A 72,089-nucleotide genomic window follows, 5' to 3' on the forward strand; every position below is an offset into this window, starting at 1 on the left:
TTATCTGGAAACAGGGCTTCTCCTTACTCAGGGCTTTATCTGGATGGGTGTTGCTGTGTAGCTCTCAGATATTAAGAATGTGCATTGCTGCATGGCTCTAATTTATATGGAATGAGGGATATCTCATGATTCACAGCTTTATCTGGATAGATGTTGCTGTATAGCTGTTAGATATATAGATTGTGCATTGCTGCATGGCTCTAATTTAGTGGCAATTTGGTTAGCTGCCTGGTTCGGGGTTTTCTTAAGAATGTGTGTTGTTGCATGGCTCTAGTTTAGTTGATCTGGAATGAGGTTTTTCTGCATGGCTCTGGGTTTTATCTGGATGTGTGTCGCTTCCTAGCTGTTGCTTGTCTGGAATGTGCTTTGTTGCATTGCTCTAATTTATCTGGAAACAGGGCTTCTCCTGACTCAGGGCTTTATCTGGATGGGTGTTGCTGTGTAGCTCTTGGTTATCAAGAATGTGCATTGCTGCATGGCTCTAATTTATCTGGAATGAGGGATATCTCATGATTCAAGGCTTTATCTGGATAGGTATTGCTGTATAGCTGTTGAATATATAGAATGTGCATAGCTTCATGGCTCTAATGTATCTGCAATATGGTTTGCTGCCTGTCTCTGGGTTTTTTCTGGATGCGTGTTGCTTCATGTCTCGTGGCCATCTAGAATGTGTGCTCTAGTTTAGTTTATCTGGAATTAGGTTTTCTGTGTTGCTTTGGGTTTTATCTGGATGCGTGTCGCTGCCTGGCTCTTGGCTATCTGGAATTCTGTTGTCACACAGCTGTAGTTTATTTGGATTGTGGTTTGCAGTATAAATCTGGATTCTATCTAGATGTGTGTCACTGCATATACTTGGTTATCTGTTTTATGCATAGCCACATGCCTCCTTTTTGCCAGAATGTGGTTTACTTGTGACTCAGGTCTTTATCTGGATGGGTGTTGCTGCCTTTAGTCTTGGTCAGTTAGCATGTATTGTGCCACATCCCTCTAGTTAATCTGGAATGTAGTTTGCGTCATGACTTCGAAATTTCCTATGTGGCTGTCAATTATCCGGAAGGGCTTTTTCAACATGAGTCTGGTTATTTAGAGATGCCTTTTGCCTCATACCTCTTTATTAGCTGGAATGTGAACTGCTGCAGCAAGCCTCAAGGTTATAGGAAATGCACCTTACAGCATTATTTGGGATGTGTGTTGCTGCAAATAGCACATGTCCAGGGTCCGCGCATCCCTAAACTGAGGTACAGCAGCAAGCAGCCTTAGTTCGACACCCGGTACAGGTGCCAGAATATTACAAAAAGGACCGAATAATTACCTTTTTTTTTAATTGTATGGGAAGTACACCAGTGGCAAATTTCTAGTCTGTCTGGAGCACTGGAATTCCTCAGACATATCGTATAACTCTTTGCAGCATATCCACCGGGTCAAAGTCACTATTCCACTGCCCTTCATGCCCAGTCACAGAACAGACCACCAGCCTGTTTCAGCCATCAAGCTGGGAAAGCTGAGCCATATTAAATGCTCAATTTCATGAAATCAGATATAAGCAACTTCAGTTTCACTGACTACAATTGCATGACTGGCGTCCAACAGCAGGACCTGAGTGCAAGCCAGCCCAACAACGTGAGCGCATCTAGGGGCATATTATCAAGACAGGCGATAAAATTATCGCCGCTTTAGCGGCAGAAAACTGCCGCTAAAACGGCGATCATGGGCTTGATAATATGCTCTATGGAATTCCAATTGAAGCCCATGTTAGATGTGAAGGACGTCTACCCTGGGTTTCATTTGGATAATTTAATCGCCTGTCTTGATAATATGCCCCGTAATGCGGCAGAGGCTATGGCAAGGGATTCTCAAACTGGCTCTGAAGTTTTCAGACAGCAAAGGACTCCAAGTACAGTTCATGAGCTCCCATCGGGCAGGGGAAATCTTTTTTTCTTCAACTAGTGTTTCTAAAAGTCTTACAGTTTTAATACTGTTGCCGGAGATGCGCGATTTGCAGACAGAAGGAGAGATTTTGGTTTTACCCAGATAATTAGTGGCGTGACAAGGTTGACGATAGTCCAAATGCAGGCAGGGATAATGGGCCCCTCATCCCTGTTCCAAGTGGGTAGAAAAAAGCAATCATTATTACAGTGGGCCCTTCACACCCCTGGACTCCGGTGTCACTGCACCTGCTGCACTTATGTTGGCCAAGCCCCCTGCTGCGGTCTATGATATGATGGTGAAGTGTGACGCCCAAAAGTGTCGTGTTACTCTTTGGCAATATGCCGCTGTGCCCCAGAGCAAAGAGTGCCGAATATTTTATTGTAATGGCGATAACGGCACGGACCGATGTCCGTTCTAAAAACGGGTGGGCTTCGCTGACCCTGGCAGAGGACGATAGTGCATGGGGCCGGGTAGATTTACTGTGCCCTGAGCCGAGTCCGGCTCCAGTTCAAACACAGGGATTATCGACCCAGTTTGAGTTCTTCAAAGCGGCTTACCTTTCTGACGAGGTGGGCAGAGTCCGCCCGCCCTTCAGACAGCGGAATCCAGGAACAGGGATTACTTTACAGAGGAGCGCCGGGCCAGGTCAGCGCGGACGCGGCTGATCACGTTTCAGAACTGGAAACGTAACCTTGTCACAGGGTGTGAGGAACGGGAGGCTTGAAAGGGACACCGGCGCGCTCACCGGCCTGCGCTGGCTCGGATTGTGTGCTTAATGTTACCTCTGTGTACCCCAGCTCTTATGAAAGCCCCAGTCATCACCACTCCCAGCAGTGACAGCCAGTATTCATTCTGAAGTGCGGATGGATACATGCGGGAAAGCAACACCGTGTATCACTCATCCAAAGTATTCTGACTGCCAAAATAAATGTGTGCCTTAACCCAACAGAAGAGGTCATGTTTGGGGTCTGTGGGCAGATATTAGCAGGCTGGCGTTTCCTAAATAGGGACTTGGCGTAATTTATGTCAGTTAAAGTGTCCCACCCCTGCACACAATCAAGAAACCTCGGAATCATTATCCTCAACAAGATGGACATGTCCCCGAATGTCATCACAATCGTCACGTCCTGCTGCCACTCCTTGCGGATGCTAAAAAAGGTATTCAAGCGGCTACTCAGCAACAGCAGGAAAACTGTAACCCAAGACTTCATCACCAGCACACTGGACTAAGGGAGTGGGGTACACATGCATCAAGCTAATTTGCAAGCGCAAAAACAGCGAATCGCAAAAACAGGCCTTTTGCGCCCGCAAATTAGCCCTTTGCAATGCATCAATTCAAATCTGCGAAATAGTAAGAAATTCGCAAAAATAACGAATCGCAATTTTGCGAGGACCAAAATTGCAATTCCTTAATTGCGAGTCGCTATAGAGAGTCGCAAAGCTATGCAAAAAAATCGCAAACAGCGATTTCCCTGAAATTCGCAAATTAGCGATCGCAATTTACCGAATTTTACAGGCAGGTGGTAAACAGGTGAAAACCATCAAAACAGGTGGAGAACATCAGCAAAGTATTGAAGCTGGCCCAGGAGGCCTCAGAATGTTTCACAATGGCAGCGCTCTATGTCATGGCGAGGAGGATGGGCTACGAGCAGCAGCACAGAGGAGAAGGAGGATACAGGAGCGCATTTTTAGAGTGCGCTTTACATTGTTGGGGCAGACAGAGGGAGAGATCTATGACAGGTATAGGTTAAATGCTGCCATGATCTATGATCGGATTGCCGAATTGGATCCCCTACTGCAGCGCCAGGCTCGCAGGACACATGCCATACACACACATGTGCAGGTGCTATGTTCCCTGCACCTACTAGTGTCAGGTAGCTTCCAGGGTGTAGTAGCTGGAGGGGTGTCACAAAGTGTTAATTCATTCCTCAACGCCATGTTGACCAGGATACTTCACCACATTAGCTTCCCCTCAACCCCACAAGATTTGCTTAAAACAAAACTAGACTTTAATCAGGTAGACCGGTTTCCCCACGTAATAGGTTGCTTTGATGGAACGCATGTAGCCATTTGTCCACCATCAGTGAATGAGTACATCTGTAGGAACCGGAAATCCTACCATTCACTGAATCTCCAAGTAGTCTGCAATACAAAAAACATCATCACTGACATAGTGGCACAATACCCTGGCAGCACACATGACTCGTACATATTCAGACACAGTGGCATACACACTCTTCTCCAAGGGGGTGAATTTGGAGAAGGATATCTGCTTGGTACACATATGTTACAATGTCTCTGACACTATGGCCAAATGGTAATGCATATCTGTCACCAACTGTTTGCTTACTACCCTGTAGGTGACAGCGCATACGCCGTGCGCAACTACATCCTGATACCATACCTCAACCCAAGTACCCCAAGTGAGCAGCATTACAATGCAGCGCACATCGCAACACGAAAAGTCATGGAGCGCACCTTTGGCCTACCTAAAAGTAGGTTTCGCTGCCTCCACAAGACTGGTGGGGCGATGCAGTACCGACCAGAGACCTGCTGCAGAATTGTGGCCACTTGTGCCATGTTGCACAACAACGCTGCTATGAGAGGCATACCCCTGGAACTGTCTGACAGCGAGCCTGAAGAGGACAACCAGCCAGGGCAACCACTACGAGCAGCAGCTGGGGCAAGCTTAGCAGAAGGGGGAAGGAGATGTGCAGAAATTACACAGCACTATTTTTGAGGTGGGTAATGATGAGACAAGACACAGCATGGTTGAACTGTACTAGATGTTTTTTAATGTAGAAATGTGGTAGTGTAAATGTACACATACCAGGTGCTAAATAGCACAGTGAGTGCAAACAAAAAAAATCTGCAAGACATCATCATTGGACTTGAATGTCAGTCACAATTTTTCCTTGATAATGGTTACATCACCATATAGGAGGTAGTCTGCCAATGCCACCCTATTTTTTGCGACCACGCACTCCCAAACGCCTTTCGTGGCCTCAATCACATCCCTCATGGAGCCTTCTGAAGCTGTGGTACTCCTAGTAGTGCCCCTCCTGCATGTAGTCACAGGCAGCAAGAGAATACTGAGGCTGGACGCCTCCTCACTCTCCCCTCCCCCCAATACATTGCTGCCCCCAGCAGAAGCAGTCTGAAATTGCTCTACTGCATTTGTGACCTGGACGAGTCCCCTGGCCACATCCCCACAACAATGGCTCACTTCGACCTGCATGGCCACAGAACGACGGGACAGCAGAGCAGTGTTGGTGCTCAGCCGGTTGATGGATCTGGTGTAGCCACCTATGCGCCTTAAGATTTGGCAGTGCCTTTTTCTTTGGGACACCTGGCCCTCCTGCATCACCCTGCATAGCTCCTGTATGGCCTCATTGGACTGTCTAGTCAGCACTTTCTAGCAGTCCCTCATGTCTGCCATGTTGTTTGACATAGTGCGCAGTTGTGCCTGCATTATTGCTTGCAGGCGCTGCACCCTCAGCATTTGGCTCTCCAGCCCACCCCAGACATTTGGACTTTCATCCCCTGGTGTTGTCATCTGTGTCCTTGACCTGCACCTCCGGGTTAGGATATTACTGCGCCCGACCTGTGACTGTGGTCTTGTTGTGGGTGTTCGTCCAGGCTGGGATGTCTGGGGATCATATTCACTCTCTTCCTCATCTTCCATGGCAGGTAGTGGTGGGACTGTGGACCTGCGTCTAGTGGGTGCAGGGCTTGTGGTTTGTGGAGCCACAGGTGTCTCTACATCTGCCTCAGCCAGAGTCTCCTTGGTGTCTCCGTCTTCACTTCCCTCTGACTCCTTTGCAGCTGCTGCTGTGATGTTAAACAGTGCAATTTGTAGTTATTATGTAAAAATATGTCTCACATAGTGCATTTTTGTCTTCATTAAATTACTATCCATACACAGTGTCCATATGTTTTACTTCCTTGTTGTACTTTTAGGCAACAATGCTGTTTTCCTACCAACTTCCCTTCCCTGCCTGTTCCTTCCATAATGCATTTGGGTGTAGCAAGTAAAATGTAAAAGTATTTGTTTTATAAGTAAAATGTGGACTGGAGTATGATTCTGAACACTGGACCTGATCTGACGTGATGTTTCTAATGTAATATTCTGCATTAAATGGACATTTGCATTCATCTCACCTTGTGAAGTACTGGCCGGTGAAGAGGTGTCCAACTCCGGTTCTCCGACTACAGCTTCAGGCTGGAGTACGCCACTAGATTCTCCAGGGGTGTATTCCCAGTCAGTGTTGCAGGTCCCCCTCCAGTCTGCTTTGCCTTTGAAAGCCTGTCAGCAACCCTCTCCTTTGCATGGCTGCGCATGTCATACTACCATTTGCGCAGGTCTCCTATTGTGCAGTGGGTGACCCCCACTGCATTCACTTTGGGTTGAATCCTTAGCCAGATTTTTCGCTTCTGGACCTGGAGTGATACTTTGCCAGACACCTTGTCATGGCTACTCACAGCCTCCTCAATGAAGATTTCTATCTCCTTTTCACGGAATTTCAGTTTCCTTTTTCGATTAGCAGCCTTCTTCCTAGTTGCTCCTGAAGCCATGCTTTTGTCCGAGAACAGTTTTAGCAAAGCAAAAATGGTAATTTCAGCTGTGCTCCTGCAGTCTGCCTCCTACTCTGACTCTCAGTGCACTTGAATCAGCATGAGATGCATCACTTCCTGATTGAGATTAGCCCTGGGCGGAGTATGCGTAGTGAAGCTCCACATAGCTCCACGTAGTAAAAAAAAACCTTTGTGGAAGTACGCAGGGCTCCGCTTTGCCCCGGGGCCGTCAGCAATATAATAAAAATTAAAAAAAACACCACTTACCTTGTCTTCTGCCTTCCCTGCTCTTTGCCGCGGTGTCTCCCTTCTTCCCGTGTTTTCCACCTAGTGTCCACGCATGATGTAATTCCTACAGGGCGGCAAGGAGGAGGACGCCGGAAGAAGGGAGACACCGCGGCAAGGAGGAGGGAAGGGGAGAAGGCAAGGTAAGTTGTGTTTTTTTAACTTTTTGTATATGGGTGCTAGTCTCGTACTCCGCTCCGCCACGGAGGCAGAGATTTGCCCAACTTTGCGTTCCCAGCAAAGCTGGTAAATCTCCGCAAACTCTGCTGGTGGGCGGAGTACGATGCCTAGGGTTAATTGTGATGTCATCAAGCTGCACCAGAAGCGACTCACAATTTACAATCTCACAATTTGCGATCTCGCAATTGGCGATTTCACGAATAGCGAGTCTGTAATATGTAATCGCTAATACCGATTGCGAATATTACAGATTCACTATTTTTTGGCGATTTGTTGGTGCATTGCATTTTGCGATTCCTTATTAGCGATTCCTTAAAAATTCCAATTAAGGAATCACAAATTCAAACTTTGATGCATGTGCACCTGAGTGCCCTCTACGCAAGAATAATCAACCACCTCACAAAAAGACTTCAAACCATTCCGAACGCAGCCAGACTGGTCCTCAATCTCCCACACCGGCCTTACATCCCCCCCACACCTGAGGGAACTCCACTGGCTCTAAATACATAAGCGTGCACAATTCAAGTTCCACACCAACACATTCGAAGCATTACACAACACATGCCTGGCCTACCTGAACAGCCGCATGCAGTACCTTCAATCACCCAGGCACTTCTGCTCAGCTGGAGCTTCAATAGCACATGTCTCACACATAAGCAAAAGCAGATCAGGCAGTTGTGCATCCTTGTTCTTTGCTTCTAAAGTGTGGAATGACCTCCCACTCCACATGAGAATCTGCTCCTCCTTTATGAATTCCGCACAAAGCTGTAGACCTGTCTACTCGAGTGGTCCCCCCAGGACAGCCTCACACACCTGCCAAAGCCCCGCAATGCCCTCACGGGTGACAATGCACCACAAAAATACAAATTAAATGGCATTTAATGACATTACATAACATAACACAACAGAACATAACATAACCTTCTGAATTTGTTGGTCTGTTGCTTTGTCATTCACATTTTCTTCTGCCCAGTACAGCATACAGCATGGGGCAGGTGGTCAGCCCACTGCAGCCACTGGCTAACTTCACTGAGAGCGATGGTATTCTACTCTTTTACAAAGAGCACTTTGACTAAGTCTGGACAGTGAACTCCACTCCGCCTTACACGGAGTTCGCGGAGTTCCGAAAAACTCAGCATCACGTGGCAGAGCAGAGTTTTTTTCCTCGTATGCATTCGTCAATTTCAAGTTGGCGAGCGCGAGCAAGGAAAATCCACCTCCCGGTGAGATTTTTCCTCGTTCGCGATTGTCAACATCAAGTTGGCGAGTGCGATCGTGGAAAATCAACCTCCAGGCGAGATTTCTCAACGCGTCGGTCAGAAATCTCATTGCGAGTGGTCATGTATGCTCGTGCACGCCTGCATTGAGAAACCGTCTGTTCGCGTTGAGAAAGCTGCCGCTCGAGTAAAAATCTACTCGAGCAGCCGAAAGGAAGCAGTGCCTACTTGTGCTGTGCATGGTGCTGTACGTTATGATTGCAAAGTGCAGACAAGCGCCTGGCACTGAAAATCACCGCAAACAGCATTTATCTAATGCACTCCGCTGCTCGCGGAGCTCCCCGTAGTGCGGCAGAGGTTTTTTTGCGAACTACGACCAGGCTTACCATGGACCCAGAATGTAGTTCCTTGTAGTTCCCGGGACTACAATTGCAAGCCATGCTTTTTGAGACCAAATATATTTTTGCTCTGAGACAATTTATTTTTTAATATTAACAATAGCTCAGCAGCTCTCTCTATGTTGTTTTTGCAAAAACGATGACAAGAAAACAAACATTGATAAAGCCGAAAGGCGGTGGCAGCCTATGGCATGCCTATCAGCTTTGGCAATGTTTGTTTATTATTTTGGTGCTTCTATTTCATGATATATGGGCAGGGTAACTTCTAACATCATTTTTATACAACTATTTACGCTCTTTATAGTGTGTTGTCAGTAATTCTGAAATGTTGGGGAGTAAGGTAACAAATACATAAATAAAAAGTTTTTGATCAAGATCACACAGTTAGGTTAATTGGGAAAGCAGGAACTCAAATCAAGAAGAAATTTACTTCCACAGCTTAGCTATTGTAGTAAATGAGTTCTGCCCATGTAGTCTACAGTATTTTTCACAAAAAGACTACCTGCTTTTTTCCATTGTGAGCGTCAGTACCTGAGTCTTACAGTAAATTCAAAGTAATTGGTCTGTGCATTTTAATCGTCATTGTCCACCTTTTAACATAAGATCTCTGCTGTTCAGCTAGAGTAGGAGACACCAGACTTGGTACACGTGAACATGTGTGCATACGTGTGTGCGCATGTTTGTGGGCTGAATGTGTGAGACTACCACTGTGCGCAGCCTGGAATTTGCGCACAGCTAGCCTGTCTTAGAAGGGACTCTGTTAGGATTAATGCTGACCTGGTGTAGGCCTTTTAATATGAGTGGTGTTGTATGAATATGCATTTTTAATGCGTATTGGAAAATCTGTAGTGTTTTCACTGTATTATGCATATGGACAAAATCTAACATTAAATTTCACTACACTTAGTCCTAGAGGGTCCAATAAGGTGTCAAACTGGGGTAAAACATGCACAGCGAGTTTGGATTTGCAGTTCACAACACATACATCCACTTATTTTGGGACTTCAGGAATTGTTGCATTTCTCTAGTTCAATCAATCAGTACATTTGTAGAGCGCACAACCCACCTGTGAGGGTCTCAAGGCGCTGGGGGGGGGGGGGGGTTGGGGGTGCTGCTACTGCTCGAACAGCCAGGTCTTGAGGAGTCTCCTGAAGGCCAGCAGGTCCTGGGTCTGTCGTAGGAGGATGGGGTGGGTGCTCCAGGTTTTTGCAGCGAGGTGAGAGAACAATCTGCCGCCGGCGGTCGCTCGACGGATGCGGGGGACGGTGGCGAGGGTGAGGTCAGCGGAGCGAAGCTGGCGGATCGGGGTGTAGAAGGTGAGTCGTTCATTGAGGTATGCTAGTCCGGTGTTGTGGAGAGCTTTGTGAACGTGGGTGAGGAGCTTGAAGTTGATTCTCTTGTTGATGGGAAACCAGTGTAGGTCTTTCAGGTGGGCTGTGATGTGGCTGTGGCGGGGGATGTTGAGGATGAGGCGTGCAGAGGCGTTCTGTATGCGTTGTTGTCATTTCTGGAGTTTGTTGATGTTGATGTGTAGAGAGTGTTGCTGTAGTCGAGTCTGCTGCCGATGAGGGCCTGGGTGACTGTCCTTCTGGTACCGGTGGGGATCCATCTGTAGATCTTGCGGAGCATGCAGAGGGTATTGAAGCAGGAGGAGGAGACGGCATTCACTTGCTGGGTCATTGACAATGCGGAGTCCAGGATGACTCCCAGGTTGCGTGCGTGGTTAGTGGGCGTCGGTGGAGCTCCCATTGCAGCCGGCCACCATGAGTCATCCCAGGCGGAGGGGGTGGATCCGATGATGAGGACCTCCGACTTGTCCAACTTCAGTTTCAGGCGGCTAATCGTCATCCATTCAGCGATGGCCTTCATTCCTTCGTGGAGGTTCGATTTGGCAGTGGTGGTGGCCTTGGTGAGGGAGAGGATCAGGTGGGTGTCGTCGGCGTATGAGACGATGTTGAGGTTGTGCGATCTGGCGATGTTGGCGAGCGGTGCCATGTAGATGTTGAAGAGTGTCGGGTTGAGGGACGATCCTTGGGGTACGCTGCAGATAATCTTGGTGTCTTTAGAGCGGAATGGGGGAGGCGGACACTCTGGGTTCCGCCGGTGAAGAAGGAGGTTGTCCAGTCCAGTGAGGTGGCAGACAGTGTCAAAGGCGGCTGAGAGGTCCAGGAGGATGAGGGCCGCGGTTTCTCCGTTGTCCATCATGGCCCTGATGTCGTCAGTTGCAGTGATGAGGGCTGTTTCGGTGCTGTGGTTGCTGCGGAATCCGGATTGGGATGGGTCCAGAATGTTCTACTTTTCGAGGAAGGACATCAGTTGCCTGTTGATGATCTTCTCGATGACTTTCGCCGGGAACGGGAGGAGGAAGATGGGCCGGAAGTTCTTGAGGTCCTTGGGGTCAGCTTTGGGTTTCTTGAGTAGGAAGTTGATCTCGGCGTGCTTCCAGCTCTCCGGGAAGGTGGCAGTCTCGAAGGAGCTGTTGATGATCTTGCGGAGATGTGGTGCGATGGTGGAGCTTGCTTTGTTGAAGATGTGGTGCAGGCAGGGGTCAGAAGGTGAACCAGAGTGGATGGTGTTCATGATTTTGATGGTATCTTCATCTTTGACGTGGGTCCAGGAAAGCAGGGGATCGATGTTGATGTGGCTGGGGTCAATAAGTCTGAGGTGTCTGTGTCTGTCGGGGGGGGTCTGGATGCTGAAGCTGTCGTGGATGCAGTGGAAGAAGGTGGCTAGGGAGTTGCAGAGGTCTTGTGATGGCGGGATGTCGTTGGAGTTGGAGCTGGGATTGGAGAGTTCCTTCACGATGTTGAAGAGCTCTTTTCTGTTGTGTGCGTTGTTGTCAATGCGCTCTTTGAAGGAGGTCCTTTTGGCGGTTCGGATGAGTTGGCGGTGTCTGCGGATGGCGCTCTTGTAGGCTGTGTTGCTGTCTGGTGTCTGTTTGTGGTGCCACTTCTTCTCGAGCCAACGGCAGGCCTGCTTGGATGCCTGGAGGTCAGCGGTGAACCAGCTGGCTTTTCTGTCGGTGCGTCTGTTCAAGGGTTTCTTGATCGGGGCGAGAGTGTTGGCGCAGTGGTTGATCCATTGCCTGAGGTTGAGGGCAGCGGAGTCGGTGTCGGCAGTGTCTGTTGGTGGGTTTCGGGTGTGGGTGGTGACTAGCTGGTCTTCGGTGACTTTGCTCCAGCTGCGGTGGGGGGCCCGTTGTGTGCGGTGGTGCGTGGTAGGCTTCTCGAAGGTGAAGTGGATGCAGCGGTGGTCGGTCCAGTGGAGTTCAGTGGTGTGGCTGAAGGTGACGTGGTTGCTGGCTGAGAAGATGGGGTCGAGCATGTGTCCGGCGGAGTGGGTGGGAGTCATGATGAGCTGTTTGAGTCCGAGGTTGGCAAGGTTGTTGAGCAGGGTGGTGGAGTTGCTGTTGTTGGTGTTCTCGAGGTGGAAGTTCAGGTCTCCGAGGAGGATGTAGTCCGTGGACGCATGGGCGTGCGTGCTGACGAAGTCGGCGATGGAGTCACTGAACTGCGGCCGGGGGTCTGTAGATGAGGGTTCCCCTGAGGGTGGTGTTGGGGTCGGTGTGGATCTGGAAGTGCAGGTCTTTGGTGGTGATAAGCGTGTCGTCGGTGCTGGTCGAGATTCTGAGGGTGTTTCTGTGGACGATGGCGAATCCTCCTCCTGTTCCGTAGGTGCGGTCCCTGCGGGTGATCTTGTAGCCGTCAGGGATGGCTATGCTGATGTTGGGTGCTGAGGAGGGGTTCATCCAGGTCGCCGTCAGGAAGGCGACGTCTGGGGAGGTGGAGTCGAGTAGGTCCCAGAGTTCGATGGCGTGCTTGCGGGCAGAGCGGGTGTTAGGTAGAAGGCATTGGAAGCTGTGGCGACCCACCCCAGTGGGCGTGGTGGTTGTTTGGAGGCTGGTGTAGCGGCAGTTCCGGCAGGAGAAGGATCATGGGTCTGCTTCGGGGTGGCCCGGAAGCAGGTGTGTGATTGAGAGCGTGGAGGGTGCTGGCATCGTGGCGGCTTCGGGCATTTGCGGGGGCGCAGACGGGCTTGGGTGTAGCGGCAGTTCCGGCAGGAGAAGGATCATGGGTCTGCTTCGGGGTGGCCCAGAAGCAGGTGTGTGATTGAGAGCGTGGAGGGTGCTGGCATCGTAACGGCTTCGGGCATTTGCGGGGGCGCAGACGGGCTTGCCTTTGGCACGCCTTTGGCGTGCCAGCGGTTCGCCCGCTGCGCGCAGCCACACGGTGGCCGACATAGGAAGGGGAGGTGGGAGGGAGGAGCAGCTGGGAGGCGGGAGCGGGACAAATGGGTGATCGAGGGGGCGGTGCCCCAGGGGATGCAGCGGCAGGAACAGGAGCGCCGAGTGGGTGGAATTAGCAGAAGGGCACAAAATGGCACAAAGCAATACCAGAAAAAATAAAAACGGAAATTACAGCACAGAACAGAGCAAAAACACAAGCAGACAGGAAAAAAAAAAAGGGCAGAGTGAGTGCACAGAACCTACGGCCTACCACTTGCCACCAGGGATGAGGTGCAGCCTGCGGGTGGAGGAGGGCCTCGAACTTCCAGCAGAAGTGGCAGCAGCGGGCTCAGGGACACGGACACATAGGTGGTGCTGTGTGGCATGGGGAGCGACCTGCTTGGAACAGCTCATGATCATATTTCAGGCTTTTGTTCCCCCGACTGGGTCAAGTTCATAACTCAGCTCCCTAGCAAAGGGAACAAAGGCCTCCCCACACAAAAGGAGTAAATATCAGTGATTGATGAAGCTCTTGGGAGAGGAAAGGCGTGTGGTGGAAATATGCATCTGTTAATTAGGGTCAGACTTCTGGATACAACAGAGTAGGGGCTCAGTTTTGAAGTTTTGATGGGAAGGAGTCAGACAGTGATGTCACGTAGGGATGTATATGAGTCCCTCAGAGAAGCTCTCGCTGTGTTGGATTGTCCGAGAATGCTGTGCAGGAAGGCTGGGTCAGGGGCAGAGAGATGATGTGGCATCCTTGAACTGCCAGGGGTGCTTGGCATCTAGAACTTTCCATCCCCATTTAAAAATCCCTGCACAAGGGAGAGACTGTTGAGAAGACACTTGACCTGTGAGACGACAACCGCGGAAAAGATGCTCAGTTGGAAAGATAAGCCACCTAATGCCCTACAAAGATGAACTAAGGACTTTGTCACCAGCTGACCTCCAGGACCTCATGTGCCACCTGACTACCAGTTACAGGAAAGACCTGTACTTCACTGCCCCCTCACAGATAGTCTGCAAAACAGCTAGGAGACTGTGGGGCCTGGGGAGTGCGTGTAGGAAGGCATTCAGCTGGCTGGTAGCAGAGAGCATGTAAAAGATGCCCCCACCAGGTAGGGGAGAAGGTTGGCGCAGGTAGCCAGCAAATTGAGCTCCCCACAGACTGTGTCCGTTTAGAGGCCAGAAGGTGAAAAATGAAGAATACTGGCCCAGTGTTTTGTGCTCCTGTAGTTGTGACCAACCAAGTTGAGTCTATGCATGAGGATGTGAATCACTGCTGATGAGCTGCAGAAGTACAGGACTGTTGATGGGCTGCCGGGATCCTAATAAGTTCAACGGTCACAAATTTGGCTCCCTAAGTGAGTTCACCCAGAGGAATTCAGGATAGCACAGCACCAGAAAAGAGTAGAGTAGAGATTAGTCGGGTCTACAAAAGATCTGTCCTGCAGAATATGGTTCTCACCATCTGATGAGTTGCTTTTCATCTTGATAGACATCCAGAAAATTTTCATGTTTCTGGTCTTATAGACAACTTGTTGCTTCAGTAAGGGCATGGTGTCAGCAGCAAATGATGATAAACATGGGGTCCCTAGTCCTGGATAGTAATGTTGAATTTGAGGGATCCCACAGGGGCCATAGGGAGCAATAGAGCAGGACTCACCAGGATACAGTGAGTAGTTTTTGATAAGTGTTAGAGGTAATGACACCCCCCCAAACCCCACCCCAAGCTGACATGACCACAGGGGAGGGTTTCGATTCAGTATGAAAAAAAGTCGATATACAATAAATTGCAAATCCACAATGGTCACAGGGAAAGTCTGCCCTGTTACTGACGGATCCTCTTTGGTGGGGGCTAAACTGTGAATGGGAAGGGAGAAGGTAATAATGAACCACTCCCAGAAATATAGTCGGGGGAGATGTATTTCACCAGCATGTAACTGCAACTCTCAATGCACATTATGAATTGACCCCAGTATATAAATTCGACGACGTCCCTTCAGCTCTGCACAAATTCTCTAAGAGACTAGGGTCATCAAGTAAATAATTAAGATGTAAATTCATCTCCCCGGAAGAAGGAGGATAGGATCCCTAATTTGTTACAGTACCAAGTGACATAATAGTCTGGTTATGGCTTTGTGTAAATATATACATGGAATAATGTACACTCCAAGCATGCACATTGGTTTGTGGTTGACAACATGACTGAAGAGTCCAATGTGAAAAAATATATTTTCTCCTTACTAAAGATATCTTAGGTGAAGATGAGGCACTTAGTGCCAGACACACGAATTTTAGGAAATGCGATTTCCATATTGTGACTCTTACCAAATCCCATTTTGGAAATTGCAATTCCTAATGTACTAAAGACTTGTTTTTCAAATAACACTTCCCATTGGAGTTGTAAATTGACCTACCTCATGAATAATAATGAGGTAGGTCGCAATTTGTGACTCACTAGGAATCACAGTAATCATAGAGATGTTGGCCTGCAGGGGTCAGTAGACCACAATGTCTGTGATTGTTTTTTAATAAAGCAAACTTTTTTAATGTAGCCTGTTTTCCTCTAAGGAAAATGGAATGCTACCTGAGTATCTGGACTATCCTGATTGGGAGGCAAGATGGCGGCCGCGTGAAGTGGCTGAGAGCAGCAGATCGCAAGAGAGAGATGCCGATCGAGTTGGAGAGAGAGCGCTAAAACCGTAAAGCTGCAAGCTGAAAGTGCTTTGGGAAAGTTTGCTGCACAGTACAGCACGGCGTGGGACTCAATCGTTACTTGAACAATGGAATAATGCTCCTCGTACCTACCGGCTCCAGAGCCCCTCTCCTGTGGACACTAGCTGCTGCCGCAGTTCGTACATCTCGCCGCTGGCGCTCTGTTGCTGTTTGGGGGAGGAGACTGTGTAGCGGAGCGGAACTCCGCGCAAGCCCGGTCTCCGGAGGTAAGGAGTCGAGTAGGATTCAGGACTTGGAGCCACGCCGTCCGTGTCCCGGGAGAGACACCTCTATGACTAGGAGAAGCGTTCGTACGACGAGACCGGCCATTATGCCTCCCAAAACTGCTAGGGCAAGCCCGGTAACACAGAAAGCGAAGGGAGGGCTGGCAGGTGGAGCAGGGCAGGTGGGGTTGGCTCACTCCACTAGAACTCACTCTCCCCTTGCTCGGAAACAGCGGATAATTGGGAAGACTCGTCAGGCTTCTTCCACCATGCTAACGGATATGTTTGTCAAATTAAGTAAGGAGAAGTGGGTGAATGGCGGTCAACATCAGATGTCCCCAGGGAAAATACAGGAGCCAGCTCTCAGGGTAGGAGGAGCAGGAGCGGATAAGTTACAGACTTTTGATGAGCCTCTAGCTGAAGGAGGACCGGTGGGCGGTGCCTTGAGCTGTGTATCCGAGGACTCACCCAATATTATTAATATCTCGGTTGTGAATGAAGCACTGGCTCCCACAAAAGCGGATGATGTCACAAACGCTGGTACTCAACCCATCAGCAGCATTGGCCCCCCTGAACTTGGCAACGAACAACAGGGGGAGGAACACGATAACCATGCAGTCTGTGAAACCCTCGAGTCTGTTTCTAGGGGGCCCACCCAAGAAGTGGAGAGGTTGGGGCAGGGGCCAGTTGAAAAAGTACCAAGTGAATGCTTCTTTCCAGTATCTGAAGATGCTGAATGGTCAGACGAGGAAGAAGAAGATCAAGAAGATCAAAGCTTCGTATTAGATGGTAGTACTCGGGGCACAGGAAGTGATCAAGAATCTGAGCTGCCTACTACCACAGTACGGCCTACTGTCGGTCCTAAAAGTTTCAAGAGTCAGGTTAATCAGGAGCTTAGATGGGAAGACTCGTCGGACAGGCCACTACAGGGGAATTTCACCCCAGAGACATCTCAGGCATCACTATTGGAAATAATTCATCAAGAAATCATAGCTCACCGTGAGGAGACCCGCCAGGATAGTAAGAAATCACAAGCAGCTATGAGAAAAATGCAGGGAGCTGTGAGGAAGTTATCTAAGGCATGTACAACATTGGGCGACAGGGTCTCCAATTTGGAAGAAAGGATTGTAGCCACAGAGGCTCAGGCCACTGAGGCAGTGGCCAAAGCGGATGCTCATAACTCGCAGCTTTCAGACATACAGTGGAAGCTCGAGGATATGGAGAACAGATTGAGGCGGAGCAACCTCAGGGTCTTGGGGATCCCTGAGGGGTCCGAAGGCCTAGATATCAGAGCTTATGTTATTAAACTGTTTGGTCAAGCCTTTCCCGAGCTATCCAGCTGGAACTGGCCCTCGGAAATTCAGAGGGTCCATCGAACCCCGTTCAGATTGCGCAGAAATACGAAAAAGGGTGACAAGCCGAGAGCTATCCTGATCTTTTTTGGCAACTTTGTTTTAAGGCAACTGATTGCTGAGATGGCGAGGCCTGATATGAGAAGATCTAGTGAAGGAGTGACTTTCTTTGTTCGTCCGGACTACTGTCATGTCACGGTAGAAAGGCGATGGAGACTCCGGCAGCTCATCAAACCTTTCCAGGACAAAAATTTGCAAGCCTATCTGATCAATCCAGCCCAGTTGAAAGTTATTAAGGAAGGGAAGATTAATTATTTCTCCTCTGAGATTAAGGCGAAGGAGTTCCTTGATGCCTTGGGCTAACGGGGCTAATTGGGAGTACTGAATTAAGGGAAATAATTCTAGCATTGTATTTCGTCAGGTTTTGTGGATAAGCATAGGTTTTGGTTTGTCTTTTTTTTCTCTCTCTCTCTCTTCCTTCATAATTTAAAGGCTTTAGTGAAATGTCTGGCTCTTGAGTTCATTTCGGCCTAACTTCTCTCTCTTGCGACCATGCTCGCATCACATGCTCAGACTACTGAGCGCCTCAACTAAGGGTAAGGTGTGGGGGTGCAGGGGGGGCTGGGGGGGGTCTGGAGGTGGGAGAGGGTCGGGGGGAGGGGGTTGGGGTTGGGGTTGGGGGAGCGGGGGGAAAAAATTAAAAGAGAGTTTATCTGGTGTGGTAGGGAGGTATTTCAAACTGAAAGATGTAGATGTAGTTGTAGCGAAGGCTATATGTGCTGGGGCTCTTGCCTCTTTTTCTTTGGGTCTTTGCATAAATTTGTGTTGAATTCAGTTGGGTGCTTTGTGGTTAAGGAGGTTTTAAAATCATGAGAATGGCTAATATCAATATTTGTACTGTCAATGTTAACGGGCTGAACAATCTGAAAAAGCGTCAAAATTTGTTTCATTTTGTTACATTTAACAGGTTAGATATAATCTGTATACAAGAGACTCATCTACCTTGGGCCAGCCGTAATTTACTCTGTATGAAAGGGTTTGAGATTATAGCCTGTACCACACAAACTTCCATCGTAAGGGGGGTCGTAATCCTGGGTAGAAAGTCTTTGGGGGGGGCAAAGAGGGTTAAAAGTGACAGAATGGGTAGGTGGGTGATCGCAGAAATGAATTTTGGCTATACAATTTGTTCAATATATGGTTCAAACTGTGATGACCCGGATATATTTGATTTGTTGGAGGAAGAATTAGCGGACTGGCCAACCCCATTGATAGTATGTGGCGACTTAAACATTTCCATTGATGGGCATAATTCACAGAAATATTCTGGGCGGAAGCCAAGGGTTTTTAGGGCTCTTTCCTCTCTTATTAGATTCCATGGGCTGGAGGATGTTTGGGGAACTAGGGAATCACAGAACCCGGGCTACACTTATTTTTCATACCCGTTTCAAAAGTACACTAGACTTGATTACTTTTTTATTTCGTCGTCAGCACTGAGTAAGGTTTGTATTAAGAAGCTCCCCAGATTAATATTTGATCATAATCCTCTAATTCTTTCTTGTAGCGTAGATATGGTAGGGCGAACCCGCACCAATTGGACCTTCGAAAGAAGACTACTATCTGATCATAGATTTATAGATCATATTTTAAAATGGACCAAGGAGTTCTTCGATGCCAATCGATATATAGTACCTCAAGGAATGCTGTGTGGGAAACTTTTAAGGCTGCTTTTAGAGGGGAATCAATTAGCTGCTCAGTGAATTTAAAGAAAGTAGATAAACTGGAGCTGGAAAGGTTAATGATGGACTTAATCAAGGCAGAGGAGCTCCATGTTAGAGATATCGGAAATGGAATAGATGGCTCGGAAAGCGTAAAAAGTTTGACTATTATTAAAGCTAATATACAGAGATTAGTTACACAGAAGGAGGTAGGTGAGTATCAGGCTTCTAAGGCCAAGCGCTATGAGACAGGTGAGCAAGCAGGTAGGATTCTTGCCCTACGTATAAGACAGGATAGAACGAGGAATGTAATTTCAAATATACAAGAGGATGGTAAAAATTATTCAGAGCCTCAAGACATCCTTAGAGTCTTTAAAAACTTTTATCAAAAACTGTATGACTGTGAGGATCTCCCTATCGATCAGCAAGATCATCAAAGATGTGAGTCTGATAATGGAGGAAGAGTTCTTGATGGATCTCTTAGGGAAAAATTGGATAGAGACATTACTGAAAGTGAAATTAAGGATGCCCTGCATGAGCTTGCTGTCGGGAAGGCTGCAGGCCCCGATGGAATTCCCCTAGAAGTCTATAAGAATATTGAATCTGAGATTGTTCCTATCTTGTTGGATTTGTTTAACGGTATCCTGTGCACAGGCATTATCCCCGATTCGTGGAAAGAGACAAATGTAATTATTTTCCACAAAAAAGGCAAACCTAAAGAAAACCCAGGCTCGTATAGGCCTATATCACTTATTAATGCAGACACTAAACTGTATTCCAAAATTTGGGCCAAAAGGTTGGGGGGGGTTATTGGCGGTCTTGTATCCCCCTGGCAGCATGGGTTTGTGCCTGGGCGGGGCACTACAGATCATATACGGAGAGCAATCGCTCTGTTTGACACTCACGCTGCCAGGGGGGGCGAGATGGCCATGATCCTCCTCGACGCAGAGAAGGCTTTTGATCGCGTAACCTGGGATTATCTTTGGGGTATTCTTGAAGATAGAGGATTTGGTATAAAAGCAGTTAACGCTATCAGAGCCATGTATAAAGATCCGGTAGCCAGGGTATCAGTGATGGGTGAGAGTTCCGAGAAAATTATGATTAGGAGAGGCACTCGTCAGGGCTGTCCCTGCTCCCCGATACTCTTTGCGCTATATATAGATCCTCTGATCTATAGAATCTTGAATTGTCCATTGATTTGCCCAGTGATTGTGAATGGGTATAGTAATAAGCTGCTGGCTTATGCCGATGATCTGGCGATTCTTACGACCCATCCACAGCAGGCGATGACGGCACTAGTGGAGTTGGCAAGAGAATTTGGTAAAAGATCCGGGTACTTGTTAAATGAGGGGAAGACCAAGATTATCGGCACAAAAAATATCATTAAGTCAGATGATAGATACGTTGATTCTGCAGTGTATTTAGGGGTGAGGATTAATGCAGCAGTAGACAAGATCAATGCAGAAAATTATTGTCCGCTTATAGGCTTAATAGAAGCGGAGCTAAAAAGACTAGACGTTCTACACCTATCTTTGGTGGGGAGGGTGAATGTTCTCAAAATGGCAATGTTCCCCAAGATTCTTTATTTGTTTCGTGCTATCCCCCTCCTGTTGGAGGAAAAATTATTGAAGAAGTTGGAATCAGTTTTCAATAGGTTCATATGGCAATATGGGAAAACAAGACGATCCATGATGCTCATGTCACTCCCTCACGATAGAGGTGGAATGGCCCTCCCAAACCTTCGACTGTATCATTACTCTTCCCAGTTAGCTCAAATGTCAATTTTATTTCAATTAAATGATAATTTACCAGGGATTCAGGGAGACAGTCAGGACCCCCCAACTATATTCGAGCTTTTATTGGGGAAGAAGGCTGTAGGGCTACTTTTGAGGGAAGTCGACCGTAGATATTATACAAAGGTTAGGCTCAAGATTGTAAGCGGGATATGGGGGATGTGGAAAGCTATTCAAAAGTTGTTAGAGATTCCCAAAATCAATACATATCTGTCTTTATGGAATTCTAAATTGTTTCCACATCTGGATACAGGTATGCACTGTCAATTTTGGAAAGAGCATGGAATCGGGACCATCGGGGATGTGTGGGAAAGTGGAGCGGTTATTGGGTTTGATGTAATTCAGGTCAAATTTGGGGTACCACCAACTCACTGGCTTCTCTATAGTCAGCTATTTCGGTCGTTAAGGGCAATTAGACCGAAAATTACGGCAACTACACGCTGCCCGTTATTGGATTACGTAGGGAATGGGGGAAATAAAATTAAACATATCTATAATCATCTTATGGTGGGTGTACAGGATGATATGGAAAAAACCGAACATGCATTATCCATTAAGTTAGACGACCCGGATGTGGATCTTGATTTAGCGCTTATATTAAACAAAAAACTGCTACGTTCATCTAATTTAAGGGCACAACATTTTAAAACACTGTTTAATCTGTACTTTACTCCAGCCGAATTGTTTTCGTGGGGATTGGTGGAGAATGACAAGTGCCCTAGGTGTCAGACTGGCCCAGCAGATTTATTACATATGTTTTTTGAATGTGATAAGCTATCCTCGATACTTAGAGAAATTTCAGATTTTTTGGCTGGATTGTTAAAATGTAGAATTGTTCTATCCTCTACACAGGTGGTGGTAGGTGTAGATAGCAAAGCTGAATTGTCTAACTCTGCTGAAGCACTGGTATTTGTTTCGGCTGCGGTGTTTCGCATCCTTATTTCAACAGGATGGAAAGACCCTTCCCCACCCACCTTTCAAATGTGGATGGCCAGGTTCCTAGCGATACATAATATTGAGTCTTGCCTATATGATCAAAAAGGGGAAAAGATAAGGGATATGGGCAGAAATATGTGGGCTCCTCTTGATAGCTGGAGAAGATCAAACTGATGATTTATGCTGGGGTTATTTTCTGATTTTGTATTATGTAATTTTCTTATTTAGTTTGGTCGTAGAAGAATGTGTATATATCCTACCATTGGTTATTTGTAATGACTGATTGGATTACCATGTATACCAGGCAAACTTTCAATAAAAAAAAAAAAAAAGGAAAATGGAATGCTTTAATAAAAAAGGAAATTACACTTTTAAGTTATATTTTTTAAGAGCAGGCATTGGTCTGCAGGACATTGTTATAAAAACCTTCTTTATGAACATGGTTCGATATGAAGAAACATGTATCAGTTCTTTTTGTGGTAATCAAACTTGGAAAATGAAATACAAGTTTTGTGATCCATATACATTTATGTAATTTGCTTTAAACACATGACAACGGGCTCAGAAGATTGTGTTAGGAATGTGAATGTGAATTACACACATCTGCTGAACTTGGTTATGGTATCTGAAATTCTAGTCCTTTATTCTAACAATGTCACACTCTTTGTGACACATAAAACCCCACTTCTTATGAAGTTTGATACACTATGACATGCTATGTGACATGTCACATATCAGGTTTGCCTGTCACCCCATTTTTCTGAGCGATTCTGAGAAAAGAGAGCATCTTTGTTGATAAAGAGATGCTGCCATTCTGATAAGCAGTATCACAGGGTCTAATGTAAGTGTAGGCACGCGTAGAATTTTGTGTAATGTTCATGCTCACCTGATCCTTTCTCTAAAAACAAGAACATGTATTACACATGGCCCAAGTGCTTAATTCGTAAAAGAATAAGTGCCGGGCCCAAAGTTTTGCTCAGAAGCCCAAGGCTGTTGTTATCGAAGGTCAGGGTGCCAAATACCAAGGGTGAATGCTGTTGTCTTGATTCCAACTCACACCTCTTTATTCTATCACCAGACACTTCCAGACTCTTAAATCACATTTGTAGATCCTTGTTCACTTTATTTCCCACTTTTGTTTTTTCTCTCTTGCATTGGATCAAAGTCTCTTGAGGAAAAATAAGTGCTGGTTCACAAACAAGGGTGCAGTGGGCCCCTTCTCCAACCACTGCTATCAAGATACCAGAACAGGTGTACAAAATCTGGGTCTGTTCCATGAAATCCAGAACGTCTGGTCACCCTAAAAGTAATAACAATTTCGACACAGTGTGTTAGGAGTAGCATTAAGTTGTTGAGCGCAAGCGAGAATTTTCATCCTCTAGCATGATTTTTGAGCGCCATAATGCCTAGCAGTGAGATATGTTCAATGCAGTCGGCAGTCACCGCAGGTCGCTAATCAAAGGTGCAGAGAAGGTACAGGGATCCTGGTCCTGGATGGAATTGCCTACATATTTTAGAAGTTGATGGAGGAGCTTGACTCCAGGCACTGGACCTTTCCAGCCTTGTATGCTTGAGCATATGCTTCTTCTTAAGTAATATAATATTTCAATCATGCAGTTGGTTTCCTTTTTGGTTCCGGTGTTTTTAGAAAAAGGCAATTGTCTTGTGTTGTCTTTAAAGAATTATTTATTAGTTATATCCTTGTTGTTCCAGAAGTATTGTTTGTTTGTACTCTGGAGGTGCACCAGCCGACACGTGTTTCGCCCTAGGTGGTCAATAAGACCAGGGCTTTCTCAAGGCTGCAAAAGATGTAATGTAGCAGTATGAGTAAAATGAGATGCCAGGCCCCATTCATGAGACACTGACGGCTGCACAGTGTGTGATATTTGGTAAGTGTCTTTATCGAAGTAATTAGAAAAGTGCACGGATTAGGAAGTACAGGGAACATCCTATATTGGTGAAGTGATAATGTGCACTCAAACTTTGTGACTGATACCACAGTGCAAATGGGACAGACAAGGCATAGCAAAGTATTCCATTCTAATATTTGCGCAAGGATGCAAGGCTCTCTCACAATTAAAATTACCCATCAGGCACTAAGGGGCTAAGAGGTCGAAAAATTCCATGTATGCTTTAAAGCATATACTTATGTAGTGTATCATAATTCCTGCCCACAAAAGACAATTTTATAACGTTGTCTCTGGATTAGCAATGGACAGACCAGAGAGAGGGAAACTGCATGAAGAGCCAGCTAAGCGATGACCTTATTATACAAATAGGACTGGTTTTAAGTCCTGATATTTATAACGTTACAGTGAGCAATTGTATGACTGGACAAGTGAAAGTATATTATAGTAAGGTACAGTTCTTCATGGCATTTAGAGTCTTAAAGCCAATGATACCACTCATTTTCTTTGTTTAATCCCTTCTCCACAGTTTCCAGACGGATAATAAGGGCACTTTCCTCCTTCTGTAGTCGATGTTCAAGATTGCCGCCTCTGTTGTGTTGTTTCAGTTTTTTTACGCCAATAAAGCAGAAAGTACGATGGTGTGAATGTTTCAAAATTTTCAACCAATGGCTGCCTGGTATCAGTTTTATGAATATTTCGGTAGTGTTCTTGAAAGCAGACCTTGAGCGGTCTAATTGTGCTGCCTATGTAGTATTTTTCACAGGGGCAGGAAATTAGATAAATCACATTTGAGCTTTCACAATTGATAAAGTTTCTTATTTTGAAGGAGTAACCATTCACTGTGACATCCTTGGTTCTAGATCTGCCCAGTTTGAAGATTGAACAGGTGTAAAAACCATTGGATTGATGCAAGAAGGTAGGAGGGTCTTGTTTAGTTTCAAAGAAGAATGGACAGAGGGTGTCTCTAAAATGTTTGCTCCTAGAGAAGCTGAATGAATGAATGAATATTAGCCATATAAAGCGCAATCTTTGCCCAAAGGCATCAAGGCCCTACAGACACGGCCATCAGACAGAGATATACGTAGGGCTCCTGCTAATAGACTGGTAATGAGCCAAGTCTTCAGGGCCTTGCAGAAAAGGGAGTGAGACACTTGTCTGGAAATAGAGGATGGGAGGGAATTCCAGAGCCTAGCAGTGGCAATGGAGAAGGCTCTGCCCCCCCCCATCTAGCTCTCTTATACCTGTGGACTACCAACAGACATTTACTAGCAGATCTTAGCTGCTTGGTAGGAGCATATCATCAGAACCTTGATTGTAGAAAGCCTTGTGAGTAAGACATAGAGCTTTAAACAAAATTCTCCGGTTTAAAGGGAGCCAATGTAACTTACTGACAGCTGTTGAGACTGAATGAAATTTATGAAGGCCCATCACCAGCCTGGCCGCAGCATTCTGTACCAGCTGCAGACGATGAACAAGCCCTTTGTTAATGCCCAAATAGAGGGCATTACAATAATCCAGTCTAGATACCACTAAAGCGATGACTGCCTGCTTTCGAGAAGTAAAAGAAAGAAATTGAGAAACTTTCCTAAGAATCCTGATGGTCCCAAAGCAGTTGGATACCGTTCTGTTGACCTGGGGGCCCAGGGAGAGGGAATTTTCCACTATAACACCAAGATTTATTGTTAGGGACACTGGGCAAGGGCAGGAGCCAAGCATGGCAGGCCACCAGACATTGGACCAGATATGCTCTTGTCCAAAGAGCAAAACCTCTGCCTTCATACAGTTTTTAAAATTGTCGGCAGATGCCTCTACGCTGTTGGTGATAATTTGGGTGTCGTCAGCATAGGACTGGACCTCCAATCCAAAGGACCTAAAAACCCTGGCCAGGGAGGCGACATAAATGTTAAAAAGAGTCAGACTCAGTGAGGCGCCCTGAGGGACTCCACAAGACAGATGGTTAGGGGCCGAGTAGAAATGATCCATCTTTATTATTTGAGCCCGATCATTAAGGAATGAGGTGAGGAGCTTAAGGGCCAGACCCCCAACCAGCATTTCGTTAAGCCAGTCCACCAGTCTCAGGGGGGATATAGTATCGAAGGCTGCTGTGAGGTCAAGAAGAATCAATTGCGTGGTATAACCAGCATCCACCTGCATGTGGATGTTGTTAAAAACGGCGGTTAACTCTGTCTCCGTGCTATGGTTACTTCCAAAACCATGCTGCGAGCCATCAAGCAGCTGATGCTCCCCCAGATAAGAACTGAGGTGAGAATTCAAATGTTTCTCCAATTTATTTGCTGGGATTGGTAGTAAGGAGATGGGGAGGTAATTTATTTAGTTCAGCAGCATCCAGGGAGGGATTTTTTAAAAGTGGTTTGACCACTGCCGTCTTCCGAGAGGTGGGGTACTGTCCAACTGATATAACTAGAATAAGTATTGAGGTAAGGTGGGGTACAATAACCTCCCTCCCCAATTTCATAATCTTCAGTGGACAGGGCTCCAACGGGGAGCCAGAGGTGATTACACCTAACAGGCGGTCTGTGTCCTCTTGTGACAAGGGAGGGGGGAGGCAAGTAAATTGCCTGCCTCCTCCGGGGTTATGGAGCTGTTAGAGGAAAAGGGGGGCTTGGCAGAAACTGATTTGAGGGCCTCAAGGTTGAGGGTTTCCAGGGAGGAATAGATTTCCGAGATCTTGGACCGGAAGAAACTAGCCATTCCAACACAGAGGTCCTGTGGACAGGAACTGACGCAGAAGAGAGGGACTTAATTAAGTTGAAAAGCTCCCTAGGAGATCTGAGGGATTCTGTAGCCTTGGAATAAAATAATACTTTTTCCTCTATAATGGCGCTTTTATATTACCTTAATCTTTGTTTGTGCAAGTCTCTGCCCGCAGGATTGAGATCTCGGCGCCAGATCCGTTCCTGATGGCGGCACGATTGTCTAAGTTTTCTCTTGGAAAACCATGGGGCAGAGGGCTTTTTTCTATCTGCGTAATGCTGCTTAAGGGGAGCGAGGCTGTCCATGGCTCCTAGAAGCCAATTGGAAAATCCAGTGGCTGCCATATTAACATCAGAGTAAGGGGGCCATTGATGATTATTAAGTGTGTTAAGAAGAGCCTCCTTCCTGATACAACTGAGATTTCTCTTCTTCTCCATTGTCTTTTTATTATTTGGAGCTGTATGAGACACTGGGATCAGGAGGTTGAAGGGAATGCCATAATGGTCTGACCAAGAGAGTTGTATTGGTTCATTTACCATGATCCAGTAGTCGTTTGAAAAAATGCCATCTAGTAAATGTCCTCTAATATGGGTAGGGCTCGTGACCAATTGGAATAACCCACAACAATTCATAGTTCCTAGGAAAGTTTGTGTTTCCTTACATAGCGTCTTCTCCAGATGAAAATTAAAATCACCCAGTAGGGTAAGATTAGATATTGCCAGATAAGGTTCTATGATGTTGCTAAAACCCTGGCTAAAGTACGCTCTTGGTCCCGGTTGGCGGTAGGTCACAACACCAGTAAAACTTTCAGTCGAATGAATTTTCAACAAAAAATATAATGCCTGGCACGGATCGAGAGACGCAGTGAGTGGCTCGGTGAGGCAGGAGTAGATATCTTTATACAAAAGGCTCAAACCCCCTCCCATTCTGCCTAACCTATCAAATCTGGATAAGGGCAGGCATATCCAGAAGGGTTTGTCTCCACGAGATCGGGCCCAGAGCAATCTCTGGCCCACGTCTCGGTAATAAACACCCAATCCGGCTTACGGAGAGAAAAAAAATCCCTAAAGCCTATTTTGTTCTTAATAAGGGATCTCGCATTGATGTGAAAGCCCATGAAAGAACTATCAGAAGAGGGGGGAAGGAGCATAGAACTCTCCATAGAGGCATCGCTGACACCAGACTGAGACATGCGAAAGTTTCAAGAGGAACAGACATATGACTGATTGCCAGCTAAAGCCCTCTGGTCCACGTGTTGACAGTGTGAGATTCCCTACCTCTGCAAACCCAGAAGCTGTTCTTTAGAGTAAATATAAGGTTTGCTCTGTTCCACAGAAAAAAGACCAGGATTTCTGGCGCAAGGCGTTGTCCAAGAGCGGACGGGCACAGACGGGCTTGCCTTTGGCGCACAGGCGGCAGGTCCACTGTGCGCGTACGCTGCGAGTCCGACCCAGCATGCCATAATATAGTCGGAAAGAACTAGCACACAAACTCCCCAGTGAGAGGCACAGAAGTAGGTAGGGAGAACAAGTAAAGTACTCACTTCCCTCCGCAGCAAACGGCTGAGCCACGGCGGACCAGGGAAGTGAGATTGGCCCCAGATGAGGAACCCAAATTGAATGCAGCAGCAAGGAATAAAAGTATCCCTTTTAGATTAAAATTGGTTAAGATTTAACAATATTAGAATAGTAATATCAATAGCAGTCTGTAATATACGTATAAAAGTTAAAACAGACAGTGCAGTGCAGACAGCAGCTCGTAATCGAGGTGGTTCCTGTCTGAGGTGGCTGACTGGCTGAGTTGTGGTGTATCTTTAAGGACATCTGATACAGTAGGGTTTTGTATTAAGAGATTCCAATGTCTTTTGAGAGTTTTGCCTATATATTGTTTTCCATTATTGTATTGGGCTAGGAAACGGATAACTGGTTTGTGATCTTTTGAGCGATTTGTTTTAAGCGAAGAGTTACGATCTATTTGGGCAAACTGATTCTGTGCTCTCTTAAGGTGTTTATATCTTCTTTGTTCCAGTCTTTATGTTATCTCACCGGAGTTTTTAGCATATTCTTCTTCTGAACTACAACTAATGCAGAATCGGCGATATTCACCATATGGGATATTGGCAAATCTGTGATGGGGATGACTGCTGGAGGCATGAAAGATGGAATTAGCAGCGGTGGTCTTTCTGTGGATTTTGGTATGTAAGGTGTTGTTTTCAATGTAAATTGTAAGATCCAGGAATTCAATTTCTTTTTTTGAAATAGTATAGGTAATGTCGATCCCCCACCTGTTTGGGGCCAGGACATCGATTAAATATTTCAAGAGATCTTCCTGAGGAACTGCTGACCGAATCACACGTATTTACATGTATTTATCCGTGTGAATCGATAACAAAGATATACATAAACAGACTACTGGTTATTGAAAATAAGAATTCCCATCGGCCGTATTGCAGTGAAAAAGCCACAGCCCAAATGGATTTTCCAGATCTAAAGATTAAGCAATAATATCCGGATCTAAAGGATTTCAGACCGTCAGCTGTTTAGGAGGAAAATCCCCGCCCAATAATGCATGAATCTCCATGAAACATGAAGAATTTCAGTGGTGAGCAACTATATTTGTATTTTACGCATAAACCTGTCTTGAAGAAGGTGGTGTCAACTAACTCCAGTCCACCAAAATGCTGCATCAACGTTTTTTTAATTTTTTATAAACAATTTTATTGATTTTTGCCATGAGAACAAAGACCAGCAAATCAGAACATTACAGTAGAAATGACAATTCCCAATCAGTTGAATGAATGATCTCATATCGCAAGGCCCCACTGAATTCAACTTAATATAAACATTTAACGGGCGATTCAGAATTAAGCCACAATACCCAGCCATTTGCCCCACACCCTGTGGTATTTCTTCAGACTTCCCTGTGCTTCATACATAGGTTTTTCCTGGGTAGCACACCAGTCCATCCCCTTCCGCCACTTCTCGAGGCTAGGTGGAACTGGACGTTTCTAGGTGGCTGCTATGTCACGCTTAGCTACGACCATAGCTGTGTTAAAAAACATCTTCTCAGTTCTGGATCCGTCCAGCCCATCCGTGATTCCCAGGAGCGAGTGTCGCGGGTCATGGGGAACTTCCCACTCAAGACTTCTGTAAGTTTTTTCTCAATGCCTCCCCAGAACCGTGCCAGCTGGGGACATGCCCAGATCATATGGAAGAAATCCGCAGGGTCCTGGCCGCAGCATGTACAGGAGGCAGTTGGGTAGAGGCCAGCCTTGTAAAGACGTTCAGGAGTTAAATAGGTGGCATGCAAGTAGTACAATTGAATCAGGCAGAGTCTAGCTGATGCAGTGACCATCTTAGGCGCCATGAGTGCATCCCTCCAGTCCTCCTCCTCCAGTGGACCCACCCATGCCTCCCACTGGCCTCTGAGCCGGTCTAGTGTGGTGGGAGTGTTGTTGATTAGTGTACGATAGATGCGGGAGATGCCTCCCTTTCCCAAGTCACCCATCATAATTTGTCCAGGGTCATTGTGAGCATCGATGGGGCGAGTAAATAGACACAAGATTAAGAGGATTTCTGCCCACCGTGCCTCTGAGAGCCACGTATACTCCCTGTGGGTCAAAAGTGGCCGCAGGAGCACAAAGGGGAGAGTACGCCTCAAAAGGATCGCCACCTCCTGGGAGCTCCGGGCAAACCCTGAGTGCCATATTCTATCATACCTGTAGCGTGCTAGGAAGGGTCAGTGGTTCCCCACCAGGTGGGCCTGTTGGAGCAGGAGTACATCAATGCATAGACGTAGGGTATAGCGCAGGGCAGCCGTTCTTTTTACCCTGTCTAGGAGCCCATTAACATTCCATGACAGTGTGCGGAGGGAAGCTTCCGTAAAGGTTGTGTTGGCCATGGTGGCCGTTGGTTGGAGTGATGACTCGCCGCACCCTGGATAGCTGTGGGTGCATATGGGGTCTGGCGCAGGCGCGGGATAGCAAGTGTGATTGCGCTTTGCAAGTTATACATGGGAATATCGTAGTGTGCATTAATAGTGCTGGTATAGCAATACAGTAAAACAACATCAACAATGGGACAATGGTCCCTTCCCCTTTCCCTCCCCCTCCCCCCACCCTATACTTCGGGAACTGAAGCATCTTTCGTCCCAACTGCAGCAAATAGGAACCAAACTACAACGCTCGAGTTAGGTTGCGTTGAGGACCCCTCCTTGTAGACGGATGTACAGTGTCTTGGTAGAAGACAGACAAAGTGGAGCAATAACTCTGCCGTGGCGCATTGCCACTAAGTCAGTGAAGACGTGTCCTTGCTGGGGGCTGCTGAAGCCCAAGTTCACCAAGGCACCAGTCAGTAGGAGGGCACCGTTACAGTTCCGTGCAGCCTGGGGAGACGGATCGTCGCAGGGAACAGGCGGAGGTCCAGATTGCGGCGCTTCACAATGCCGGCAGGGTCTCCGCCCATGGTGACCACAGGAGGCTCGCCCCGAACCCCTACTCTGCTGCGTGAGGTTCACCAACTTCGTCTCAGACTGAGAGGTGGCACCAACCCCCAAACGAGGGTTTCATCTCCATGGGTTCAGAGTGTGAACATTTGGTTTTAATAATAAGATAATTGTTTTAAATGGCATTAGTTTTCTAATTGTTTGTTCCTTTGATAGACAATTTGTGTGTATGTTTGAAAATACTTTCTCATGATGTGTTTCTGTGGGAATATTTGTAAAATTACACATCATATAGATCAATATAAATCACTAATGTGTGAAATGTGCACTCCAAAGTTGTTGAACCAACTTCTACACTTGGATAAAAACTAAGGATTGTCCCTTTAAGGAGAAATTAGTTATAAATAAGAACTATTGTGTTTTTAAATGACTGGAATATTAAAATGTATTCATGATCTGTTTTTATCAACAATTTGCATAATCTGTTTTGTAAAATAATGGAGGAGATATATTTTTGTACTAAAAACCAGGCTTATTGCTTGTATGCTTTAAATGTATGCATGAGAGTGAGCTATTATTTGTGTTGATACTTGAGGAAGAATCACATAGGGAACGCTCTTTGGTTATTGATGCTACTTAACCCAGTTCCCTTTGTATCTGAAGGGCTCCTCTCTGTTTTGGTTTTGGAATCATTGGCTTTATGACTCGTAGGGGCACATGCATCATTGTTATTTGTGCTCGCAAAGGGGCAGATTCGCAGAATCTGCCTCTTTGCGGCCGCAATTTTTCCATTTGGGATGCATCATCCCAAATGCACAAATCTCTATTTAAGTAATTGCAAAATGTGCAATTACTTAAATTGAGATTGCATTTAGGGAATCGCTAATTGCGATCCCCTAAATGCAATGAAACAAAAAATAGCATTTTCTATTATTAGAAACGCAAATTACTATCAACCTCAAGTTGATGGTAATTAGCGAAAACTTTGAAAAATACATTTTTCAAAGTCACATTTTACACACACACATGCCCTTGGGGCATGTGTGTTGCAACATGTGTGAAATTTGGAATTTCAGGGGTGCAACAGGGTATCCTTTTGGAACCCTTGCACCCTTGAAATTGCATGCGCAATTTGCAAGTACCTATTGGGTACTCGCAAATTGCGCATGCAATTTCCATTCATTCCTATAGGCCTCTGGGCCCATAGAAATGAATGGGAATCAATTCCTTAATTACGACTCACAATTTGCGAGTCGCAATTAAGGAATTTTAAGGAATCACATTTATTTTGCCATACCTACATGAATTGCATTTTGCGATTTCTTAATAACGAAGTGGTAAAATTCACTATTTAGAAATTGCAAAATGCGGGCTTGATGCATGTGCCCCTAAATGCCAAGAACAACTGTACCTTACTACAATATACTTTCACTTGTCCGGTCGTACAATTGCTCACTGTAACTTTATAAATATCAGGACTTCAAACCAGTCCTATTTGTATAATAAGGTCATCACTTAGCTGGCTCTTTATGCAGTTTCCCTCTCTCTGTTCTATCCATTGCTAATCCAGAGACAACATTATAAAAGTATCTTTTGTGGGCAGGAATTATGATACACTACAGGGGGAGTAAGGGTGATTCCAGAAAAAGACCTGAGTGAAGAAATACATCCGGGAAGAAACTTCATAAAATACCACGCAAGCCTAGGGAGGCGTCAGGTGTGGCTGAATAAGGGTAACAATGAAGAGAGCAACCGCCTGAATGTAATGATAAACAATACAGTAAAGGAGGACTTGTGGGGCAATTGGAGTCAAATAAGCCCCCTAGATGACTCCTCGGAGAGGTTTCTGGAAGGAACAGGCGAGGATGGAGGTTTAAGTGAGATAGAATAGGAAGTGGGGCTGCCGCAATGCCTAAGTCTCCTATCGTGGAATATAAATGGGTTAGGCAATGAGCTAAAACAAGAACAGATAAAGTCGTATGTAAATAATGTAGCAATTGCCTGCCTACAAGAGACTTGGGCATGTGGCGAATCCCCTAGCTTTGAGGGTTATCACCAAATAAATCGCCTGGCCAAAAGGCAAAGATATGGCCGCCCCTCGGGGGGAATTATGACGTTAATCTCCACAAAAATTTTAGGTAATGTAGAAATATTAAAAGTAAATTGTAAATGGTTATTGGTTTGTAGATTAAATGTTTTGACCTTGGAAAAAAAATGTGAAAGGATAATTGTTATGAATGTCTATATGCAGTGGGATAATACGGGAGAATATGTAACGGAGATGAAGAATTTTAAAGAGGACTTAGACTCCCTATTAGAAAGGTATCCCTCCGATGTTCTGCTAATTGCGGGGGATTTTAATCATAAGTTACATCCAATGAAGGTAGATCGCTGGCATGCAGAATTATTGGATGCCTATGGAATCAAGTTTGCCAGTTTCCCAGTATGTGACCCCTCGAAACTGGACCTAGATCTAGTAAATTACCTAGGGGAAAAGGGCCTATTTTGCTTAAACGGCAGATTTAAATCAGACAGCCCGGCAAAGAAGACCTTCAAAAAAGGGGCACAAAATTGCCCAATCGACTATATTTTTACACTAGCCTGGAACATGCCTCCTGTGCAGGAATTTGAGCTACACCAAAATGAGGTTAGTGACCACATTGCGCTGCAACTAATGTTACAAGGGGGAAGGATGGAACCTAGAGAAAAAGTGATTCCCCAAGAGGTAGAATACCCAAGACGGGCAACAACAAGACTAACAGATGAGTTCCAGGAAAAGTTAAATACCTTCCAATTAAAGATTGATTTAGAAAATTCTGGGAGAGTAAACTTGGAATGGTATGAGGAGAAGATAGCTCAAGTAGTCCAGTGCCTTAGGGTAAAATTAAAAAATAATAATAGGAAAGGCACTTATAATAGGGCAAGTCGAGTAAAATGGTTCTCAATGGACTGTCAAATTAAAAAAAGAGAGATAAGGGCAGAAGCCAGAAGGCTAAGGAAAGAGTTTAATCAAGAGAGGCAAAATTACCTCACTAAATTAAAACTTGAATTTAAGAGGATGGTCTACGATGCAAAAAGGGCATATAAAGAGAAATGCTGGGGGGATCTACTAGAGGCCATAGAGACTAAAAACTTGAAACAATTTTGGAAATTGGTAAAATTAGCATCTACCCCCCAAGTTGAGGAAATGAAGTATGCCGTAAGTGAGGCAGCCTGGGATAAATACCTAAGGGAGCTGTATGGACCACGCACGCCTATTGGGGACATAGAGCCCCAAGGTTGGCACGAACCCGCAGATGATTTTAAAGCAGACTTTTCGGAAGAGCAAGTAGAAGCTACAATTAAAAAACTGAACTTAACTCGGGCCGCAGGGCCGGATAACCTCCCAGCGTTAATATTAAAATCTAATATAAAATGGTGGGCAAGGTTCCTATCCCAGCTATTCCAAGTAGTATTATCAGAAGGCAAAATGCCAACAAACTGGAAGGGCGCAATAATAAGGCCTATTCATAAAAAAGGCAGTATGGGTGAACCCCAAAATTATAGACTGATAAACCTCCTGGATATAGGAGAAAAGGTATTTGCAAAACTAGTCTTAAATAGACTAAATACCTGGGTCAATGAGTGTGCAATAATACCCGTGGAACAGGGAGGGTTCAGAGAAGGTCACTCTACAATTGACCATTGTTTCTCCTTATGGGCATTGGCAAGGAAGTCGACGGAACAGAACGGAAAGCTCTGTTGCTGCTTCGTAGACTTCCGCGCCGCCTTTGATTCAGTGGACCGGGAATGTCTCTGGGAACTACTAATAAATAAAAATATCCCAAAAGACCTGCTGACCATACTGAAAGAATTACATAGAGGCACCTGGGCCCAAGTAATTAGGGACATGGAGGGGTCACTAACACCAAAAATACCAATTGAAAATGGCCTAAGACAGGGCTGTGTACTCGCCCCCCAGTTATTTTCCATATTTCTATCTGACCTACCCGAGGGCTTAGAAGTGGAGGGTAGTGCAAGCCCCAGGATGAATGGCAATAAGGTACCTTGCCTATTATATGCGGATGACCTGGTAATAGTAGACCAGACGGAAATAGGTCTTCAAAGGAAGCTGAAATTTTTTAAGGAATATTGTGAAAAGAAGTTTTTAACAGTAAACCTAGATAAGACGAAAATTTTATGTTTTGGGAAAAAAGCAATTAAGTTTAATTGGTTTTTAGGTGATCTTAAACTAGAATCTGTAAATGAATACCGTTACCTAGGTGTGTGGTTCGATAAAACATTAAACTGGCACACACACCTAGAAGCCCAAAAAGCGAAGGCACTCACAACAATTGCCGGGCTAAAAATGTTTAATCGTGACTATGGGGATATGTCCCATCGTCCTTTATTCAAGGCCTTCAATGCAATGATACCATCACAAGTACTCTACGGAGCAGAGATCATTTATTTGAGCGGTAAAGATCTCTGGGACCTGGAGGAAGGAAAATGCCTGAAAAATCTTATATCACTACCCTCATCAGCAATGATCCAAGCATTAAGATTAGAAATAGGAACAATGGCGTGGGGACTACAAGTACAAGTAGCCGCGATTAGATTTTGGAAACGCCTGGAGAATGATAATGGACAAAAAATTGCATATTGGTGTCGTAACGAGATACAACAAAGTAATTTAAGTTGGGCAAAAAGGTGTAGTAAGAAAGTGGTACAGGCTGCTGAGAATATAAAAGTGGTCTTATGTCGAGCATCACTCAAGATAGAATGTACAAAAAAAGAGTTAAAGTACAATGGTCAAGAAGCCTCAAAAAGAGCAGACATGGAATACCTTAGTAAGAAAAAATCAGTAAAGTTTATGATGAACTCCTGGGCAAATGAAAATTGGTTCCCCTATTTGGATATTTTACCAAACCCATGGTATAGACAGGAGATCTTAAGGTTCCGCACTGGGATTAATCCATGGTTAATAAATAAAGGAATTAAAAATAAAATGCTCGATTCCAGAGGGTGCTGTAAATGTAACCTGGGAACAAAAGCAGACTCAGTGCATATTCTGCTGGACTGTTTGACAATCCTAGAGCAACGCAAACTTTGGTTACACCCAATATTTGCAAAATATGGCATAAGAAACCGGGCACAAGCGATCGATATTATCACAGAAATGCCCAATATAGAAATTGCAATCGCTTTGGGGAAGTTCACAAAGGCAGTTCAAAGTTTTATAATAAATCAGAACTAATTTTTAGAATTTTATAACGAAATATTTTAATATCTTGTCTAGAACCGGTTTTATAATATTGAAGGGAGTAGACCCACCAATAAAGAAGTGAGTTTCATCTATTAAATGACATGCATTAAGGACGAGAGGAGTTTAATCTGATTCTAATTTGGTCTGAATATTTAATTGATAAAATTGTTTATAAGATTGTTGATGTGAACCAATTTTAAAGTATACTTATTGTTTTGTATTGTTTAAAGATTATGATCTAAATAAACATATCTTTGACTGACTGACTGATACACTACATAAGTTTATGCTTTAAAGCATACGTGGAATTTTTCGACCTCTTAGCCCCTTAGTGCCTGTTGGGTAATTTTAATTGTGAGGGAGCCTTTCATCCTTGCGCAAATATTAGAATGGAATGCTTTGCTCCCTTACGTGTTTTCTTAAATCATTAGCGCACTTTCATTGAGCGCAGTGCCCCTGAGGTTCATAGTACTTCACAATCAGTACATAATGAGGTTCTGACATGTCCTAATTTTCAAAAAGTTTTGGATATCGTTATCTATCATCCTCAACTATACTATGGAAGTAGCTATAAGCACGTTGGTCACAGATATATTACTGTATATATTTACTTTATGGCAGATACATGATAACAAACCTTTGACTGGTTCGTATTCAAATCTAACTTGAACCATTCAGAAATGGCGCTTTTTACCAAAGCACCGACCAAGTCAGGACACACCTGCGATTTAAAAAAAATATTAATAATAATATACAAAAAAAATATATTAATAAACAACTTTAGAAATTACTGAACCTCGTCGATTAAACCCGTTTTTTGGTGACTGATATAATGCCCTTTACTTTTCGTGGTACATAAATATTTCAACCCTACCCGATTGAGAACTACCTTCTCTACTGACCACTTAGTAATGGCAACCAACGCCAAGTACTGAAACTTCCAGGTAAAATCAAGAGACATGCCTATTTAAAGATGGCGGCTGTTGAGTACGCATCGCGCAATAATCAGTCCACGCAAGGTATTATAGCGTAAAAGGCCATTTTATTAGGGCAGGGTTGGACAACCATAACCAGAAACACAACACAAATCCCCAACAATCCCCAACCACAACAATCCTCACTACCCATACTCTCCAAGACTCCAACTACTCCATCCCCACTTCACACCGCAACCTTCTCACTTCCATTCGCTTCCTCCCTTCTCTTCCAAAACTCCACCATCATCTCCATTCGTCGTCCACTGCTCTGACGCACCCCCACGTTTCCCCCAGTATCCCCCTCCCCGGAAGGGTGAGTATGCCCGTCATGGACTCCTCCCCCCTCCCCAATCCGCCCCACACACACACAACCCGTCCTAAACTGGCACGCTGAAAACATGACCTCCTCAACTAGTCATGTAATTGCCGGGTGGGCGGGTGGCCAACGATCCACTAACTATCCCACCCTGAGGCGCTGGGGAATGGAAGAGGAAGGACTTCCTCTTCCTGCCCCTTTTAATCCCTACCTGCGACCCCACCCCTTATCCCACCCCTTCCTCCCCTGTCCTTCCCTTGCGCGAACTCCCCGGGGGAAGACTAGACCGCTGGTCTTACTTCCCCCGGGGGCCTCCTCGCGCAATAATCAGTCCACGCAAGGTATTATAGCGTAAAAGGCCATTTTATTAGGACAGGGTTGGACAACCATAACCAGAAACACAACACAAATCCCCAACAATCCCCAACCACAACAATCCTCACTACCCATACTCTCCAAGACTCCAACTACTCCATCCCCACTTCACACCGCAACCTTCTCACTTCCATTCGCTTCCTCCCTTCTCTTCCAAAACTCCACCTTCATCTCCATTCGTCGTCCACTGCTCTGACGCACCCCCACGTTTCCCCCAGTATCCCCCTCCCCGGAAGGGTGAGTATGCCCGTCATGGACTCCTCCCCCCTCCCCAATCCGCCAACCAGGGAACCCCCGGAGGGCGGTTACCTGCCCCACCCCCACAAGTGCACCTTTCGCCTTCACCTCCGCATACACCAGATCGACTCATTCCACAGCCCACTGATAAAATCCCTCATCTCCATCATATAGTAAGCGTTTCCCATGTGCGAAAGGTGCACGCCATCGGCCCTGAAAAGCAAGGGCTCTTCGAGCCGCAGACCAGGATGCGCCAGCACCTTGATCCCACAGTCCTCACAAAAAACTCTCATCGCCCTATTTAATTTTCTGCGGGCACGTTCCACAGCAGCGGGCTTCAACGCCCCCCTCCAAAACTTTCTGGGAATGAACTCTGTCCACACAATACAAGCGCCAGCCAGATTGCGTTTGATCGCTGCCAAGTCCCGCTGCATCAAATAAATCAAGGACACCGCTGATTGCCGCACCAGATCGTTCTCCCCCAGGTGAATGACAAGCAGATCCGGACATCCTTGCTGCGAAACCTTCTTCGTGAGCCAAGGCAAAAGCTCCCCCCAGCGCATTCCACTCCTACCCCACCGGAAAACCTCATGACTGCAGTTTCTCAGGCCCAGGCTACGCCCGTACACCTGCCTGTCCGAAAACTTGGCAGCCCAATGCACAAATGAATGTCCCACTATCCAGGTAACCGTCTTGGCTCCAGGACCCCCAACACAACCTACGAAGAAAAAGGAGCACTAGAAACGAGAAAGGACGCGCAAAACGCGCACACAGCCGCCGCGCACCCCTCCGCCCTACTTCCTGACGTACCGCTCGCAGCAGCGCGAACGCCATCTACCAATCTTCCTGATCTTATCCCAGGACCAACCCAGCCGTGCCGCCGCCGTCGCCGCGCCGATCCGGAAGGAATGAGTCCCATACCCCGCCGGGTCCCTACCTAAGCGCCGCAACGCCAAGCGCAGTACCGCCAACAGTTGGTAAGCCGTGACCCTTTTCCCCGAAGCATGACAGAAAATCTCCCCAGCCACACGGCCGCACTGCCCGTAAAAACTGCTCCACTCCCGCACCGGGCACACTGCCAACTCCCCAGACTCATTCAGCCACACCCACGCACCTCTGCCAACCTGATCCGTCTTGGAACGCCCCAGCCATATCCCCAGGCGCCCCCCATCCAAACGTACATCCTCAAACCTCATCCCCATTCCCCCCCTACCCCCCAGCAACTCCGAAACCCGAAAAGCCCCAAAAAACATCCACGTCATACATAGGCGGAACAACGCCAACTCATACTGATCGTAACACAGAAAACCCAACTCCCCCAACACCTCCACCAACAGGTCAAAAGTGATCGCCTGGCGCAATGGTGCTCCCCCCCGCCCTCCCCGCTCCCTGGTCCAGCCCTTCAGCATCCTGCTCAGCAACTCCCCCTTGGCCGGATCAAAACCCAGATAGAGCTTCCCATAGAAAGAAATCCCCGCCAATTTTCCTGCAATCGTCACTGACGACAATCCCCTGTCCATGCAGTGCAAAACATAGCGCACGACACCCGCCTCACACTCACCTTGAGACATCCGCCACTCATCCCGCGACCAACCCAAGAACACCCCCAACTCCACCCATGCCATACGATACGTCCGCCGCGTGGACTCGGCAACAGACTGCTCCACCAGATTCACCACTCTCACTCCCCCCAGCTCCAGATACCCTCCGGCACCTTGGTCTTGGCAAAGTCCGCTCCGGGCGCCAACCTTCGGAAACGCTGCCACTGCGAACGAGACAATGCATCCGCGATGTCATTGCTAACGCCCGGCACATGTTTCGCGCGAAACAGCACATTCAAGCGCAAGCACAGCTGCATGAAACTTCGCAGCAAGCGCAGCACCCGCAGGTCCCTAGCCCTCTGATGGTTCACCAAATCCACCACCGTCCTGTTGTCCACATGAAAAAGCACCGATCGGTTCCGGAATTCCTGCCCCCACACCTGCAGCGCCACCAGCAGCGGAAAGAACTCCAGAAACGCAATGCTCCTGCCCTGCGCCAACCAGTGCGCCGGCCACTGCTCCGCACACCACCGACCATCCCAGAAAACACCAAAGCCACGCGCCCCAGCCGCATCCGAAAAAATCTGCACCTGCCACACCATGTTGTCATTGGCAAAGTCCAAGGAGACCCCATTGAAATCACTCAAAAACCCCTGCCACACTCGCAGATCCGCCCGGACACCCACCGAAATCCGCACCCTGTGATGGGGCAACACTGCCCCTGACATGGCCAGCCCCAGCCGCCTGCAAAACGTCCTGCCCGCCCGCACCACTTGGCACGCAAAGTTCAGCAAGCCCAACAAACTCTGGACGGACCTCAGATCGATCTTCCGTTGCACAACCACTTGGCTCAGACAGTCCTGTATCTCCAACACCTTTTGCTGGGGGAGGCGCGCCATCCATTCCACTGAATCCAATTCAATCCCCAGAAACGCCAGACAACAACTGGGCCCAGCCGTCTTCTCCGGTGCCAACGGCACCCCAAACTCTCCCGCCATCCTCTGAAAGTGACCCAAAGCCGCCCCACACTCCCCCGACTGACCGCGGCCTACAAACAAGAAGTCATCCAAGTAGTGGGACACCAGCCGGTGCCCCGCCCTGTCAGTGAAGGCCCATTGCAAAAAGGAACTGAAAGTCTCGAACAGAGCGCAGGAGATCGCGCACCCCATGGGCAACACCTTGTCCACAAAGATGGCCCCCCCGAACTGCATGCCCAGCAACGAGAAATCCTCCGGGTGAATCGGCAGAAGGCGAAACGCCGACTTGATGTCACACTTGGCCAATTCCGCCCCCCGCCCACACAGTCGCACCAGCCCGATCGCATCATCCACCGACGCATACAAAACCCGGGAATCCTCCTCCGCGATGAAATCATTCACTGACCGTCCCTCAGGCCATGACAAATGGTGAATCAAACGAAACTCGCCAGGTTCTTTTTTTGGAACCACCCCCAAAGGGGATATGATGAGTTCGGACAGCGGCCACGCGTCAAACGGGCCGGCCACGCGACCTTCCAACACCTCCTTGCGCAACTTAGCCTCCACCACTCCCGGCAACTCCTTCGCCGACCGCAAATTCTCAGCCCACCTGCACTCCCGCGGCCCCTGGTACCCCACTCGAAACCCTTCTGTGAATCCCCAAAACAGCCGCAGCGCCGCCGCCCGATCAGGGTAGCGGGAGAGCCACGGACCCATGGCCTCCACACTAACTGGTGTAGGAGCCCTTTGGCCCAGCCTGTCCCCGTCCCTTTGTGACCCGCCATTGCTCGGACGGGGTGGCCAATGTGAAACACCGCGTGACCCGGTGTTTGCCTCCACACTTAGAACACTCATGCTTAAATCTGCAGGGGTGTCGGGAGCAGAATCCCTTGTTGAAATTCCAACAAGCCCCAGTGTTGGCTCCCCCACCCTTAGCAGGCTGTCCGGTCGCGCCAGCAGCGGCAGCCTGCCCTCCCGCACCCCCAGCTCCACTTGCTCCCCCTCCCGCCCCCCCCGAGGCGGGACGGGACTGAAAAGACCGATAAGCCACCGGAAGGCCACTCGCAGTGTGGGTGGCCGCAGAGGACTGCGTGGAGGCCATCCATTGCACCCACAGCTCCTGATCTACCTCACCCCAGGGCTTGTCAGGGTTGACGCTGACCCTCGCCCGAAATTCCTCATCGTAACTGAGCCAGGCAAAACCCCCAAAGTGCATCTGCGCTTTTCTGATGATATCCATGTATTTGAACAACGCAATCGCCCTATCCGGATGCTTCTCGCAATATATACTGGCGTAAATCAGGAAGGCCGACGTCCAATTTTCCATAGTTATCGGTACCCGCGGCCGCCGCGTCAACTCCCACTCCTCCTCTTTAGACCCCTCTTTCGCCTGAATCTCCCGATGCAACAATTTAAAAACATCCACATACTCGTGTTTCGAAATCCTGCCCCTCGTCTTTTCAGACAGATGGGACCCCAGGGGCATCGCCAACCCCATATAAGGCAGCTTCTTCTTATGTTTCTCACCCCCTTCCTCCTTCCCATCTGTCACCTTATCCGTCTGCACTCCAGCTCCCACCATGCGCTTCTCATCCCCCTCTGGGGCCGCCGCCTTAGCCGGCACCTTCGGCTGCGCCGACTCTCCCACCACCCTCACCGACCCATCCCCCACCCCCACAGACCGACAAGACTTCTTACGCCCCCCCCGATCCCCTCTCCCCACGCCCCCCACCATGTGCTCTCACCTGTCAAAGTGCGTGGCACCTCCTGCGCCCGTCCGCCGGGACCCGGGGCTGACACCCTTGCCGCTGGCGCCTTGCTGCAGCTGGCTTTGTCATCCTGGAAAACACCAAACTTCCGCGTTGCCACCGGCCCCATCACCTCACGCACTTCGCCTTCTTCCAACTCCTCACTTTCCGACTCGTAATCCAGCTCCTCGACCACCACAGGCTCACTGGGCTCCATGCGCACCTCACGCACCACTCGCTTCATTCCTTTTCCTTTCTCTCCTTGGACAAATTCATACTCCGGCGCCGATGATGCGCGCTCCCTCGATGGAGGGCAGGCCGCCGCGGACCCCCCTACTGCTTCGTCCCGGCGTCTGGAGGCCGTAGTGCGCCCCGCCGGCCCACCCCGGCCTCTGCCAGCACTCTGTGCTGGCTTGGATCCCCCCCCCCTCGCGACCGGCATAGTCCGAGGGGGCCCCAGCGCCACCAGGTCTCTGCGACGTCAAGTCTGTCCCTGCCTCATCCAGCCACACCCAGCGCCCGCGCCCCTGCGCCGGCCCCGCCCCTCCCCCGCGCGCCACAACCCGGTCCGCCGCCCGCTCCCCCTCCCTGGCCGCGCACATCTCCTCCCAACGCCGCTCCGTATCCTCAATCAGCCGCCGCTGCTCCCGGATACGCTCCTCCAAAGACATCTCCGCCCAACGGTCGTCCCACCACCCCTCCCCCGCGGCCCGCGCCCCACGACCGCGGCCTGCGCCCCCTGAGGGGCCAGGTGTCCCAGGCCCAGACCCCCGTCCCCCCGCTGCCTTCGCCGGGCCCTTGCCCTTACCTCCCCGCCCCCCACCCTTCCCCCTGCCCCCCATCCTTCCCCCTGCTCCCCCCACCATGTCCGGCCCCTGGTCCCCCCACCCACCGCCCTCACCCCCCGCGGACTCACTCCCAGAAAGATACAGGGCAAAATCATCCCCCACCCGCTCCTCCGGGTCCTCATCCACGTCGCTGTCCTCACTGTATTCCACCAAGAACGAGGCCCCCCCGCTGCCCCCAGCCCGGGCCCCCCCCCGGTCCTGCCGCGCCTCCACTGCCCCACCCACGTCCTCCCCAGCCCCCCCGTCCGTCCCCGCAGGCACCTCAGCCGAAGAACCCATTGCCGGGAGGCTCAGACGCCTATCCCCAGGCTTCCCCCCAGGCCCCGCCTTCCTGCCCCCCCCTCGCGCACCCACCGCGTGTTTCTTCGGAGGCGGTTCCTCCATGCAGGCCACAACGGCCGCTGCCACCCCCGCGGACGCCGAACGCGGAGTCCTGGACATCCCCACCCACGCCTGCTCTAAAACCCCCGGCCGCAGAAGGTCCGCCCTCCCCGCACGCCCCAACAACGGCAGCGCCGCCCGCACCGCCGCCTCATCCGGCGCCTGACCCCCTCCTGATGCCATCATAATCGCGCTCCGCGCTAACCGCCGCTCCGCCCCCGCCGACTCCACCCGACACCCACCGGCCGCCAAACGTCGCCAAACGAGGCCGCCCTGTCACCCGCTCGTAACCTCACCAACACCCTCCGCTCCAGACGCGAGAACACGCCCCCGCAGATCCTCCGACTCTCCACAGGCCCCGCACCGCGCACCCAACGATCCACTAACTATCCCACCCTGAGGCGCTGGGGAATGGAAGAGGAAGGACTTCCTCTTCCTGCCCCTTTTAATCCCTACCTGCGACCCCACCCCTTATCCCACCCCTTCCTCCCCTGTCCTTCCCTTGCGCGAACTCCCCGGGGGAAGACTAGACCGCTGGTCTTACTTCCCCCGGGGGCCTCCATAGCTCGCCATGAAGATCGGTAGGAGGGATTGACCTGGGATAGCCATTCTGCTGGTAAAGTAAATGGACGTCTGCGTAGTGATGTTGCATTATTAAGGAAAACGCATATATGCTTGCAGGATACATTGTTTCCAACATCTAGTCTTTCGTACACCGATGTATAAGTTTTACTCTGGTCAGTGCGGAGTAGTAATAGCACAGAGTTTAAACATGGTGTTGGCCCGCACGAGCAGCGCAAATGTACACATTACTCTTACGAATGTAATTGAGGTCTCTGTAGCGACTGCACTGTTATCTGAAATGTGGATACATTGTTTTATTAAGGCACACCGAAACGGTCTACTCTCCTCCCCAAAATATCACGATGTTTGCCTGCTAATACTAGAGCATCTGCTGATCTCACATTTTTTGCAATGACTACTCTCAATCTGTATTTCGAGGAGCACAAAAATAACGTATTCTGCAGTTGTTTAACCTCCTGTATCAATAAAATAAAAATCACTTGCTATTTTAACGCACTGTAATTTAGCAACCAAGAGTTATATATCAGGTTCCCCTGACGATGGTGACTGAGTAAGATCCCTTTCCATCTGAGGCATACAATAATACACACCTCCCTCGCTCAGGTTACTCTGACATTGCCGTTTTGGCTTTTAAAAATAATAGGCAAAAATAATAGGCAAGTCTTTGAATTAAAATAGGACTTTCATTAGTACTTTCTACATATCAGGTGACCTAGCCTGATTGTATATCAACATATTCTATAATTTGAATGGAAAGGTTTTTTCCCTTGACACCTATGGCTTTCACCTTCCTGTTATTGAAGACGATGTTATATAAAGAGCAGAATGTCTCCATTCTCTTCTCCACAGTCTCCTGACCTGTTTCATCTTTTCACAGATTTCAGCGTTTATTGTATTCTGATTGAGTACCTCTGTATTGTATTAGAAGGAAACTGTTCTCTGATCTTCTGAATAATTAATAAGGTATATTTTTAATGTGTAATAATGTATTGACCTTTATTTCACCACTCTATTAAGCATGATAAAGAATAATTAAGTGCATGACTAACACTCGCAGGCCTGAAACGATTGTTAACGTTCTGCCTATATAATAGAACACATACTACCTATGGCCCTGCATGACTGCTAGAACAAGTTTGCATTGTGCATAGACATGTTCTATTTGCAATCACTACTATTACTTCTGATCCTCTGTCACCAGCACCGCATTATTTTATTTTAAACCTGACTGTGCCTTGTCTGTCCCAATTGTACTGTTGTATCAGTCACGAAGTTTGAGTGCACATTATCACTTCACCAATATAGGATGTTGCCCTGACTTCCTAATCCGTGTACTTTTCTAATTACTTCAATAAAGGCACTTACCAAATATCACACACTGTGCACCCGGCAGTGTCTCATGAATGGGGCCTGGAATCTCATTTTACTCATACTGCTACATTACATCTTTCGCAGCCTTGAGAAAGCCCTGGTCTTATTGACCACCTAGGGTGAAACACGTGTCTGCTGTTGCACCTCCAGAGTACAAACAAGCATTACTTCCGGAACAAGAAGGATGTAACTAATAAAGAATTCTTTAAAGGTAACACAAGACAATTGCCTTTTTCTAAAAATACCAGAACCAAAAAGGAAACCAACTGAGTGATTGAAATCTTTTATTGCTTAAGGAGGAGCATATGCTCAAACCCTCACAGCACAGTTACGGCAGGTCGCTAATGTTTGCGCTGAGGAAGCTGCTACTCAAGTAGAAAATCTACTCAAGTGGCAGAAAGAAGCAGCGCACTCTGGTGCCATTCGGATACCATGTGTTGCCATTCTCACTAATTTTACAGCGCAGAACAAAATCTGCACAAGCAGCATTATGTGGCAAAATTCCAACACTCACAGAACTCTGAGAAATCTTGCAGATTTTTCAGGTAACTCTGTGGAATTCCGTGGAGTGAAACGCCACGAGTTTCACCCACCCCTAGTTCTGGTTCAACGACCGCATTACATTTACAAGGGCCTTATAGCAAAAATATTGGACAGTCTCTATCATACTTGAATGCACGCTGCTCACCTCTTCCCACACTTGAAAGCCATAGACCATTGGCAGCATATCCATGTGCTGTATTGAGCAATGTCCCACCAAACATGTACGAGGAAGGGGCTGGTTCCTAAACCTGACAGAAGAAGAGCAGAAGAACTATCTATTGATGCATACTGGTCATGGGTGTGCAAATGTGGCTGACTTTAGTTTCACCCCAGTCTCACATGTTCAAAGTGCATCTGAGAGTCAGTGATAATGGCAGACAGCTACTGTCAAAAGCAACAGTTTTTCTGGGACTATGGGTGAGCAATTGGCTCATATGGGACCCTGACAGGAGCTGAGTTCAGCCTCATGGTCCCTTTAATTCTCTTGCCACTGGGTGAAACTTCTGATGGTCAGCCAATGAGAAGGGAGGTAGGATCTGGCAATGACCAGAACGTATTTCACTGGTCCCTGCTTCCCGCATTGCTGTCATTCCTCCTGCTGCTATGCCAGCTCTGTCCTTTGAAGCCTTATATGTCCCCTGTCACACCTTACCTGTTTACTGGGGCGCTGACCTGCTGTCATGGTGGTACTCAGCCACTTTGAAGCTGGGAGCGGTGGGGGAGGCAGAAAGGCACAGTTATCAGCTGCCCACATTATCTGAGCCATGAGGCATTCCAGGACCATGTGACTAGTAGGCCCCGGGCCAGCCTCCAGATTCATCTGCCAGGAAACTTCCTTCCTCATCATGTTTCCAGTTTGAAGCTATACAACCTTTAGAAAATCACTGAAAACGTGGCTCTTCATGCTATAAATCCAGAGATATAGAACAGAGAGTCTGCTATTTTCCGTCTCATCTAAACTACATAGTCTTTAGTGCCTTGAAGCCTCTGGGTATTTGTGCGCTTCTATAGATCTATTTAATTTCTTCCAATCAGCCATACCCTCCAGCTCCCTTATTCCATCCACCGGCCAAAGCTCCTTCTTTTCATCACCTACCAGTGCTTCCCTGCCTCACTTCATGAAACTAAGCACTGAGAGGAAAGGATGTTGGCGCCTAAGACAGGATCACCACCACCGACCATCAGGAACAGCCGCTCGTACTGGGAAGTGGTGGGGAAGGGAACACAATGAATGAAATACAAAAAAATAAATGAAATTGCTCTTACCTGCTCCAACAGCCACCGCCTTCCTCCCGATCTTCGCTTCCTTGTCAGGAACCTGGTGTACACTGTGCAGGCACCAGGTGCCTCCAGTAAGAGCCAAAGAGTTGCGTTGCAGAGAGGTGTAAAAAGTCGGCGTGGCCTCGGACCACCTCTCTGCTACGCAGCTCTGTGGCACTTACTGGAGGTACCTGGTGGGCTAGTTGCACACCAGGGATGCACAGGATTCAAGGGGACTTAATCCCCCAACTTACAATGTGCCAGAGGGCGCATTTGCACAGTGGTGGAGGGAGGGGGTGGGGCCTGATTTGACAAGTGTGAAAACGCACCTGTGGCGTGTTTTAAGTTGGGGGATTAAGTCCCCTTGAATCCTGAGGGTCCCTGGGGGCCAACTAGCCCACCAGGTACCTCCAGTAAGTACCTCCAGTAAGCACCACAGGGCTGAGTTGCAGAGAGGTGTAAAAAGGGGCATGGCCTCGGACCACCACTCTGCAACGCAGCTCTGTGGCACTTACTGGAGGTACCTGGTGGGCTAGTTGGCCCCCAGGGACCCTCAGGATTCTAGGGGACTTAATCCCCCAACTAACAATGTGCTAAGGGGCACGTTTTCACAGTGATGCAGGGAGGGGGCATGCCTGATTTAAGAAGTTAGCAATCCTGCTGTGTGGCACTTACTGGTGGTAATAAAAGTAGTAGTTGGCCCCCAAGGTTGAGGCTGGGGGCTAACTATTCCTCCTGTTACCTCCAGTAAATCCCTCACAGTTGCTAAGATGTGTTTCGGAGGCCACGCTCACCTTCCTCCACCACTCTGGAAAGGCGACTGGTATGCTTTAGTTAGAAATTAGCATTTGAAAAACCTTTGAAATTCACTGAAAAAACCCATAGATTTCAGGCACGTTATAGTTAGAAATTAGCATTTAAAAAACCTTAGAAATTCACTGAAAAAAACATAGGTTTTAGGCACGTTATAGTTAGAAATGAGCATTTAAAAAAACCCTAGACAGTCACTGAAAAAGCCATAGGTTTCAGGGATGTTAGAGGTAGTTGGACAATTCACTCATACACAACCATAGAAATTCAGCCGTTATAGTTAGTTCAGTTAACTATAACTCACGCCCCCACAATGCACTGCTGAAGATGTCACATATTACATCATTCATGACATGGTCAGTGACATCACTGATGACATCACTGATGACATCTCAAATGACATCACTGATGGCATTATCCACGTGAAAATCTGATGTACCTCCTCCCACTCTAATATAACTTTTGATGCACCCACTGTAAAATGCAGACTACCATTTTTGAAACCATAGACACACCAATACAAGTTACTACATAGGCACTCACTGATTCATAGGTCTACACACACATCCACTCATTCACCCATACAATCACTCATACATGCAGTCACTCATCAATGCAACACTATAATATGCACTCATACACCTATACAGACACTCACACACCGCCACTCATCCATGGGTTACTCACACACCTAGACAGCCATGCAAAGAATCAATCACACTCCCATTTACTCACCTATACAGTTATACAGACACACTACCTCACTTATTCATACAGATACTAACACATACTTACTCTCTTATACAATCACTGATACAAGTAAACACTCATCCATACAGCCACTCTCACAATCACTGACTCTCACGTATAGACATTTATATTCTCCAACTCTCACATACACTGCATTTTACATATGTAGTTACTTGGACATGTACCACTGAGACATCCATTCACTCACCAACACACCCATACATACACTCACCCACCCATACAGCTGTTTCCACATGCACTCTTGAACCCATACACCCAGTGAATCAACCACTCACACATCTATGCATAGAATCACACACCTCCCAACACACACTCAGTCTCCAATACGCAGGCAACCAATCAATAACCCATATAAACACTCATGTAGCTAGTGACCAACCCATGCAGCAGCTTACACAACAACACACGGACTGATTCAGACATTCACACAGTTTAGTCACTAACCCATGCATTCAGTAAGTCACATTTAATCACTCACTTATACAGTCAGTCACACACATACTAAATCCTCCATCCAGACACTTATACACCCACTCATTCTTCAATACACCATGGCATATATATATATATAAAACATATTTAAACTTTACAGAAACACACAGTCACTGGATGATGTCATCAGTGATGTCATCAGTGAGGTCACTGACCATGCCATGAATGGTGTAATAGGTGACGTCATCAGCAGTACACTGCGGGGGCGCAAGTTATAGTTAGCTGAACTAACTATAACAGCTGAATTTCTAAGGTTTTGTACGAGTGTAATGTCCAACTAACTATAACGTCCCTGAAACCTATGGTTTTTTCAGTGAATTTCTAAGGTTTTTTAAATGCTAATTTCTAACTATAATGGGTTTGAAACCTATGGTTTTTTCAGTGAATACATGTATAGATATAGCTATACATATATATACATATATCTATAGAAACAAAACCCTTTCAAGCATAGAGTGACGTATACATTTTGCAAAAAAGAAGCAGAGAACTCTGGGTAGTTCTCAAATTTAGGTGGAAAGCAGCTCCAGTATAGCGCACTCTCAACACCAGCGACCCTCTAACTTTGCTCACCTCAAATGTCTGCTTTTCTATCAGTCTTTAACTTCCTTGTAACCTTTGGTTTTCTCAGTGAATTTTTAAGGTTTTTTAAATTGTATTTCCTAACTATAACATTTTGTAACCTTTGGTGCTGTCAGTGAATTTGTACATTTTTTAAAATTGTATTTCCTAACTGTAACATTTAAAGTTTGAGAATGGGTGTGTGAGTGGCTGTATAGGTCATTGAGTGGGTGTATGAGAGGTGGTATGGGTCTGTGAGTTGGTATGTAAGTGGCTGTATGGGTCAGTGAGTGGATGTGTGAGAGGCTGTATAGGTCTATCAGTTGGTGTCTGAGTGCTTGTGTGGGTCTGTTAATGGGTGTGTGAGTGCCTGTGTGGGTCTGTGACTGGGTCTGTGAGTGGCACTATGGGTCTGTGAGTAGGTATGTGAATGGCTATGTGGGTCTATGAGTGGGTGTGGGAGTGCTGTGTGTGTCTGAGTGGGTGTCTTGGTGGTGCTGTGGGTCTGTGAGTGGGTGTGTGAGTACCTGTGAGTGTATGTGAGTAGGTATGTGGGTGGTGCTATGGGTATGTGAGTGGGTGTGTGAGTGCCTGTGTGGGTCTGTGAGTCGGTGTGTGAGTCTGTGTGTGGATGAATGAGTGCCTGTGTGGGTCTGTGACTGGGTTTGTGAGTGGGACTATGGGTTTCTGAGTGGGTGTTTGAGTCTGTGATTGGGTGTGTGAGTGCCTGTGAGTGTATGCGAGTAGGTATGTGGGTGGTGCTATGGGTCTGTGAGTGGGTGTGTGAGAGCCTGTGTGGGTCGGTGAGTCGGTGTGTGAGTCTGTGTGTGGATGAATGAGTGCCTGTGTGGGTCTGTGACTGGGTTTGTGAGTGGCACTATGGGGCTGTGGGTAGGTTTGTGTGTGACTGTGTGGGTCTATGAGTGGGTGTGTGAGGGATGCTGTGAATTTTGGGCATTTGCATACTTAGGGTATTTAAAAGGGAGAACCATGGAATCTGCTCACACCAAGAGATGGCTAGAAAGAAACCACTAGTTAAGGTCAGTACAGATCAGATTGAGCTCCATTAGATCAATGATGCATTCATCTTGGGCTCCCGCGCTTGTGTTTAAAAAAGTCCCTGGGTGGGCCAAGTCTCAGGGGCACATGTAATAGTATGTGGGGTGCTGCCTCCCAGGTAATGAACTATAGGAATGTGGGAGGCCCATGCAGTTCCCCACAGCACTGGGGACCACCACCTCCCCAGGGCAATGAACTATAGGGATGCGGGGGAGCCCATGTGCCCCCCTGCAGCCCCAGGGACCAACACCTCTCTGGGACAATGAACTATAGGAATACTGGGGGGCCAGTGCAGCCTCCACAGCCCCGGGGCCTGCCACCTCCCTGGGTCAATGAACTATAGAAGTGTGAGTGGGCCCGGGTTGCATCGCCCCCACAGCCCCAGGGACTGCCACCTCCCCAAGGCAATTAACATTGAAATGCAGATGGGCCCGCACAGCTCCCTCCCACAGGCCCAGGGACAGCCACTTCCCCGGGGCTAAACTAATATGATGGAGGGGGTCTGTTGCTTACTCAAAGCAGAGCCCAATTGCTTTGACAGAGAGGGAGCTGCATGTTAGCAGCTCCCTTTGTCAAAGCAATGCCGGCACCCACAGGAGGCGGGAAGCCGGCATGGTCCTTGAGGGTCCTCCCGTGGTCCCCAACACATCTAATTGGGTCCCTGGGAGGGACAAAGGCACCCACATTAGAGGCCGGGCCCCGGGGGATGTGGTCCCTGGGCTGAAAAGGCCAAGAAAGGGTCTGGACGCTCCGCTCCCTTCAATTTAAAAATAATATTTAGGAAAAAAAGATCGGGCACCAGGGGAGGGGGGCTGTGTGGACTCACTCCTCCATTAAATAAAGGCCTGGCCCGGGGGAAGGGGTCCCTGTGGCCTAAATGAGCCTAAGGAAGGGGGGACACACAGACCCCCTCCCTTAAAACAAACAGAAATGCAGGATCGGCAAGTCCCCCTGCCACCTTTCGCCACTTGTCAAGATCCACAAGAAGGATCGGATGGGGGGACTTGAGAAACAACGCTCAGCCTCCATTGGATTACCTGATCTGAAGTACCCACGTTGGAAGAGGCTGAATCCGTGTTGGAGATCGTCCCTCCGCTTTGTGCTGCATGAATTACGTCGTTCCGCCATTTTCCAAGAAAGACCGGTTCGCTACCACTGCTAGAGCGGTGCGCGGTCTAGTTGTTCCTTTTTGAAGCAGTGTTGACAGTTAACGCACGTGCGTGACTACCGCACAGCGCACTTCAACTGAGGAGAAATTCTGACAGGAGCTAGTTTTCCGTGCTCTGTGCCTTCTCTTCAGTTTCTCTTCGAAGAATTAGAATACGAGCCGTTTCCTGACATTTAATGGGAAGTAGCTTGTGATATGAAGTTAAAGGTTAATTATGAGTGTTTAACAAAACATAATCTTTCTTCACCAGTTCTGAAATACAACATCCTGGAGGAATAGAAGCTGGTGGCAATTCAGAGTTTGGGATCAGTAGGAGTAATGCAGTGAAATGTAACTTCTGTCAAGAGAAGTTCTTTCAACCTTCAAGTAAGAGTGTCTAATTGTGTAATGATCATCCACTCGCAACTTTAACCAAGACCATCAGACTTTGAGTGAACCAAAGACAACTTCAGATTATTCTAAGCTTGTAGATATAAATGGATAAATATTATTTGCATCAGTGAGAGTTTTATCTGAGGAAAAAACTTAAAAGACTTTTGAGCCAAGAACCTGCAAGTTTAAGGAAAGACTTAAGTCTGCATTTGGCGGGGTTCTTTCAGTTAACCAGAGGTGCATAATAAAATACATTACAGACAAGACAGTCAGAGAGGAGCTAGCCTTATATGAGATACGGGTAAGGAACACTATAGTGGGGAGGAGTAAGGGTGAGAGTCTTAGAGAGGTTTAGCAGTAACAAGTGAAGAATTGTGTGCTTATATATTGCAGAACTTCTACAGAATTCCAGAAGTAGGAGCCAGTATCCCGAAGGCGTGTCTCTCTTGTTTTGTCTTCCACTTCCCCTTTCCCCCTCGGGCAAGGTCTAGTGGCAGAGGTTGTTTCCTGCTACTGGTTTTGGTCGTGGTGGATTTGGGGTAAGGTCATCTGTTCCTGAGGGGACCGCACTTGATTTCAGCAGTTCTGACAGATTGAAGTGCCTTCCTCTTTAGGGGAAATTAGGTCCCCTCCTGGACAGTATGGCGGAAGGTTTAGATTTAAAGGCCTTAACAAACATTTTAAATAGTATTCAGGAACAGTTAAATAATGCCTTGGAAGAAAACAAATCTTTGAGGGAGGAGGTTAGAAGGTCCAGTCAGGAGTCCACTCAAACTCGGCAAAGGTTAGATGAGTTGGTTGCAGCAGGCTCAGCTTTCAAAGGAGTTCCCTCTCATTCATTTAACCCTTCCCCCTCCGACATATCTACCCAAGTTATTCATGCCATTTCACCCATCATTCCTTTAGCTTCCCCAGAGAGATATAGTGGGGACCCCCACAAGGCCCAAATTTTTTTGACCCAGTGTTCCTTGCACTTTTTGTGTCGTCCTGTAATCTTTGCGGAAGATCAGGCGAAGGTGGCATTTATTTTGTCGTATCTGACAGGCGATGCAGCTGCTTGGTCTATGTCTCTGGTCACCAGAAATGATCCAATACTATGCAATTTTGACGCCTTCAAAGTAAAGTTTGCACGAATATTTGATCGCCGTTCTGCCTCACAAGCGACGGATAATGAACTACTTGAGCTCAAGCACGGGAGTCGAGACCTAGTAGGATATTTAGCGAACTTCAACAAGTTGGTGGTAGAAACAAATTGGCCGGAGGAGAAAAGAGCTGCCATTTTTTACAGAGGCTTGAAAGATGAGTTAAAAGATGCCCTGGCACAAATTCCTCAAAGACCCATCGAAATATCAGAGTTGATCGATTTGGTGTTGCAACTAGACCATCGATTAAGTGAGCGTCGAAATGAGAAGAAAAAAGATTTTCGTCCTTTGCCTCCTCGTTGGGATCGAGTAAAGACTGAAGGCCACAAGAGTGCTGAGGGAGTGTCTTCTGAAGAACCTATGCAGATTGGTTCGGTGAGGGGGCCTTTGACCAAAGAAGAGAAGGATCGTCGAAGGAATGCTCAACTTTGCCTGTATTGTGGTTTGTCTGGGCACTTTGTGAAGGAATGTCCAAAAAGGCCCAAGACTTCTCAGCAGGGAAAAGGCCGGCTTCACCCGTAGATGGAGTTGCACGGGTGGAAGCGTCTATTAAGTCAGCTCCTGAACCACAACAAATCGTGAATACTTTGCAGTCTGCAGCCCCTCATTTGGTGGCCTCCTTCACAGTGAAATACCGTGATAAAGAGATCAGTAAGGTTTCAGTGATGATTGACTCAGGGGCCACCGGGAATTTCTGCGACATAAAATATGCTCGGCAGATTGGAGTAAAATTTGTTGAAAAGCAATTAGTGGAAGTGGTGCGTGCAGTGGATGGCACCAATTTATCATCAGGGCCTATCACTCATGAAACCGAATTGGTCCAGCTAACGGGGTTAAATGGTCATTCAGAACTTCTAATGTTCAATTTAATTGACGCACCCCAATTTCAGTTGATTCTTGGCTTACCATGGCTAACCGAACATAACCCGCGCATTGATTGGAGCAAAAGAACAATAGTTATGGATTCCCCCTTTTGTCAAGAAAATTGTTTTGGTAATCAAATTAGACCTTTTGAAGACTCTCCAGTTAGAAATCTGGTTCATCATCATCCAGCTCAGATTTGTACTGTGGGAACCAAGGAAATTCCTTTGGAATATAAGGATTTATCCACAGTGATTGATAAGAAAGAAGCGGAGAAGTTGCCACCCCATCGCCCTTATGATTGCCAAATTGAGATTGAGCCAGGAGCTGTACTGCCGTGCAGTCGCATCTATGCCCTCACTGAAACTGAGAATAGATTTTTGAAGAATTATTTGGACCAACATCTAGCCAGTGGATTTATACGCCCCTCTCAGTCACCAGTCTCCTCTCCTCTCTTTTTTATCCCCAAGAAAGATGGTGATCTTCGAGCGTGCATAGATTACAGAGCCCTAAATCAGGTGACCATTAAAAATCGCTATCCTCTTCCACTGATTTCAGTCTTGATGGATCAAGTGAAAAATGCCAAGATACATACCAAATTGGATTTGCGGGGAGCGTATCATTTAATCAGAGTGGCTCCCGGAGATGAATGGAAAACAGCATTTCGCACTCGGTATGGGCTATTTGAGTACCAAGTAATGCCGTACGGGCTATGCAACGCTCCTGCTGCCTTTCAGCATTTTGTGAACGATGTGTTGGGAGAATTTCTGGATAGATTCGCTGTTGTCTACATTGATGACATTTTAATCTTTTCAGACAATGTGGATGAACACACGCAGCATGTCAGAGCCATTTTAACCAGATTGTTGGAAAACCACCTATACGTGAAATTGGAAAAATGTGCCTTTCATGTAAGGCGTGTGGAGTTTTTGGGATTCGTACTGTCTCCCGAAGGAGTGAGCATGGATCTTACAAAAGTCAGGGCAGTGCAGGAATGGCCTTCCCCAAGATCGGTGAAAGAGGTTCAAAGTTTTTTGGGATTTTCGAACTTTTACAGAAGATTCATTCCGAACTTCTCTCAGAAGGTGGCACCCATTACTCGACTTTTGAAAAAAGGTGTTAAGTTCATTTGGGGAGCTGAAGCTGAAGAAGCCTTTCAATTCTTGAAAAAATCATTCATTCAAGCCCCAATTTTGTTGCATCCGAAGACAGAAGATCCATTTTATGTTGAAGCTGACGCCTCAGATGTGGCTATAGGGGGAATTCTCTCTCAGCGTCATCCTCAGACTGGCCAGCTTCACCCTGTGGCTTATTACTCAAGAAAACTGACTCCTCCAGAGTGCAACTATTCTATTGCCGATAAAGAGTTGCTGGCTGTAAAATGTGCATTTTTGGAGTGGCGACACTACCTGCTGGGGGCTAAACACAAGGTTACAGTGTTTACAGATCATCGGAACTTGCAATTTCTAAACTCAGCTCGCACTCTGACAGCCAGGCAGTTAAGATGGTCTTTGTTTTTTGCTGACTTTGATTTTGTCATAACCTTTCGGCCAGGGGTGAGCAACGCAAAGGCAGATGCGCTATCAAGAATCCACTCTGATTCCCTGGAATCCTCTAGAGAACTGCAAAATATTATCCCAGAAGAAAAGATAATTCTAGTCACCAATACTTCTGAGTTTGCGGTCAAAATTCAAGAGGCTATGACTAACCATGAAATGAGTGACTGGATCAGAGGAGCAGAAGGTAGAGAAATCAGAGATGGACTTCCCTATCAAGATAATCGTTTATTCCTTCCAACAGCTGAGCTTCAAGAAAGGGCGTTGAAATCTTGCCATGACAATCTGCTCGCAGGACACAAAGGAATTCACAAGACCTTGGAGTTGGTGGAAAGGAATTTCTGGTGGCCAGGTATGAGACCACAGATACGACAATATGTGACCACTTGTGACAGATGCCTAAGAGGGAAATCTGATCGAAGGCCTCCACAAGGGCAGTTGTTGCCACTACCTATCCCACCACACCCTTGGCACACCGTGTCGATGGATCTGATTGTTGATCTTCCCCCAAGTCAAGGGTTTAATACCATCTTGGTGTTAGTGGATGTTTTTTCTAAAATGGCGCATTTTGTTCAGTTGAAAAAGGTTCCTAATGCTCCACAATTGGCCCAGCTTTTTTCCCAGCACATAGTGAGGCTACATGGAGTGCCAAAAATTTTAATTTCTGACCGAGGCACACAATTTGTTTCTCATTTCTGGAGGGCTTTCACTAAGAGGTTAGGGATAGACACCCGCTATTCCACTAGTTTCCATCCAGAAACAGACGGTCAGACAGAGAGGGTTAATCAAGAGCTTGAGCAGTTTCTTCGGCTTTACCTATTGGATCAGAAGGTTGAATGGTCAGAGTTAGTTTGGGCAGCAGAATTCGCTTATAATAATACCAAGCACTCTTCCACTGGCAGTACTCCCTTTTATCTAAATTATGGCAGGCATCCAACTCTCATATTAGAGAAAGAAGAAAGTCCAGTCCCAGCAGTTGAACAGTTTGTGTCTGAGGTGCAGGATTCTTTTGCCAGAGTTAAGGGAAACTTGACTAAGGCAAAGGCTTCTTATAAAAAGCAAGCTGACAAGAAAAGGAGAGTAGCTCCGGATTTTAATCCTGGAGATAAGGTTTGGCTGTCCACAAAAAATTTGAAATTAAAAGAGAATCGAAAATTTCAACCTCGATTCATTGGGCCATTTATAGTGGAAAAAATATTAAATCCAGTTACAGTCAAAATTCATTTACCTTCATACTTGAAGGTGCATCCTACATTTCATGTCTCCTTACTAAAGAAAAGTCCACCAAATGTAAGAATTCGTCCAACTCCTAAACCCATTTTAGTACAGTCCGTAGAAGAGTTTGAAGTACACAAGATTTTAGACTCCACTTATAGGAAAGGCAAACTGTACTATCTGGTTGACTGGAAGAACTGTGGCCCTGAAGAACGATCCTGGGAGCCTCAGACCAACATTCATGCTCCAAGACTCATTCGAGAGTTTCACAAAGCTAACCCCACTAAACCCAGGTTGGGGGGATGCTTTTTGGTGGGGAGTACTGTCAAGATCCACAAGAAGGATCGGATGGGGGGACTTGAGAAACAACGCTCAGCCTCCATTGGATTACCTGATCTGAAGTACCCACGTTGGAAGAGGCTGAATCCGTGTTGGAGATCGTCCCTCCGCTTTGTGCTGCATGAATTACGTCGTTCCGCCATTTTCCAAGAAAGACCGGTTCGCTACCACTGCTAGAGCGGTGCGCGGTCTAGTTGTTCCTTTTTGAAGCAGTGTTGACAGTTAACGCGCGTGCGTGACTACCGCACAGCGCACTTCAACTGAGGAGAAATTCTGACAGGAGCTAGTTTTCCGTGCTCTGTGCCTTCTCTTCAGTTTCTCTTCGAAGAATTAGAATACGAGCCGTTTCCTGACATTTAATGGGAAGTAGCTTGTGATATGAAGTTAAAGGTTAATTATGAGTGTTTAACAAAACATAATCTTTCTTCACCAGTTCTGAAATACAACATCCTGGAGGAATAGAAGCTGGTGGCAATTCAGAGTTTGGGATCAGTAGGAGTAATGCAGTGAAATGTAACTTCTGTCAAGAGAAGTTCTTTCAACCTTCAAGTAAGAGTGTCTAATTGTGTAATGATCATCCACTCGCAACTTTAACCAAGACCATCAGACTTTGAGTGAACCAAAGACAACTTCAGATTATTCTAAGCTTGTAGATATAAATGGAGAAATATTATTTGCATCAGTGAGAGTTTTACCTGAGGAAAAAACTTAAAAGACTTTTGAGCCAAGAACCTGCAAGTTTAAGGAAAGACTTAAGTCTGCATTTGGCGGGGTTCTTTCAGTTAACCAGAGGTGCATAATAAAATACATTACAGACAAGACAGTCAGAGAGGAGCTAGCCTTATATGAGATACGGGTAAGGAACACTATAGTGGGGAGGAGTAAGGGTGAGAGTCTTAGAGAGGTTTAGCAGTAACAAGTGAAGAATTGTGTGCTTATATATTGCAGAACTTCTACAGAATTCCAGAAGTAGGAGCCAGTATCCCGAAGGCGTGTCTCTCTTGTTTTGTCTTCCACTTCCCCTTTCCCCCTCGGGCAAGGTCTAGTGGCAGAGGTTGTTTCCTGCTACTGGTTTTGGTCGTGGTGGATTTGGGGTAAGGTCATCTGTTCCTGAGGGGACCGCACTTGATTTCAGCAGTTCTGACACCACTACTCTGCATGCCTCCTGGTGCACTGCTGGTTGGCGGATGAAGATTCATTGGATGATGAGGGTTCTTGGGGGCCAGAAACCCCTTCTTTTACCTTCAGTAAATCCCAGACAGTGGGAATACAGAGAGGTCTTTGGAGGCCACGCCCCCTTTCTCTGTGACTCTTCAAACGCATCTCCAGACGTACTACTGGTTGGGGAATGAAGGCCACTTTACTCCTGAGGGTCCTTGGTGGCCAACTACCCCTCCTGATACCTCTAATAAGTCCCACACAGTGGGATTGCTGAGAGGTTGTCGTGGCCAGCCCCCTTTCACCACCACTCTGTAAATGCATCTCCTGGCACACTACTATTTGGGGGATGAAGTCCCCTTGGCTGCTGAGGGCCCTTGGGGCAAACAACCCCTCCTGTTACCTCCAGTAAGTCCTGCACAGCAGTATTGCTAAGAGGTCTTCGAATGCCATGCCCCTTTCTCCACCTCCCGGCAAACGTGCCTCCTTGAACACTACTGATTGGAGGATGAACTCCTCTTGGATGCTGAGGGACCCTGGGCGCCAAGAGGCCCTCCCGGTACCGCCAGTAAGTCGTACACAGTGGGATTCATGTGAGCTGCCCGGAGGCCCGCACCCTTTCTCCACCACTCTGGAAATGTGACTACTACTTAAAAAACCATTGAAATTCACTGAAAATACAAGGTTTACAGGGACTTTATAGTTTATGAATTAGCATATCAAAAATCTTAGAAATTCAATGAAAAAACCAAAGGTTACAGAGATGTTTTAATTAGGAAATGGAATTAAAAAAAACTTAGAAATTCACTGAAAAAAACAAAGGTTACAGGGATGTTATAGTTAGGCTCAGGTTTTACTCAAGCAAATCTACTGAAATTCAGCAGTTATAGCTACCTGAGCTAACTATAACTCGTGACCCCGCAATACACTGCTTATGACCTCACACATTACATCACTCATGACATGGTCAGTGACATCACTGAAGACATCTTAAATGGCATCACTGATGACATCTCAAATGGCATCACTGATGACATCACTGATTATATCATCCACACATTCAATGAGGCACCCACTCACACCCCCGTAGAACCTTTCATACACCCACACAACCATTCACAAACCCATTCTCTGACCCATACCAGTACTTACATAACCACTCACTGATTCATAGATCTACACATACACACATCCACTCAGTCAACCACACAGCCACTCATAAACCCACTCAGTCACTGATACAGCCACTGACATATCCACTCATGCACCCATATAGCCACTCACACACTGAGTCAGTCACCCATAGAGCTACTCACACACCTACTCACTCAGCCATACAGTCATCATCATCAAACATATTTATTTGATCTATATACAAACAGATCATAAAAGCACAAATTTGTCACACACAGCCATTTACACACCCATACGGATACACACTCACACACACTCACTTACTCATACAGATACTAACACGTACTCACTCACCCATACAGTCACTGACACAAGCACACACTCAATCAACAATGGGGTACGGTTCTATTTAAAAGATAAAAATATAAAAAGAGGCATAGGTTGAGGGACGGATGTCAAGGGAAAGCTGCAAGATTATCTGTTCTTGCCCGTACACACACCTAGGGATCTCATGCTCCATAATCGGGTGGGTGCTGCTCGTTGGGCTGGCGCATCAATGTCTCACGAGTCCCCCGAAGGGTTGCGTTATCAGAGATCTTTTAGTTGTTACCGCGGTCTGATAGATGTGAGGGTGACCGATGGATGGGGTGACAGAGATAAGTGTAAATAAAGTGAATTAAAAACTGTTTAAGGGATGTCAAATCAACCTTTAATATTGAGACCCCCCTAACAGAGTTAAAAGCCAAAAAATTTATTAAAGCTACTGCTGGGGTATAATGTATCTAAGTAGCTCACAATAAGTAGGTGAAACAAAGTAGGGTCAACATGTTTTGCACCCCTGTGGTCAAAATGATCAGTGGCGTTTCATCATGACCAAAGCTGAAAATGGGCCTACCCAATGTAATGTAAAAAAAGTGGACCTCCTCTAAAAGGGAGTTACATACTATTTTAAATTAAAATGATTGTCCAACCTAGAAAGGATGAGAGAAAAGGAAAAACAAACACAACCAAAGTAAAGGTTAATGCAGTTTAAAGGGGAAGGTTTGCATGACCACCCCTCCCCCATGGCTTATTAGTCCCTGGGGACCCCATTCCTGAAGGTCTTTTTTAAGAAAAGGGAAGGAGAGCTGTGTGGCCCCACCTCCCCCTGCCTTGTTAGGCCCTGGGGAACCCATCTCCCAGGGCCACTCATTCAAATACAGGGAAGGCTGACTGTATTGCCCCCCCCCTCCCTGTGCTTTGTTAAGCCCAGGGTTCCCGCCCCCCCCACCATAAAAAATATTATGGGGAAGGTGGCCATGTGGCACATCTTGCCTAACCTGAAAAAGGCACTGTGAATCCCATCCCCCAGGGCAGTATATTGTTTTATGGGGAGGGCTGTGTGGACCCCCTTCCCGAGCTGCTAACAGTTCAGGGAATCCAATCCCCTGCATTTTTCAAAGGTGGGTTGCCATCCAGGCACCCACCGTACACTTGTTGGGAGCTGCGGGGGAAACCCCAAGGCCCTCGCGGCCCCAGCTGGCTCCCAGCATAAAACGGGAGCCGGCATTGCTTCCACCCAGAGGGAGCAGCTGCTAATGCTGCTCCCTCCATGTGGTAGCAATATTTTGATCTATTTCCCTGGCTGCTTCAGTGTGAGCAGGGAAACAGATCAAAAGTCTGTTTCCAGTAGGCAGCAGCATTTTCAAAGCTCCCACCCTCTGGTAGCAGACTTTGTGTCTGCTCCCGCTTGGCAGGATTCGCGGTGTGGGCAGGGAAACTGCTATGTCCCGGGGGTGGATCCCCAGGACATAACTTGTGAGCCGGCTCCGGGAGATGGGGTCCCCTGGGTCAAGCATGGCTCAGGGAGGGGGGGAGCATGTTCTTATTGGCCCAGGGACCCTTCTTCCCTTTGCCCAATTCGCTCCTGTGGGAGTCAGATTCCAGCGGGAGAAAGTGCACTGATTGGCTAACAGCCACATGAGAAAAATGTGTCTGGCAGGCATTACAGGACTCGGGGCCAGATGTACGACCATTGATGTTTGCGACTCGCAAATTGCATTAAATTGCGAGTAGCAAACATCAATGTACAACAGTGTCAGGGACACTGTTAGCGATTCCTATTTGGTCGCAAATTGAATGCCTCATGCATATCAATGAGGCACTCGCAATTTGCGACCCCATTAGGAATGGGTGGCCCTCCTATGTATGGTGGCCTGCTGGGCTCGGCAGACCTCCATGTCTTGAACTGCTTATAAATAAAGCAGTTTATTTTCTTTTAAATTCAACACGTTTTCCTTAAAGGAAAACGTAATGCATTTAAAAAAAGAAACATGTAACGTTTTCTTTTCATTCTTTAAGGGCAGGTAGTGGTCCCTGGGACCATTGCCTGCCCCTAAAAATACTTTCCCTGCATTTACAAAGGGGAAGTGGTCCCTTTGGGATCCCTTCCCATTTGCGAGTGCTTTACCACCCTTCTGAGAAGGGTGGTAAACTGCAACTGTTTTGCGACAGCAACTGCGGTCGCAACACAGTCTTACATAGAGCTCAGATTCGCAATTAGGAAGGGGTGCCCTTGGAACGCCCCTTCCTAATAGCGAGTCACTAATCCTATTTAGCGAGTCACAAATAATTTGCAACTCACTAAATAGGGTTAGTACATGGTCCATTTGTTTTTGTATGCGCAAACAGGTCGCAAACCCGTTTACGCATGCAAAAAAGGGTCGTACATCTGGCCCTCCTGTCCTGAACTAAAAGAAATAATAATATATAAGGAGGCAGGGTATGGACACCCTGCGCCCATAGGCTCGGTAGGGGGATCCAGAAGCACCCCACCCTGGGACAATTTTGTTTTTTAAATCTGAAGCTTTTTGCCACATACCAGCCAAAAGGAGTGGGCATGTGAATACAACAGGGTTTATCTATGCACTTTGCTGAGTACATCAGGGCCCAGAGTTATAAACATTTTCACACAGCTCATTTCAGCGAGACAACTTGCTGTGCTGCATCAAAGGAAGGGTCAGGAATGCAACATAGTTATTTATCAAGATATGTCACATTCCTGCTTTCTCCTTGCGCTGGCGCACTGAGTGCTGCCTACTGCCAATGCAGGCACCCTTGTGCCATGGTGCAAGAGTTTCATGTTACAAGGCACCCAGGATTTTTTTGGTCCGGAAGGGAAACTTCCCTGCACAAAAACAATCCTTAAACAACACAAACCCTTGAAAAGAGTAGTGGTGAACGGTGTCAGCCTGACAGGAAGGGTGTAGGAACATAGGAGTGGGGTGGACGTCAAGTAAATGATATTGCCAGGATTCTGTTCCAGTGCAAGCTAACCAGGTGCTCGCTTCGGCTGATTTAAGAGATGCCAACTCATGTTGATCTTACAATAGTAGTGTATCAGGGGTATTAGTGTTTTTCTCCGTGGCTTTATGTAGCTCATAGTTCCATTGTCACTGATGTGCAGTATGCAAAGGAAGACCGTCTTGACCCATCAAAAGGGGACGGATAAACAGAGATAATTCATTGGAATGCATGAATAGTTCAAAATGTAATTTTCGGTTAGGACTAGGAAAGTAGGAATAGGCCATCTGATTTAAAAAGTCAAATGCTGTGCCTGTCAAAATGTGTTTTTGTAGAGAGTATCACAAATCATTGTTTTCATCTTTCTTTCATAATCATCCAAGGGCTAGAGGGCACCTGGGCAAGCAGCTGCCACTTCTGCCAGCGTCAACTTGGGACGACCATCACCACCAGCGTCGTGGATGCAGCCGATGGTTCTGCTGGCCTCAGTCATGTTTATTTCTTTATTTCTATACTTACATGTAAAATTTTGACCTTGTATATACTTACTATTTCCCTTTTTTCAGTTCCCATTCTAATTTTTGGTATCCCTGTATTTATCTGCATTACCTGTATTTCCTTTTTCCGCAGCTGACTTTCTCCTGTCCGTAGCTTACTTCTGTTTCCTTTTTTAGTAAGCTTTCCCTCGCCACTCTTTTACATGTCTTGTGTAGAACTGTTAAGAGGAGAACAGATTTTAGGTCACATAAAGAGGATCACAGCTAGGCCTAATTATTCTATTCACCAAACATGTTGCTTGAGAGGGCTTTCTTGATCAAACAGTCAAAATCTACAGGGGCAGAATGGTCATGGACCCCCAAAGTTGTTTTATTCTCGCAGTTTCCATGATAGTGCAGCATGGAAGGAATGAGATTCCATTACCAACTAACATTATATATCCTTTGCATTCCCTTCCACCCCTTCATTGCATTTCACTCTTATCCTCTCGTAGCCTTATGCCTATTACCCTCCATTAGTATAAAAAAGTTTTTAGTTGACTCAATGACTACCTGTTTTTTAACATGCTGTCAGCCAACAAACAATCCTCCCAAATTGACAGAAGTTACTGATAGCTAACCTAAATGTAGTGAGGTACTGCTGTTGGACCTTATGCAAAATAAATACTTAGGTGACTGATCTGGTACCTAAAATGGGTGCATTTTGTTTTTCTCTAGTAGCACAAACCACCAGGCCCGCCACAACAAGCATCAGTCAGCTAGGGACATCAGAGGAGGAACAGTCAGTCTAGGAATGGGCAGAAGTCCCAGTGGCGGCAGGGACAACTGGTAAGTCACCTTTCTTCTAATTGACAATACTGTATTTGTTAAGTGAGGCAGATATCCTAACCACAACCTCCAGTCCCTGCCCATGGCACTTCACCACCTACAACTGCAGCATGGTTTAATTTGGCGCTGCAGTGCAGGCAGTGAAATGTGCATCTGCCGCACAACAAAGTCTGCAATGCATACAAACCGAAAGCAAGGTGTGTTTCCCAGTGCCCACTCAGTCTCTTACTAGTATTTCACTTCTTCATTCTTTTTTTCTGTCCCAGCCTACCCAAAAATGTAAATTCTGTGCTGTCACCGGAACGCTTTCACGCGCACAGACGGGGTAGCCGCCATCTTATCTACCTGGCATGCTGCTGATTGAGATGGGGACGCTGACCCCGGGGGGCCGACTGGAATTGCTGATGGTGGGGCAGGACCCTTGATCATTTGCCGGCGGGCGCTGGGTCAGGGGTTTCTGCTCTGCTCGTACTTATTACCAGCCACGACAATTACAGCATAGACTGTACCTGGCAGCCATTTTGAGGAGGCTGAGCTCCAGGGTATACGGCCTAGTTGGAGACGGGCAATAATTAGGCGTGCCATACCCCTGCTGGGGCCCCGTGGAGCATTGATCCTTGCTGGAGAGCTGATTGATAGTTGGAACTTCGACCTTATTGTTGTATTCTGGGCGCACAGTAGCAATCCTGTGCCCACATCCGACGGGGGTAATATGCTATTGCTGTCAGAGGTGTCCGAGAAGTGGACTGGCTGGGGCTTACTTCATTTGACGTCGTGAGCCTTGCTTTTGGACACGCATGTGATGGTGTTGTTCGCCCTACGCTGCAGGTGACAGCTACCAGCCCTGATTTGCAGTAATCACTATCGCTGACGACATCTCTGGGGATCCTGATTTGCGCTGCTGCTTTGTTTTGAGTGTTGCAAGATGGGGCGCACGGATAACAAACAAACCAAACTCCCATTCGAAACACGCAAGGCACCCAGATCGACCTCGCAGGAGCATGCTGACTCAGACACCTCGGAAGCACCTGAAGAGGACTGGAAGGCCCTTCTGCTGGGCATGAAGCAAAGTCTCACGTCCATAGGTACCAAGATCGAAATAATGAACATGTGCATGGAAGCCGTGGTCAACAAACTAGACCAGCATGAGCTGCAGCTAAAGGAAGCCGAGACTAGGGTTTCGGACCTTGAGGATGGCGCTGCCTCCAGCTGGGGGCAACTATCGCAAATGGACAAGCTGCTCAAGATTATAGCCGATAAAAACGAGGATTTGGAGGCTCGCTCCCGAAGAAATAATGTCCGCATCCTTGGCCTGCCGGAATCCACAAATGTGGGTCGCATGGAAAATTTCATAGAACGGCTGGTTGCGGATCTGTTCGGCAAGGAATCCTTTTCAGCGCACCTCACGGTGGAAAGAGTGCACAGATCACTAGGAGCTCACCCACCTCCGGGAGCGCCGCCAAGACCGGTGATAGCCCATTTCTTGAACTATCGTGACAGGGATGCGGTTCTACGGCTGGCTCGTGAAAAGAAACAGGTTCACTATGGGAATACCAAATTGGCGTTTTACCTGTACTTCACACAATCAGTTCAAGATGCAAAGCGTAAGTTTTCTGCAGTCAAGAAAAAGCTTCAAGCGCAGGACATTTCTTATGCTATGCTATATCCGGCAAGGTTGAAGATAACGCATCAGGGTACACAGCACTTCTTCCAGAACCTGCAGCAGGTTGAAGACTACCTTAAACGGCATCGGCGAGCGGCGTCCAAGGACCCGGGGGCGCAACCGCGTTCCGGATCTCACTCTCCACTATCGTACCCTGACTAAGGCCTGTACTTGACATTGGTTCCCCCTGTGACTCTTCTGGATACTATGCTGTTACTGACTGGATTGCAGCTGGTGATGTATTTTTTTACTTTTTGGGTTTGGCATGATGTCCTGCTCGGCATCTCCCCTCTGTGCCGCGACAACTGCACACTTTCAAGTGGAGTGGTGTGTGGGTGAAAGTAAGGAGGGAGAGGGTGGGCCGTGGGCCCCTGGCGTTTCCCCATGTGGGCATCCCCCAAGTGTATGATGATGAGGGACAGTCAATGTGGGATATTGACGGTTGTTTGGGTGGGGAGGGATTGTGTGCCCGGCATGTTGGGGAAGCCGGTGTGGGAGGTGGATGGGTGACATACGGTTGGAGGTTACTGGGTTACACTATTAATAGTAGTTCTGCAGAGTTAAGAACAGCTTCTTAGGAGCCTAGCGCGCAACCAAGATGGCCGCGTAGGTGCGAAGCTCCCGAGGACCTCCGCGACCTCCTGAATTAATCCTGATTATATCCTGTCTTTGATGAGGGGACTGTGTCTGTGTACCCGAGCTGAGGCGGCACCCGTTTTCCGTTTTCGAATCGGACCCCGGACACCGGTGGGAGCACCGATCGAAGATTGCGGCCTTCTCCGCGCCGGCCCCCCGGATTGGAGTTGTGGGGCGATCCGGGGACAAAGCGAACAACAGCGGCGGGCAGGGCTGGGCGACCCGCGTACCCCGCGCTTTCACTTTCGCTTTTGCGCCCTCCTTGCCCTCAAGCGAGGTAGGGTTGCGGAGCGGGGTGCGGTGGTGTGGCCTTGTCCCGGTGCCCGGCTGACCCGCCGGCTGTGAGTTGTCCTGCGGTCCAGTGGTCACCCCCCCCCGGTACCCGTGAACTGGTTTATCGGCCCTTTCAAGGAGATTGGCACGACTTTGGGAGTGCGACATGTCCACAAAGCAAGATGGCGACCGGGCAAAGGTGAAATCGACCCGCCGTGGCCCGGCACATCAGTCTAACAGCATGGACCGCTACACCCTCCAGAAGGGATCTCCAGAGGCACCGCGTACATCCCCCGCGGGCCCGACTGAGGCGTCTGCTCAGCCCGCGGATCTGACCCTCCGGGACGTCATGGGCGCCATTGCCGAGATGAAGGCCTCGGTGGACCAGCGCTTTGATACTCTGGCGCAGAAGATAGACTCGGCCCTGGTGGATGTGGGCCTGGTGAGAGCCGACTTGTCTAAAACAAATGACCGGGTCGATTCCCTGGCCCACACTACCTCGAGTCTCACTACAGACGTGGCGGCCCTTCAAAAGGAGGTGCACCGGCTTGGCCAGGCGAGCGCCCTGATGGACCGTCGATTGGAGGACTCCGAGGGTCGGGCCCGGAGGAACAACGTTCGCATTGTCGGGGTGCCGGAGGGACGGGAGGAGGAGGCGGCAGATTTGTTTGTGGAAGACCTGATCCTCACCCGTCTCCAGCCCCGGGGGCTGAGTAAACTTTTTGCGGTGGAACGTGCTCACAGGGTCCCCGGAGGAAGACCTAAGGCCGGAGCCCCGCCGCGGCCTCTCATTGCCCGGATTTTTTACTTTCGGGACAGAGACGCTATCCTGCAGACTTCCAGGCTACAGGGACCGGTCAAGCTCGATAATATGGACGTGAATTTCTACCCTGACTTTACTCCGACGGTCCAAAAGCAGAGACTGAGTTTTCTCGGAGTTAAACGTCGCCTACGGGACCTGAACCTTAAGTACTCAATGCTTTTTCCAGCTAAGCTGAGGGTGGAGGTGGATGGTCGCACGCACTTTTTTGACCGTCCCGAGGCGGTTGGGGACTGGTTGGATACTCTGCCTGGGGATCGGGGCCGGGGGGGTGGGGAGGGTGCGGTTGGCGGGGAGGGCTCGCCGGATCAGAACTGAGGGGTGAATAGTAGGCCTTGCTCTGGACAACATTCCGGTTACCATTCACTGATCGTGTATGTTCCCCTCCTATGGAGGTCGTACGGGGTCCATTGGGGGCTTTCCCTCCTCCTCTGGGGGACTAGTTAGTTTTTCGTCTATGGGGCGACAGGCACACTGCACTTTGGGGGGGCTGTCTGGGCTCATGCAGGGGTGCAGGGAGGGGGGAGTTCTGTTGGGGTGGGTGGGCGGGGGTGGAGTGTTGTTTGTTTGCACCGCAAGGCGAACCCTTTACTGTATTGTTGTTTTCGAGATGCTCTTTGGGGGACGACTGATGGCTTCCATGTATGATGGGGGGTAGGGATTTGACTGTGTTATCATAGAACGTTAACGGACTGGGGGATAGGATTAAGCGTGGTGTGGTCCTGCAGTATCTGAAACGAATTTCACCAGATGTGGTCTTCCTGCAGGAGACACACCTTATAGGTAATTCCTTTCATGCCATGAATCGGCGAGGCTATCGCTTGGTGGCCCATTCGGGCTTCACTTCGGGCTCGCGGGGGGTGGGCATCATGATTAAGAACTCGCTCCCATTGGAGATTAATGAGGTGCGCCATGATGAGAGGGGACGTTACACTGTCTTGGTGGGTAGAATGGAGGGCAGAGTGGTCGTTTTTGTATCAGTGTACGTTCCGCCGGGGTTGCAATCTACCACGTTTGCGGACCTGGGGCGCCTCCTCCTTGACCTCCCGGGTGGGCTTCTGGTAGTTGGGGGGGACTTCAATGCGGTGGCTTCTGGGTCTATGGATCGTCATCCCCCCAGGGACCTCCCCCGGGCACAGGCGTGGCTGTCCGGCCTTTTAGATACACTAGGATTGGTGGATTGCTGGCGACTAAAGCATCCCGCGCAGCTGCAATACACCTTCCACTCGGGTGCCCATGGTAGCCTCTCGCGGCTTGATTATGTCCTTGTCCCTGCGGCCTATGCTGGGAGAGTGGGAGAGGTGCGCCATTTGGCGCGGGGTATTTCAGATCACTCCCCACTACTGTTGCACTTTGATGTCTTCCCGAGGGGGGAGGGCAGGGTAGCCCCAATCAATGCCTGGTACCTGCGCGACCCCACTATTCGAGCCGAATTGATCAAATCCTTGCAGCGGTACTTTGAGGAGAATGTGGGGTCTGTCCCTTCGGCTATCTCCCTGTGGGAGGCTTTTAAGGTAGTTCTCAGAGGGGAGGCCCTCTCCTTTATCTCCCATGCCCGGAGGCGCGAGCGGGAGGAGGTAACCCGGGTGGAGGCCGAAATTACTGAACTAGAGGGTGACCTGGGGAGCGCGGTGACGGATGCCACATTGCATGTTCTACACCTCAAGCAGGCGGCCTATAGGGCCCTCGTCACGGAGGCGGCCAGGGGCCTCAGTAGAGAGCAACAGGGGCGACTGTATGATGTGGGTGATAAGGCTGGTAAATTGATTGCGTGGTTGGACAAAAAGGAGAGAGCTAGTCGTGTGGTTCCGTTGATCGAGAGGATGGATGGTGTGTGTGTCACCGAGCCGGACGCCATTGTCTCCTGCTTCGCGGATTATTTCCGCGAGGTGTATTCCCCGGTTTCTCCCTGCTCGGAGGAGGATTCCCATGCCCTGCTTCGGGACATCGCGCTGCCCTCCCTTTCGGTGGAGGACAGGGATTCGCTGGACGCTCCTCCCACCTCGGACGAAATTGCCCTTGCTATCCGCTCGGTCGCATCTGGCAAGGCCATGGGCCCCAATGGCATCCCTATCGAGCTGTATAAGCTGCGACCGGATGTACTGGCGCCCCACCTGCGCGCGATGTTCCTGGCGGCCCGCTCGCGGGGTTCCCTTCCGCCGGACCAGCGTCTGGCCACGATCGTGGTGATCCACAAGGAGGGGAGACCCCGTGAGCGGGTCACATCCTATAGGCCTATCTCGCTCTTGAACGCGGAGCCCAAAATCCTCGCCAAGGTGCTGGCCAACCGGCTGGTCGGCGTGGTGGGCGATTTGGTCCACCAAGACCAGTCCGGCTTCATACCCCATCGCAACACGGCCCTTAATCTGCGACGCTTGCACGGGGTGCTCGCGCGTGTCCCGTTCGTGCGGGAACCGGCCATCTTGGCGTCCTTGGACGCCACCATGCCGTTTGAAACGCTCGAGTGGCCATACATTTGGGCGATGCTGGCGAAGTTTGGCTTCGGACCGGGCTTCATCAGCTGGGTCAAGTTGTTGTATTCCGGCCCATTGGCGCAGGTGGTGGTGAATGGACGAGTTTCGGCCCCATTCGCACTGGGACGGGGCACGCGACAGGGTTGCCCCCTGTCGCCTCTCCTGTTTGCACTGGCCCTGGAGCCCCTGGCGGAGTGGCTGCGGTGGCACCCTTCCATCCGTGGTCTCCGCTGGACCCCCGAGCATGAGGACCGTGTGTCCCTCTACGCTGATGATATCCTTCTATATCTCGCCTCCCCGCGTAAATCACTGATCGTCCTAGTTGATGTTTTGCGCTCATTCGGTCGCAACTCAGGCCTCGTCATCAACTGGGCAAAATCCTGTGTATATGTGCTTGCCGGGGAGGCTCCGGTCCTACCACGGGACTGTCCGATCCAGATTGCCTCCGAGGGGTTTCGGTACCTGGGTATATATATTACTCTGGACCCGGAGGCCCGTTACGAGCGGAATTTGCTGCCCCCCCTCCAGCGCTTGAAGGAGGACGTGGTGCGTTGGCGGCGTCTGCCGCTTTCGCCGCTCGGCCGAGCGGCCTTGTTTAAGATGATGTCGTTGCCGCGCTTTCTGTACGCTCTCCAGAACACTATGGACTTGGTCCCGGCGCGCTACTTCCGTGAGGTGGAGAGTTTGCAGCGTCGCCTGTTCTGGGACGGGAGGCCACGTATTGCCTTGGCTAAATTGACGCTCCCGTGGTACGATGGGGGGGTTGCCCTCCCGGATATTAAACGGTATTACTGGGCCTCCCAGCTAGCTGCGATTAATCATGGCCTTTACGGGCCCGCCCTGAACCCGGCATTTGAAATGGACAAGATGCTCATGCCCGGTGGCGACTACAATCGAGCGCTCTACTCTGGCGCGCCGGACCCTCGCCTGACGGGACCGACGCGTGTCATGGTGCGTGTATGGCACGCGGCTAACGCAGCTATGGGGTGGAAGGACCGTTTGACCCGGGCGTCACCGCTATATGCGTCTGCGAGGTTGGGCTCCCTGTGGACCTCGAAGGGCTTCGAGAAGTGGGACAAGATCGGCATCAGCACAGTGGGAGATCTCTGGACGAGGGGGGGATTCAAAACTTTCGAGACGCTGCAGACGGAGTTTCAGTTGCAAGGCAGTGAGTACTTTCGGTACTTACAAGTCCGCCACGCGCTGGGCTCCGTCTTCCCGGATGTCGCGTCCATTCCGGAGTCTTCCCCCCTGGAGGACAGAGTGCTGGATGGCCATGTCCCAGACAGCACGATCTCCCTTATATATAAAAAACTGATCAACGACCGATCGGGCCTGCTGACTGGCCTCCGCGAGGCCTGGGTTGCCGATGGGCTGGAATTGGACGACGAGGACTGGATTTCCGCGGTGGCCTCTCCGAAGGAGGTGGCCATCCCGGCTCGCCTTCGCTTCGTCCAGCTTAAGATCCTCCACCGGGTTTACGTGACGGGGCCAAGGCTTCTACGTATGGGCTTTGCTGAGGATGGACTGTGCAAGCGTGGCTGTGGTGCTTTGGCAACTTTCTTGCATATTCTGTGGGAATGCCCAAAGGTGGAGCGATTCTGGCGTGGTGTGCACGAGGTCCTGCGAGTGGTTACGCGTGTCGCGCTGTTGCCTGAAGCGAGGAGATGCTTGCTGAATGTGTGGGAGCCAACTGACTACTCGGTTCCGCAGACGCGGTGGGTGACTCTGGGATACATGATAGCTAAGCGTGACATTGCTCAATTGTGGGGATCCCAGAGGCCCCCGGCGGTGTCGGCCTGGAAAGAACACATGGATTGGTGTATGTTTCGTGAAAAGGTGGTGTATGTTGCGAGGGGTAGGCCTGGGGCGTGGGTGAAAATCTGGGGCCCCTGGAACGCCTATCGCGGGGGTATTTGCGAGCCGCCACTGCTGCCGGCTGCCTCACCAGCTCCGTCC

The sequence above is a fragment of the Triturus cristatus genome, chromosome 11, assembly GCF_964204655.1.
Source record: "Triturus cristatus chromosome 11, aTriCri1.1, whole genome shotgun sequence".
Lineage (NCBI taxonomy): Eukaryota > Metazoa > Chordata > Amphibia > Caudata > Salamandridae > Triturus > Triturus cristatus.